The sequence below is a fragment of the Helianthus annuus genome, chromosome 13, assembly GCF_002127325.2.
Source record: "Helianthus annuus cultivar XRQ/B chromosome 13, HanXRQr2.0-SUNRISE, whole genome shotgun sequence".
NCBI classification, from domain to species: domain Eukaryota; kingdom Viridiplantae; phylum Streptophyta; class Magnoliopsida; order Asterales; family Asteraceae; genus Helianthus; species Helianthus annuus.
In genome coordinates this window covers 2,135,754-2,207,842 of record NC_035445.2, presented here as the reverse complement: position 1 = coordinate 2,207,842, position 72,089 = coordinate 2,135,754, and the positions used below count along the sequence as shown (strand labels likewise).

Below are 72,089 nucleotides of genomic sequence, written 5' to 3'. Positions count from 1 at the left end.
AAATCAAGTTTCCTTGTTGGCAGATTCAGTCCCTGTTTGTTTAAACCCCTTTTTAACTTCATTTTTAACATGTAAGGCCCTTGTAGTTAGTTTGGTGAAGCTCTAGGGTGAATGACCAAACTTCGTTAGGCTCGGGTTCGTTAAATTTCTTCATGAAAGCAAGTTTTATCAAGTTGACGCTTTTAACCCAAAGTTAGAAAACACGCTTAACGATCTCGGAATCACGTGAAATTTTTATCACACATTCTCGGGAGTATATTTGAATATTACGAAGCCTCGGTTTCGTTAGAAGCCCATTCAGAGGTCAGAATTGACCTATTGACACTTTTAACCCTTGTAATTTAAAATCTTCCGATTATTTTCACAAACGGCTTCGTATACCCAATCAATCACCCATTTAAGAATATTTTCTTCACGTGTGGTCATTCAGAGGCTCAAGTTTGGCATGTTGACACTATTAGTCCTTTCGTTTGCATATTTTCACTTGTTGTCAACTTTAGTCCCTTAAACTCCATCTTTCGCATAACCGGAGTTTAGGACACGTGTCTATGTATAATTGGACACGTTTTTGCGTGGTGTTACATTGCATAAAGCTGTTGTAGCTGGTTTTCATAGCGTATCTTCTGCTGTAACACCTCGTAAAATCACGTCCAATGATGTATTGACACGTGTAATAAACCCTAATAAAGTCCAATATTGAATTTAAGGGACTAATTTTTCGAAAAATCGAAAACTTTGATTATGAAAGGACTGGAAGTGTTAGCATACCTAAAATAGGTTTCTAAATAACCTCTCACGATGATTATATTCACAAATGTGCCACTTGATGATTAAGTGTAGCCGTTTGCGTAATTAATTGGAAGTTTGCGCAATAAAGGGTTATAAGCGTCAATATGCTAATTCTTACCTCCGAGTGACCTTTTAACAAACCGGGAGCTTCATGATATTTGATTATACTCTCAGGAATACCAAATAACGGCCATCTAAGGTTTTTATGCCTATAAGTAAAGTTACGCACAACTTTGCAAGTTAGAGGGACTAAAAGTGGCAATATGTTTAATTATACCTCTGAATGACCTTTTAGCGAACCCGAGGCATCGTGATGTTTAATAATACTTCCAGTAATACCTAATATGTATTAGATGAGGCTTTAATGCTATTAAATGATGAGATGCGCAAATTTGCGCAATAGAGGGACCTGAAGCGTCAACTTTTGAATCTACGCCTTTCGGTGACCATTTAAGTGAATGGGAGTGTAGTAATATTTGAGAATATGCTTGGTAATGCCCATTATGGGCCATGGAATGCTTGGATGTCATTAAACGACATTCCACGCTACTTTGCGCAATTAAAGGACTAATTGCGTCAAACTACAAAAGTAGGTCGATTCGTATGGTAACGAACCTTCCGGAATATGTCCATGAGTTAAACATACCCTATTTATTCTTTATATAGCTTAGATATAGGCTTAGAGGTGTTTGGTGCGCAAAAATAAACTTTTACGTCATGCAGGGACTAAAAGTGTCAAAAAGTGCACAAGTTTGCATTTCCGCCCATATCTTGCATTCTGAATATCCCCAGACACCCAAAAATTTATGTAAGCACTAAAATATTTTATTTTAGTGTTTGGCTTGATAAAATTCCATTCGTCGCGTAAATTGGATCGTTTTTAGCGTCCGTCCGTGTTTCGTCGTAATTAGCCGAACAACGGGACCGTATGACCAAACGAACCAACGACATATTTTTGAGCATGTTTCATGTTCCCTATGCTAGGCATCATTGTAGAGCCTTAAAAATGGTTTAACGGGCCTCAAATGTGTCGGGAATGGCAATTATCAAGTGCAGGGGCCAAATGTTACAAGTTTTGAAAGTTGTTGTCTGCTGGCATGGTCCTTACGGACCGTATACAGACCCGTAAAGGAAGCCTAATATCAGAAAACTGAAAACCAGCTGTGGTTTTGCTTCTTGTCTCACATATTTGAATCTAGGGGCTGCCCATTGTTTTGTAAACCATGGGTAAGAGGTGTATGGCTCAGATTTGATCACGGTTTACGAGAAACGATCCTAACGATTCTCAAAAACCTATAAATACCCCTCTTGATTTTGCTCTCATTCACACCTTGATCTCAATTGTTCTGAGTTGGGGCCCTAGTGCTTCATACCTGAACATTCAAGATCAATTCCCTTCTTGCTTGGACCCTTTGTAAGTGTCCTTTCGTGCTTAGTTTAATTTTAGCGGTTATAACCGAAAGTCAAGCGTTTCGATAAACACTTTGACTTTTAAACGGTTGAGCCATGGTTCGCAACGAACATGGCTACGTGACCATAATTAGGTAGGTGTTTAACCCTCAAAAGGGCACCTCCTAATTACCACGTTTACTTAGTTAAATTGTCGGGTCAAATAAAAGTCAAACGGGTTAGTTTTAAATAAAATACATAACTATTAATATAAAAGACATAAAATCAGTTTTATCACTTTAATAACTAGGTAAATATTAGTTGAACGTGCCTAAGCATGATTCAACCCGACAATTCTAAGTATAGGCTCGGTTCGGAACCGAAAGTCGCAAAAAGTTGACTTTTGCTTTGACTTTCAGTTCTGACCCGATTTAGATTAATTTAGATATGCCTTAGGATTCCATTAGGACCATATTATAAGTTAGTATGACCCTCCAAGGTTATGCAACTTGGTTCCGTTGAAATCCTAGTTCATGCATGTTTCCGTTAAATGCCTAAATGTTGACCGGCCTTTTGACCCTAAAACGAGAAATTTGAAAATGTGAGAGGACAAATCTTTATTACTGATTTATAAACTTGTCCTTAAAAATTGACATCAGTTTGAGGTTTAGATTAGGAGTTATGCTCAATAGCGTAATTAGAAAGCTTTTTGTTAATTAAACGACATAATTAGCGTATAGCCTATCTAAACCCAAGTTTTAATACAAAACTTTTTACCCACTGATATAAAAAAATATTTTGGGACTTTTAAAGATTTTTATTTATTTTTAGGTGGAGCATAACAAAGGGTTCTAAGCTTGATTCGGTAGTTGTCGGTTTTGCCCTTATGGGCTATAAAATGAGTTCTACAAATCCTTTTGATGTCAAACCTTTTTCTACTGATCTATTATGATAAATAAAATATTTTGAGCCTTCTGGAATAATAAAAACATCAGCTTTACTTTGAAAACCCGGAAATGGCTCCAAATCGCCTTTTTAAGCGTTTTTAACGCATAGTATGTATCAAAACTATTTTAAACATATAAGGGTTGATGCCTACTGATATATTCAGTAAATTTTTATATTTTAACAGTAAGGAAAATTTTTAAACTCAGGTTTTCAGTTTTGACCTTTTAAGCCTATGAGAAATTACCAAAATGCCCCTACGGTGCATAGTATGGTTATAATTAATAAATTTCACATATATATGATACCCTACTATTATAACTTATTTAATTAAGTATATCCACTGATTTAATCAGATCTGAAACTCAGATTTATATTAAACCTCTTTTATAACCTTTCAAATGACCGAAATACCCCTACGGGGCATAAATTGGTCTTAAACTCGTTTTGGGCATAATGGAAGGTATCCTACTGATATCACAACATATTTAAGGCATATTAACTTAGGAAACCTGTTCATGACTCTTGTGGTTACCCGTTACGCCCTTTTCGCGTTCGGATCGGCACATGTAACTAGTTTGCATAAATTAGCCGAAACGGGACAAACCTTATCATTTTTATCTCAAAATCCAGAATGTTTTTAGTTTACCCTTATTACACAAGTATACAAGCTTGTCGGGTCTAAACCACATTCTAATGCGGTCTTCGCATAATCATGCGTATTCAACCGTATCCTCCTTTAAAAACTAACTGGTCTAAGCTTAGGCTTAATTAAAGACCCGTTAGGAATCTAATAGGTTATTAAAAACCTTCGTTCCAGATTTAGGAGCCCAGTAAAAGCTATCTGTACTTGCTTGGTGGTATACGGCTAGGATAAATTTTATAAATTGCTCAGGTAAATACTTTTAACTTATTTTCCCTTATACGGGCTTGGGGTACGGTATATAAAATACCGCTTGATCGGGCATTTGACCTTAATCGATTAGTGGTTAAGTATTATCAAGATGACCCGTTTAAAAATTTGTTTTCTTTGTTTAACGCCTCTGGGAGTTTAATGACCATGTCCCGGATATCCTTGGCATCATTCAAAGAATGGCCACGACCTTAGCACACTGGTGTAGGCGTACACCCGTTAGTGCATTTACATTTATTAAGGTATAACCGCTGGTTTCCGCCGCGGGACTATACTATGTGGTGTGTCTATTAATCTTTAACCCGGCATGAACCGGGCTACTAGACGCAAAATAAACATGTAATTCTTTACAAGTGTTATATTCAAATAATTATCCTAAGTTATAAAAAGTTTTGTACCGTTTGCACTCAAATCAATTTTCTTAAACATTTTCAAAATGAGTCAGTTAAATTGTATTTACCAGTGAAAACTGACGTATTTTCCAAAAAAGGCTAACTGCAGGTACTAATCGGAATAGGCTGGCTACTCCTGGCATCAATAAAGAGTCTCGCAAGCTTAGATGCCTAAAGTCTGTTGAACAATGTTTCATTTCATTTTCGATCCGCCTGTGGATCCTTTACTTTCCGTTTGTAATACTTTGATATTACTTTATATCGGTTTGTAATATATTTATCTTTTGCTTCCGCTGTGCATTTAAATTGTGTTGTTTGACTATGATGATATCAACTATGTCACGATATTCCCCACCGGGCCCACTGGTAATACGTGGAAATATCGGGGTGTGACATCTGCAGTGACCTAAGTCGAAACAGTCAAAAAGGAATTAAAGAGAGGTTTAAATTGCATTAAACGTCTTCAATGCAATTTAATACGTCATTTAATTCTTAGTTAAAGTCCATTAACTCGTCAGTTTCGAAGCTGAACTGTAACTGCACTATCATTCAATGCTGGAAGCTTCTGCGCGCGCGTACGCGCGCAAGTCACCCTGGTGCGCGCGCCCAGCTCTGCATGCCCATGCGCGATGCGTCCTCTTGGCTCACCACCATGCGCGCGTGCGCGCCTCCATGCCACATGTACTCGCGCGCGGACTGCCACGTCACGCGCTTCGAACCCGCACACCACTTGGTCCTTGTAGCCTCTGTGATCCACGCGCACGTAGTCAAAAATACAAAGGCGGCTCTCAAGCGGCTCGCGGCGATGCGAAGTGCAAAGTGCGCCATCAAAGCGTCACATTGCGCCTCATCGTCCACGCCACGCGCGCGAGTGCGAGTTAAGGTGCTCTGCACCCTTCGCGAGGACACTAGTGTGTGCTTCCATGAAACAATAAGGATGGAGAGTTCCACCTTAAATACCCATTTAAGTTCCATCTCTCCTCCGATGTCGGACAAGTTGCTACTTTCCCTTTTGTTTCAGCATTGAATGTTCCAAACACCCAACTTTGAGCATCGATATCTCATTCATCTTAGCTCCGTTTTGGACGTGGTTTAGTTCGTTGCGAAGCTCTTGCAACATAGAACACAAAACCACAAATAAATATATAAAACCCGCTCATTTGGACATGGCCTTTTGCTTCGCCTACGATCACTTTCTTCAACCTCAGGTCGTTCATGTGTCTTATCATGAACTACCTCATCAACTGGTGTAGATGAGCTTTCACCTACTTCAAAATTAGGTGTTGATGACGTTGCTTGTGTTTGTCTTCTCAAAGGAAACACATTTTCAAAGTAAGACACAACGTTAGGATTCACCTCCATGATAGTGTTTACGTGTACATCAGGATTCTTGGACTCATGTACAAGAAAGCGATGTGCACTACTTTGATGCGCATACCCAATGAATATGCAATCAACAGTTTTGGGTCCTATCCTAAGAGCCTTAGGAGGTGGTACAATCACCTTTGCTAGGCACCCCCACACTTTCAAGTATTTGTATGAAGGCTTCTTCCTTTTCCATAACTCATATGGGGTTTCGTCTCTCTTTTTGAGTGGTATCTTGTTCAAAAGATAATTAGCCGAGAGAATGGCTTCCCCCCTCATTTCCTGGCTCACCCCAGAACTTATCAACATGGCGTTCATCATTTCTTTCAATGCGCGGTTCTTTCGTTCCGCCAGGTCATTTGATTGTGGAGAATAAGGAGGTGTACACTTATGTACAATGCCACTTTTTGCGCATAAAGCGGCAAAAGGTGCAACATATTCGCCTCCTTGATCGCTTCGCAAAGCTTTTATCTTCTTTTGAAGTTGATTCTCAACTTCATTTTTATACAAGATAAATTTACTTATTGCTTCATCTTTACTTTTTAGTAAATATACATAGCAATATTTAGTACTATCGTCAATAAACGTGATGAAGTACTTATTTCCACCTCTAGTGGGTACCGCTTTTAAATCACAAATATCGGTGTGAATTAAATCAAGGGGTTCGGTTATTCGTTCAACCGATTTTGATGATGATCTTGTAAGTTTGGATTCAACGCATGTTTCACATTTATAGTGTGAATCAATATGGAATGTTGGTATACAATTTAAATTGATTAAACGGCGTATTGAATTAAAATTAATGTGACCTAATCTACCATGCCATTTATTCGAATCAGAAAACTCAAGCATATAAGTAGAAGTAGAAGCAATTTTGTTCATGTTCTTGACAGCCATTACATTTAACTTGAACATGCCGTTTTGGGCGTAGCCTTTACCCACATACATTCCTCGTTTAGTAAGAACAAAGTTGTCACTTTCAAACACTAAACGAAATCCAAACTTGTTAAGCAACCAACCCGAGACTAGATTCTTGCGCAATTCCGGGACATACAACACGTTGCTTAGAGTGAGCTCCTTCCCCGAAGTCCACTTCAAGATCACCGTTCCTTCACCCATGATGTCGGCGGTGGCTGCATTTCCCATATACAGCTTCTCTTCTCCAGAAAGCGCCTTGAAGGTGTAAAGAGGCTTCTGTCTGCGCAAACATGACGGGTCGCGCCCGTATCAACCCACCATCCTTTTGGAGTGTTGGTCACAGTATTGACCTCATCCATCATTGCGCTTTTGTCGGAAATCATTGCCACCAAAGGCATTCCATCTTCATCCACCATGTGCGCACGCTCACGCTTTGGTTTCTTGCATTGGTTAGCCCGATGCCCCGGCTCGTCACAGTTGTAACAAGTCCCTTGGAACGTCTGAGGTTTCTTTTTCACAACCCCTTTCTTCGGTCCAAGGTTGCTAACCTTTGCTTTCCCTTTGTACTTTTTCCCCTTGCCCTTCGCGCCCTTAGAGGATTGCCCATGCTAAACCAAATATGCGCTAGCACTAGTCTGCGCAAGGCTGCCTTTTTGGGCAATTATATTGTCCTCTTCAATCCGAAGACGAACCATAAGGTCCTCTATAGTCATCTCCTTTCGTTTGTGTTTAAGATAATTCTTAAAATCAACCCAACTAGGAGGTAACTTTTCAATCATCGCTGCCACTTGGAATGTCTCGCTAAGTGTCATGCCTTCCGCAGAGATGTCATGTAGTATAATTTGGAATTCTTGGACTTGATTCATAACTGTTTTAGAATCAACCATTTTGAAATCCAGAAAACGGGCTACCACAAATTTCTTTGTGCCAGCATCCTCCGTTTTGTACTTCTTGTCTAAGGCATCCCAAAGGTCTTTGGAAGTCTTGACGTTGTAGTACACATTATACAACGCATCCGACAAGCCGTTTAACACATAGCCACGACATATGAAAAATGCTTCCATGCATCTACCGCGCACTGTCTTTGTGCGTCGGTCTCCCCTACCACAAGTTGGGGAGCGGTTTCCGTTAAGAACCTCGCAAGGTTCATGGCGGTCAGGTAGAAGAACATCTTCTGCTACCACCGCTTGAAGTGTAGACCCGCAAACTTCTCGGGTCGTTCAGCGTGATTGGCCACTGTGGACGCTCCCACAGTGGTGGCGTTCAAGGGGGTTCCTGATGTGCACAAAATGCAACATATAAATTACATCAAATGTGGCATAAAACTAACCATTTTTTTAGTACTAATGTTGGAAAAAAGTATGTTTTTCTCTTCCTTTTGTATTTTCAGATAAATGAGCTCAAATGAACAAAAGAAGCAAAAAGGCAACTAAATCTAACATAAATACAAGAAAAGGAACAAACGTGGCATGCCCGATCCCCCGACAGCATCTTCCCAAGCAAAAACAAGAAGGCAGCAAGCTGAACATGCCCCGTGCTCGGTGAGCACGGGGCCGTGCCCAAGTGTCAGCAGAAAAGACAAACTCATAGAAGCTTCTACTGCTCACCACGGGGTCGTGCCCGGCGGACACGGGGGCGTGGTCAAACCTCCTGCAGGCGCATTTATTGTAATTGCGAATTACAATTATGAAGAGAGAGACAAAGTTGGACACGGGGTCGTGCCCGAGCTGCTGTTCAGCCTATAAATAGGAGTGCTTGGAGCTCTTGCAACTCATCCCTTGGCACACCACCTCTCTCACACTTCATCCACCACCCACCACCATCACAACACCATCATCCAACACCATCATCCATTGTCTATCATAGAGTGTATGAGTCGTCTCGGGATCCAAGATTGATCGTAAGAGTTCTTGACAATCAAAGGCCATATTTGCCTAAGTCTCTTACATCACTTGGTGAAGACAAGTGTCTAGTGTAATACTTTTTATTTTTAATCTTTTACACTTCTTAATTGGTTTTGTATTAATGACTTTAATTACTAGTTTCTTATGTTGAAGGTGATTCTTCCTTATCGTTTGTCCGTGGTGTCTTGGCATTATTTTACTATCTATATAAAATAAAAGATTTTCACCATTCACATCTCCACGGTCCATATGGAGGTATGTTGGCTACCTGGTCGGGGGTTAAGGGAACGGTTTGGTAAGAGTCTTTCCATTGTTCAGTGTATAGATCCTGCAAAGGACCTGGGTCAAATGTAGTAGGACCTCCTTCAATACCCAAGGGTATTGGATGGCGGGGGTCCAAACTCTTTGATCCCCTCATAAGTTAAACTACTATTAAAACTTTAACCCAGCTACTTAGGACTGTATCCCTGCTGACTCAGACTACTTAGCTGAGGATAACGTCGCCTTCAAAAGAGGGGCCTACCACATTACGCATTAATAACTTAATTAATTATCTTTCAATAACCCGACCCTTTAGGATTGTATCCTTGCTGACTCAAACTACTGGGTTGAGGGCAACGTCGCCTTCAAAAGAGGGGCCTACTACAATAACTAAGATAATCTCTTAAACAAGTGCAAAAGTGCGAAAATAATCAAAGGTTACACTACGCACGAGTCGGATCCAAGTGATTCATCTTGACTATCTGTTTTATTTTTATTTTTATTTTCAGCATTTTAGTTAGTTTTATTTTTCTAGTTTAAAAACTTTTTTTCTTACATTTTGATTTGATTAGACGTTGAGGATAAACCGGTACTAAAAGCTCTTGTGTCCTTGGACGACCTCGGTATCTTACCAACACTATACTACGTCCACGATGGGTGCACTTGCCCATATGTGTGTTTAGTGTTAGTAAATATTGTGTTTTATAAATTTAAAACTTGGCTAAAAAGTGTAAAAAGGGCTTAAAATATATACCTAAAATATAACACACTTCACGCACATCAAGTTGTTGGCGCCGTTGCCGGGAACACAAGGATTTTAAGAAAGTTAGGAATCAACAGCCTAATCAGTTTTTCAAAACTTTTTCAAAACGCGAGCACATTTTTCTGCATTTTAGTTTAATTTGCATTTACAGTAGGTTGAACACTGGCCGTGTCCACTGAACACAGGGCCGTGCTGCATAATTTTAATAAAACACCCAGATACAGAGTCTGAACACGGGGCCGTGCTCACTGAACACGCCCCCGTGCTCAACAACAGTAACTTTAACTAAAACGCCCAGATACAGACCCTGAACACGGGCCGTGTCCACTAAACACGGGGCCGTGTCCAGCCTCTGTTTCCGTCTTTGTTTTTGTTTTCTGGTCCCGAGACTCTGTTGTGGTCTGTTGAATGATCCCTATGGATCAATACTCAGGAGGCTACAACTACACCTATGAGGGGGATGATTACATGGGAGACTATTGCACTAATTGTGGTAACCCGCACTCGGTACAATATTGTAGCTTATTTCAACCATCCGCTTCATACAACTATTATGAGGAGCCCAGGTACGAGCCATCGACTTCATACACATCCTATGAAGACCAAAGGTATGAACCTTCTTCCTCATACTCATATTTTGATGAACCAATGTATGAGCCTTAATACTCATACTTTGAGGACTCAAGATATGAGCCACCACCTTCATACTCTTATTATGAGGAACCATGGCGTGAACAACCCACCTCATATGAGTACTATGAAGAATAAAATTGTGACCCTTATCCAACATATACTTACAATGAAGAACAATGGTGTGAACCATCTACTTCATATGAGTATTATGAGGAACAAAGGATCGAACAACCGGATTCAAGCTTTGAGGATACCAATCCTTTCTCTATCACTGAAGTGACCGATAGGATATTAGAACACATTAAAACTATCGAACGTTGCATAAACGAATCGCGCGCAAGGGAAGAGGAGTCCCGCGCAAAAGAAGAATTAAATAAAGAGACGATAGTTGAAGAGTTAAAAATGGAAGAACAAATAAGTGAAAATCCGACACATGAGTTAAACAACGAAAGAGGTGAGAATGATAGTGTTAAGATTCAAGAAGAGTCTAATTTTGAAGAAATTACTCTTTTGTCACCTTCTTTTGAGAATCATTGTTTAGTACCAACTCATGCTAAGTTTTTAAAAGAGTTAAACACTAACACGAACGTCAAAGAAATGGTAAGTATTGGGTTAACTAATGATCAAACTTCACTAATAAAAGAAGACGCTTTTGAAGTTAACATTACACCGGTTCCATGTTTCTTTCAAAATTCCTTTATTAGTAATATCACTATCGATAAAGATCTTTGTGTTAACATAATGCCTAACTACATTTTCGAAAAACTAAGTATTAGTGATTTTTATCCACTTCAAATACCCATTTTTTTATCCGATCGGAAGGTAATAAAATCAATCGGTGTAGTTGAGGATGTTTTGGTTCAAACAAATCAAATGGTAATCCCAACTGACTTTGTCATCCTCGATGATGCTCCTAGAGTGTTGGGACGACCTTTTGTAAAAACTCATGACGCTTTGAAAACCGCAAGTTCAACAATCTACCTCTTCAACTAGGGGCATTCAACTAGGGGCATTCAAAAGGAGCATAGATCTTGAGCGTTCAATGAAATATCCTTTTGGCAACAATGACCCCCTAATTGAAGATGAAGATGAGCCACCCGATACAAGTGAAAAGACTGACCACTTTGTTGAAGAAGAGGTCGCCATAGAACAAACTTTTAAAGTTCTTGATCAAATTGAGCAACCAAATAAGGAGTCTCCTAAAGACCCACCTCTTGAGCTCAAAGAACTTCCAAAAGGTTTGGAATATGCTTTTCTAGACAAAGATGGTAAATCACCTGTAATTATTTCATCTAAATTAAGTAGCTTAGAAAAAGAAAAATTAATTAAGCTTTTGAAAAAACACAAAAATGCGGTCGCTTGGAAGCTTGTAGATATTAAATGAATAAGTCCTTCCATGTGCACGCACAAAATTTTAATGAATGATGACTACAAAACGGTAATACAACCACAACGTAGAGTAAATCCCAATGTGCAAGAAGTGGTTAAAAATGAGGTCATCAAATTACTTGACGCCGGACTTATCTACCCTATCTCGGATAGCCCTTGGGTAAGTCCCGTCCAAGTAGTTCCAAAGAAAGGAGGTATGACGGTAATAAATAATGAAAAGAATGAATTAATACCAACGAGAACCGTCACCGGATGGAGAGTATGTATAGACTATAGGCGATTAAATGAAGCAACAAGAAAAGATCACTTTCCTTTACCCTTCATTGGTCAAATGCTAGAAAGACTATCCGGTCATAAGTTTTATTGTTTCTTGGATGGTTTTTCAGGTTACTTTCAAATCCCGATAGCACCCGAAGACCAAGAAAAAACAACTTTCACATGTCCCTATGGAACTTTTGCTTATCAACGCATGCCATTTGGTCTATGTAATGCCCCCGCAACATTCCAACGTTGCATGGTGGCCATCTTCCATGATATGATAGAAAAGACAATGGAAGTCTTCATGGACGACTTTTCTATCTTTGGAGACTCATACGACCGATGCCTCGATAACCTTGAACGAATGCTATCCCGATGTGAGGAAACTAACCTCGCCCTTAATTGGGAAAAATGTCATTTCATGGTAACAGAGGGAATAGTACTCGGTCACAAAATCTCGAGCGAAGGAATGGAAGTTGATCGAGCTAAAATAGACACTATTTCTCGATTACCTCCACCATCCTCCGTTAGAGCAAGCAGAAGCTTCTTAGGACATGCCGGATTTTATAGAAGATTTATCAAAGACTTTTCTAAAATCTCAAGAACTCTAACAAAATTACTTGAAAAAGATGCGCCTTTCAGCTTTGACAAGGATTGCAATCAAGCATTTCTTACCCTCAAGAAAATGCTAGTCAATGCACCTATCATGATAGCACCTGACTGGAAATTACCTTTTGAAATCATGTGTGATGCAAGTGACTTTGCAGTTGGAGCAGTCTTGGGACAAAGAAAAGAGAAGCATTTCCACCCAATTTATTATGCTAGTAAAACACTTAATGATGCACAAGAAAACTATACAACAACTGAAAAAGAATTACTAGCTGTGGTGTTTGCCTTTGATAAATTCTGTTCTTATCTTGTTCTTTCTAAAACAATAGTCTATACAGATCATGCAGCCATGCGATACCTTTTCAAGAAGCAAGACGCAAAACCCCGTTTGATCAGATGGATTCTACTCCTCCAAGAATTCGATATTGAAATCAAAGACAAAAGAGGAGCAGAAAACACAGCAGCAGATCATCTTTCACGCTTAGAAGACCCAGCTTTGGAGGCAACTAGGGATGAGCAGATCAACGAAAAATTTCCAACGGAGTCCCTAGAAATGGTGGAATACAAGGAAGAACCATGGTATGCCGACTTTGCTAACTATTTAGCTAGCGGTGTAGTCACCAAAGGATGGCCACATCACCAAAGAAAAAAATTCTTTGCTAATGTGAAGCATTACTTTTGGGAAGATCCTTATCTCTTCAAAATGTGTGCTGATCAACTCATCCGAAGGTGTGTACATGGTAACGAAGCAAGAAGAATTCTCCGCCATTGTCGTGAAGGTCCATACAGAGGACATCATGGTGCCGCTAGTACAGCACGAAAGGTATTTGATTCAGGGTTTTATTGGCCAACCATTTACAAAGACGCGCAAAGTCTAGTTAAGACATGTGATGCTTGCCAAAGATCAGGTAATATTTCTTCAAAAAACGAAATGCCACAAAATGGCATTCTCGTTTGTGAAATCTTTGATGTGTGGGGACTCGACTTTATGGGACCTTTCCCTCCATAAAAAAGAAACAAATATATACTTGTGGCAGTTGATTTCCTGTCTAAATGGGCCGAGGCCGAGGCACTTCCAACAAATGATGGAAGAGTCGTGGTAAGATTTCTGAAAAAATTATTCTCTCGTTTTGGAACACCTAAAGCATTAATAAGTGATAGAGGTACCTATTTTTATAATCATCAACTCGAAAAAATCTTAACAAGATATGAGGTCTATCACCGGGTCTCAACAGCATATCAACCTCAAACAAACGGACAAGCCGAAGTGACAAATAGAGGTTTAAAACGAATACTAGAAAAAACCGTAGGGTTAAATAAAAAGGAATGAGCCGATAAGTTAGATGATGCTTTATGGGCCTTTCGAACTGCCTATAAAACAACTATAGGCATGACCCCATATAAGCTCGTCTATGAAAAAAGCTGTCATTTTCCAGTAGAAATAGCTCATAAGGCCTACTGGGCAATAAAAAATGTAAACTTGGATTTAGAATTTGCAGGGAAAAATCAATTTTGTCAAATAAATGAATTAGACGAATTAAGAAATCACGCATACTCTAACATTGAAATTTATAAGGGCAGAATGAAAAATTTGCATGATAAACACATTAAGCCTAATGAATTTTGAATAGGAGATCAAGTTCTACTGTTTAATTCACGACTTTGATTATTTCCGGGTAAACTAAAATCTAGGTGGTCAGGACCTTTTTCCATCACCCATGTTTTTCCTCACGGTGCAATAGAAATTAAATCTCGGAATGGAATTCCATTCAAAGTCAATGGTCAACGGCTGAAACTCTACCAAGGATTCATTGAGGATGAAGAGGAAGAAATCTCGCTTCAAACGGTTGACGAGTAAAGGCATCCACATCATACCTGGTAAGTTACGAACTAGCGAAAGAACATCAAAACTGGTAAGTCTTATAACCAAGTTTTGGGAAAACAGGGCACTCACAGGAGCACTAAAAAATATTTAAAAATTTTTGCTCGGCACGGGGCCGTGCCCAGGCAACTGTCGGGATAAAACCCCTTTTTCATATCAGTTACATCATTCCACATGCCCCGTTTCCCCGAAAAACGCTCTGGTCCAGGCGATTTTCCGCAGATTTTCGACGTCTCCGCTCATTCTAACAACATCAAGGTATGATTCTATCATCATTAGTAGTTAGATTAGTTACTTGAATGTAGTTAAAACATCAAAAATTTGGGGAAAAATCTAGGGTTCTTGAAGTTCATCCGGATCAAACCTCAAATTTTTGTAATAATCTGTTAGCATTAGTTTAGAATAATGTAATGGGAAGTAAATACACTTATATTGTTGATAGATTTGCCCGATTTCTCACAAAAACCCCAAACCCTTGTTTTTGAACCGAAAAAGATGAAATCGAAGGGGTAAACGGTTTGTTTTGGGAAAAACGGCACTTGGGGTTTCATTTTCGGGGAAAACCGCACCTACCTGGCCAAGAATTTTCAGATTTTCGGGATCGGGTCGAAAAATGCAATTTTTGAGTAGCAGACGCCTGGACACGGGGTCGTGCCCGCTGAGCACGGGGCCGTGTCCAGCTCACTGTTTGTAGTTTCTTCCAAAAATATCTCACTTGTGCTAACTTTTGGGTGTATTCTTTCAAATGTCGAAGAAGTTCACAAGATTCAACGCAAATGAGCTCGATGCTAGGGCCAGATATGACACACTTCAAACAAGACGTGAAGAATACCCAAGGCAAGCATGCACATACCTCTTAGCCATGGTGAACCAACTTGACCGGTTCAACAATCTTGTTACCGGCCCACTAAGGATTGCCCTAACCACTAGACTTCGTTCCGTCCATGAGTGCACCATGGAATTCTATAGCACCTTCAATTTCAACTCTAGGTGCGACCCTTTTGACAATACGGGGGTGGAGTTCCGATGTGGCGGAACGAGGTACTTGATTTCAATGGCACAATTCGGGTCAATAGTGGGGCTATATGCGGAGGAAGATTCGGGAAGTGAAGAAAACACCGAGGGTGCGAGATTTGGATGAGAACGAGCGTCAAGCCGCGTGGGCCGAGATTGGTGAAGGACACTACAACCCAAGCAGCACAAAGAGTACCAAGTTGAGGGATCCGCTTTACCGCTACATCCATAGGCTCCTCAGTTACTCTCTTAGCCAAAGGCATGACAGTGGCGGCGTTGTTAGGTTAAGGATGATAGTCCTTCACTGCATTCATAACCGAAGACACCTCGATGTTCCATATCTCCTGCTTCGAAACATGCATACGAACCGGCTAGCCCGTGCACCAACTCCTATCTTCTTCGGGGGATGGGTGTACCGCCTCTTCAAGCACTTCGTGAACATACCAAGATCCTTCGAGAGGAGCCCATGGTCGGGACGCGTCGATATACACATTTGTCGCTCCATGAACCTAATCTATGAGGCAGAAGATGGGTCGGTTAGCTTTCAACGGATGCAGGGCCATGCATGGAACCCACAGGAGGCGCTAGTCCTTCACGCTCCACCTCCCCACTACCAGTATCAACCTCATGGTGAACCGGGCCCATCCTCCTCACAAGGGGGTGGTTTTCCTAATTTTCAAAGCTTACATGATCTTTTGCAGGAAAACCTTATGTGCACCAGGAACACCTACAACCTTGCCAACAACACATACAACCGGGTCGGGGCCATTGAAAGAAACATTTCCGACATCCAAGATGACATCGAAAGTATCCGGGAGTATATGGCAGGACATGGAGGGGGAGATGATGAGGAGGACAGTGATGATGCCATGGACTAGGCAGGAGAGGCAGGAGCGGGTTGTTGGTGAACCCACAGGTTAAGGTCCCCTTTTCTATCAAAACAATTGCCGGCCTGCGTGCCGAGTGTTAGACAATTTACTTTCCTTAACTTCTTTTTATTTTTCTGCTTTAGTTTTTTTTTAACTTTATGGTTTGGATATTTGAACTTGGAAATCTAGGATGTTCGGTATTGTTTGGTGTGGTATTTATTGATAAAACAGGTACATACGAGGCTTAGAGTACTAAACACCAGTACTAAAGCCTGAGCAGGAAAACCGGAGATAGAAACCTGTTTTTCAATTCTGCAGAAAGTCCACACGGGGTCGTGTCCGGCCGACACGCCCCCGTGCCCAACCCCTAGACCTGCTGATTGTTTAAAATTCTACAGATTTTTGCCAAGACACGGGGTCGTGTCCAACAGGCACGGGGCCGTGTCCAACATGCCAGTAACATAAAATTTTGCTTTTTAACACCCTATTACGCATTTAATCAACCTAAAAATTTATTTTGGGGGACACATTGAGGACAATGTGTAATTTAGGTGTGGGGGGATGCTAAAACCTTGAATCTCGCAAGTCCTAATTAACAAGCCTTACACAAAACTCTATTCGAACCGCTAATCACCCCAATTTTTTTTTCAAAATTTTTTTATTTTCTTTTTGCTTGTCTAGGTTTAAGTTGGGAATTATAAGATCTAAAAAGGTTATATTTTTACAAATTTACAACCGACAGCGTCGTGATAAAAAAAACAACATAAGAAAATTATGAAACGGAATGACAAGCTTAGTTAAAATTTAATTATATATACTTGATCACATAAAAACTCATTCCCACAAAAAGTGAGTTTTGAGCCTTTATTGAGAATACAAATATATATCTTTACACTAAATGCTCATTTTTCGTTTCTTGTGTGAATAGCCGCTTGGTTCTTACGACTCTAGAACTTGCCACGACGATACATTCCCGGTCCTTACCAACTTAAACCCAAGTAAGTAAATGATGGAGGCATTAGGACTAACCTCTTTTTCTTTCAACACCATTATTTTTATTTTTTTTACCACCTACCCAAAAATTCCCCCTAGTTAACCCCTTTGAGCCTAAACCTTTTCATTTCTTAACCCTTTTACCCACCAAAACCCTTTTTCATTTTAAACCCTTTATTTTAGTAACAAAGCTCGGTTTTCTTGTGACTTTCTTCCAAAAAAAATGATGAAGTTGGAAATAAACAAACAAAGCTCATTGAAACGAAGGCTTGTTTGAATAAATGCTTCATTAAAATAAAAAGTCACAAAAACAAAATATTTTACGAAAACCGACACTTTTTACGCCTTTCACCCTTTCTACTAACCACTAACCCAACCACCCACCTTTAGCCCAAGCCTAACCCTTCACCCAAAAAGTCCTCTTGATATTTACAAAGGTATATAGTTAAAAAGAAGGAGGATTGATTGCTTGGCAAGCTTATGGTAGGAATAAGTTCCAATGCCGCTCTCGAGTGATTCACTAAAAATACACCTTCGGCCAAGTGTTGAGTGATCCCCCGTGAGGTATGTGAACTTGTATATAAATGGAATTTTAAAAAGGTATGTTATGCCCTAATAAGTAATTTATCTTATGAAAAGTTTTTAATAAATCATGACGAATAGGATTATAAATAGATGAAAATAAAACTTAGTAAAGATCTTGGAAATCCCGACACTCTATGACAAACCCAAAACCTTCTCTTCTACCATTCCATTTGGGAGTGAAAAAGCCACACTATAAAGAGTTTTGCTTGAGGACAAGCAAAGATTCAAGTGTGGGGATATTTGATGTGCACAAAATGCAACATATAAATTACATCAAATGTGGCATAAAACTAACCGTTTTTTTAGTACTAATGTTGGAAAGAGTATGCTTTTCTCTTCCTTTTGTGTTTTCAGGATTAAATGAGCTCAAATGAACAAAAGAAGCAAAAAGGCAGCTAAATCTAACATAAATACAAGAAAAGGAACAAACGTGGCATGCCCGATCCCCCGACAGCATCTTCCTAAGCAAAAACAAGAAGGCAGCAAGCTGAACACGCCCCGTGCTCGGTGAGCATGGGGTCGTGCCCAAGTGTCCGCAGAAAAGACAAACTCATAGAAGTTTCTACTGCTCACCACGGGGTCGTGCCCGGCGGACACGGGGGCGTGGTCAAACCTCCTGCAGGCGCATTTATTGTAATTGCGAATTACAATTAATGAAGAGAGAGACAAAGTTGGACACGGGGCCGTGCCCGAGCTGCTGTTCAGCCTATAAATAGGAGTGCTTGGAGCTCTGGCAACTCATCCCTTGGCACACCACCTCTCTCACACTTCATCCACCACCATCACAACACCATCATCCACCACCATCATCCATTGTCCATCATAGAGTGTGTGAGTCAGCTCGGGATCCAAGATTGATCGTAAGAGTTCTTGACAATCAAAGGCCATGTTTGCCTAAGTCTCTTACATCACTTGGTGAAGACAAGTGTCTAGTGTAATACTTTTTATTTTTAATCTTTTGCACTTTTTAATTGTTTTGTATTAATGACTTTAATTACTAGTTTCTTATGTTGAAGGTGATTCTTCCTTATCGTTTGGCCGTGGTGTCTTGGCACTATTTTACTGTCTATATAAAATAAAAGATTTTCACCATTCACATCTCCACGGTCTATATGGAGGTATGTTGGCTACCTGGTCGGGGGTTAAGGGAACGGTTTGGTAAGAGTCTTGCCATTGTTCAGTGTATAGATCCTGCAAAGGACCTGGGTCAAATTTAGTAGGACCTCCTTCAATACCCAAAGGTATTGGATGGCGGGGGTCCAAACTCTTTGATCCCCTCATAAGTTAAACTACTATTAAAACTTTAACCCAGCTACTTAGGACTGTATCCCTGCTGACTCAGACTACTTAGCTGAGGGTTACGTCGCCTTCAAAAGAGGGCCTACCACATTACACATTAATAACTTAATTAATTATCTTTCAATAATCCGACCCTTTAGGATTGTATCCTTGCTGACTCAAACTACTGGGTTGAGGGTAACGTCGCCTTCAAAAGAGGGGCCTACTACAATAACTAAGATAATCTCTTAAACAAGTGCAAAAGTGCGAAAATAATCAAAGGTTACACTACACACGAGTCGGATCCAAGTGATTCATCTTGTCTATCTGTTTTATTTTTATTTTCAGCATTTTTGTTAGTTTTATTTTTCTAGTTTAAAAACTTTTTTTTTCTAACATTTTGATTTGATTAGACGTTAAGGATAAACCGGTACTAAAAGCTCTTGTGTCCTTGGACGACCTCGGTATCTTACCAACACTATACTACGTCCACGATGGGTGCACTTGCCCATATGTGTGTTTAGTGTTAGTAAATATTGTGTTTTATAAATTTAAAACTTGGCTAAAAAGTGTAAAAAGGGCTTAAAATATATACCTAAAATATAACACACTTCACGCACATCAGTTCCCGTCACAACACTCGTGTTGTTAACGTTGACATTTTCATTCAACATGCTGAAAAAATTAAAATTTAAAAGTTATAGTCAAAAAGTCTGTTTTACGCAAAAAAACAGAAGTAAACTAATAAATTTTAATTTTACCTCAATTTAGTGTTCCAGCTTCTAAGTCCAACTTTGAAGACCAAAAACAGAAAATTTATAATTTTTAAAAACTTACTGACTGGCTTCTAAGTCCAACTTTGAAGACCAAGGCAGAAAGTTTATTAGCAATTTTAGGACAACCTGAACGTAACCAGAATGGTTTTCAACCAAAGTCGCTCCTTTGAAGATGAAAACAAAAAAAAAATCTGTTTTTTAAAACTCAAACTGAGTGAAACAAAACTGGTTTGAATAAAAAACAGGATGGTTTTGATTACACGAACGGTTTTAAAAAATTTGTTTTAAGATTGTAGGAACCGTTCGCGTAATAATAAATAAAAAAAATTGTTTTAAGATTGTAGGAACGGTTTTAAAAAATTTGTTTTAGATTACAATACAGAAATAGAGAAAGCTGAAAAACTAAATACAATTACAACTGAAATAAATAAAATACAAGAATGGGGTAGAAACAGAATTGACTGAGGCACGTGTTCAACACGCTTCCCTTAAAACAAATTCCGAGTCTCCCAAGAGTACTCGTTTTGTTTCCCAGGGTACAACAGCCGGAGCAGCGTACTGCCGGAGAAAGCCTACAACCCAAAGGTTACCTTGAACTGTGTAGGAAGAAGACGATAATAAGAGTGGAGAAGATTGTTTGCATAAAGCTGTTGTAGCTGGTTTTCATCGCGTATCTTCTGCAGTGACCAAGAGCTGTATTTATACAACTCCTAAATCGAAACAGTCAAAAAGGAATTAAAGAGAGGTTTAAATTGCATTAAACGTCTTCAATGCAATTTAATACGTCATTTAATTCTCAGTCAAAGACCATAAACTCGTCAGTTTCGAAGCTGAACTGTAACTGCACTATCATTCAATGCTGGAAGTTTCTGCGCGCGCGCGCAAGTCACCCTGGTGCGCGCGCGCCCAGGTCTGCACGCCCATGCGCGGTGCGTCCTCTTGGCTCACTGCCATGCGCGCGTGCGCCACACTGGCCCAGGTCAATGCGCGCGTGCGCCACGTCACCTGTGAGCCTATACGAGCACGCCACACAGTAGCGCCGTATTGGCTCACTCTGGTGCGCCACGCACGACACATCAGGACCCATGCCCAACACCATGCGCGCAACCGCGCGCTTCCATGCCACGTGTACTCGCGCGCGGACTGCCACGTCACGCGCTTCGAACCCGCACACCACTTGGTCCTTGCAGCCTCTGTGATCCACGCGCATGTGGTCAAAAATACAAAGGCGGCTCTCGGCGATGCGAAGTGCAAAGTGCGCCATCAAAGCGCCACATTGCGCCTCATCGCCCACGCCACGCGCGCGCGATGGCGAGTTAGGGTGCTCCGCACCCTTTGCGAGTACACTAGTGTGTGCTTCCATGAAACAATAAGGATGGAGAGTTCCACCTTAAATACCCATTTAAGTTCCATCTCTCCTCCGATGTGGGACAAGGTGCTACTTTCCCTTTTGTTTCAGCATTGAATGTTCCAAACACCCAACTTTGAGCATCGATATCTCATTCATCTTAGCTCCGTTTTGGACCTGGTTTAGTTCGTTGCGAAGCTCTTGCAACATAGAACACAAACCAACAAATAAATATATAAAACCCGCTCATTTTATTATATTTATTTCTAGTCCAAAATAGGAAAAAAATCATTTTCCTATATTTGTTTGAATAATGCTATTTTCACCTATTTTTCCAATAGGTTTTTGCCTTGCATGGAAAGATGGTATACTCGATGTGAAGGACTTAGTTTTCCACATTCCCCCTATCATTGAGGAGACAACACCAAATCAAAGGATTATAGTAGATAATGAGACTAATCCCTTATAATCAAAACTTATTTAGTACTTTTTTTCAACTTTGCGGGATGGTCGCCCTGCTGCATGTGAACAACATAGTCAAGTGTAACATTTGTCCAACAAAGGAAACCTACTAGCATACAAATTCATTTTCTTCATATAACGACTTTAGGTGGGATCTTTCGAAGAGTACTCGGGGGAACGCACCGAAAAGGTGTATTTTTTGTATAATGATCTCTTGAAAAGTCTTTAACCGAAGAAGTTAATTTAGACATTATTGAGAAGTCAAATCCAAGTGATTCTTCTTGTTATTGCTTTCATTTAATATTATTTGCTTTGTTTTATGTTTAAACATCTCAACAAAACTCACTTTTTGGTTTGATTAGACGTCGATAACATCCCGGTATTGAAAGCTCTTGTGTCCTTGGACGATCTCGATATTATACCTTCGCTATACTATGCTAACGGTGGGTGCACTTGCGCTAACATGTTGCAGAGGTGATTGTATTTTATCATGTTTATTAATATAAAGCTTGAAAGTGTGTTAAAAACTGGCCTAAAATAGTTAATATGTCTATACACGTCTCGACATGTTAGAAAGTGTGGAAACAATGGAGCATTCATTAACCTCTTGCCACATGGTGGCTGGGATGTGGCGGTGGGTGTTGACTTGATGTGGTGTTTTGAATATATGTGCCTTTTCAGTTCGAGACTTGGTACTCTATCACAACCCATGAAAGGCTGAATAAGAGAAAAAAGGTGGTACAAGCTATCATATTAACAGTCTACCAAGGATTATGGAAAGCTAGATACAGCCTTGTTTTTTCAGCCAAACCAATCCCCCTGCCAATTCTAATAGAGAAGATCAAGTCATCGTCGTTTCCTTGCGTAAAAAACACGCTTAACTTGAAGGCACTTGTTTGGGAAAATGGTGTAAATTAGACATAGAGTAATTGTCTTTGTCATGGTGGTTATTGGTGATAGTAATCGTTATGCCGGTCTCTAATAACTTGCTAGCGTCGGCATGTTATAATAAGTTTGATTTCGCTATTAAAAAAGAGATCGATTAAACCTGTTAAAATATTTTTAGTGAAAGAGTTTGCAACCACATAATTAAGAGCGTGAACTTATGCTATGAAGCTATGCTTTACCAAATATAAGCCTCTACAGTCCCCAAAAACTCTTGAATACATCTGAAATTGATATTGATAATATTATAAATTATAAAAGTGGTAAAGGAACATAATACCTAGAGCAAGAATCGTTGTCAAAGAAATCTTTTGTAGGTCCATTTTTTAAGTTAAGTCACGGGTTGTAAGGATGATATTATGGTCGCTCATGTAGTCTTAAAATGGACCACCTAGTGACTAGTGTGGCTTTTTAACACTCGTAACTTTTTTAATAGGGTTTTTGAAGATTAAGATTGAATTTTAGGTTTAAATTTGATTTTGAGCCACAAAAGGGTTTGGTTATTTGGGGTTATTTAATAATACTATAAAATAAAAGTTTGTTGAGCTTATCAATTTGGATGTGCTACCTCCGTCCCACTAAAAGTGTCCTATTTTGAATTTTCAAAGTCTTTATTTATAAACTTTGACCTTAAATAATTTTGTTTGTGTTAGATAATACTTGATGAAAGTTATATGATTTGAGTGTGTTTTACAAGTGTTTTTATCGGGTTAATTTTCATCAAGTTTTGTATAACACAAAAAATATATAATTAAAGTCAAAGTTTATAAATAAAGACTTTGAAAATTCAAAATATGACACTTTTAATGGGACGGAGAGAGTAAAAGAAAAAAAAAAGGAGTAAACTTTCCTTTTGGTCCTTGAGGTTTACTTAAAAGTGAGCAAACCTCAGGGACCAAAATGGCAGTTTACTAAAAAAAGAGACGGTATAGAAGATAATAATATATTATTAACTTTTTTTAACGGCCAACAAACTCAATCCCGAGCACTCTCGGGGCACCCACTGGACAAACGGAGTACTCCAAGAGTAACCCGAGTGCACCACCAATTCCGGGGAAAACCCGGTAACCCACCCGCCCGTAGACACGACGGTGAAATTACCGGTAAAACCCGTTTGGCTCAAGGATCCAACCCGGGTTTCCCTGGGTCTCCTATCATTGCCCACCAATACCTCACTCTGCACCAAGTAAGAGTCGAACTTGCATCTCTCAAAAGAAATGCAAGCCCTCCACTACTTGATGTAGAGATCATAATACATTATTAACTTTACTTTCATATAAAAAAACAAAAGAATACCTCAAAACATGCATAGTTTTTATAATTACAAAGCTTCCTCATGATCCTTCAGATTGGGAAAATGAATAAAAATCCAAAATTTCTACATCCTGTTTTAATGCATTAACCCACTCCACATTACTAGTTCAACCGTAAAATATAAAAACCGATCGATTCAGTAGAAGGTAGTCCAAATATCCTAAATTGGAGCGGCATCGTGGCTGCATTTGGTTTTAGGTTTTCGAAATGTATTAGACGAACTCCGATTGAACTCATTCTAGCGGCTATCGAACCGTCTCGTTGAACTCTACGACCTTAGATTTTAGGTATTCGATTTTGGATTTTTAGCTTTTAGATTTAGAACTTTTGTTTAGACCATTGTGTATTTTTATTTGGCATTGTGATTTTCTTTATTTTCGTTATTGTGTCTTTTTTTTTTGCAATTCATTGTCTTTTTTTCTTTAGCGTTGTGTTATATATTACGATCTATTCTTTTTATCTTTTCTAGATTTAAAAGACTTTGTATGATAATTTTACCGAACATGTTAGATTTAAAATAACTCTAGCCTCATCCGATCAAATGTTGCCATGTCATTTTCATCCCCAAGTACCCTAGATGGGCAAAACATTGGTGACGCCTACCCACAAGTATTCTAGAACCATAAAACCCACAATTTTACTCCACTCATCGATCACACACCCTAAACTGTTGGACTCCACCTCAATCCTTGAAGTCTTCAACCCTCATGGCAAAGGTTTACCGTTGGGTTGACAACGGTGTTGTCGCATAACTTCAAACCCTGAATCCCCTCCCCCCCCCCCTAGGGGTGTTCAGAATCGGATTATCCGCTTTTCGGATATCCGAAAATCGGATATCCGAAAATTTCGGATAGCGAATATTGATATCCGAATCCGAATCCGAAATTTCGGATATCCGAAAATCGGATATCCGAAATTTCGGATTCGGTTCGGATATCCAAACGGATAATCCGAATTTAAAAGAAAACAAAAAAAATCCGTTTTCTGCATAAATCAAAACTAAACATGTATTAAGTGAAAACCCATATCCGAAATATCCAATTTTCCAAATTTATAACATCTAAAATATTCAAAAAAAAATCATAAAAAAGAGGTGTAATAAACTTTCAATTCTTTAGCGAAATGGTGAAAGAGTTACAGAAGTAATATTTTTGAGTAATCCAAAAAAAATAGTCACAACTCACAAGAGTAAAAATACTAAATTTATAGTAATTTAGAAATCAATCTAATAACATGAAACTAAGTTCAAGCTGTACAAATCCTATTAGAAGAAAATATTGGATGAGACAAACTGAGAAAGGGTGAGAAAATTTGACAACTATAAAGCTCGTGTAATATTCCCCTTCTGTTCCTTTATTATCCCTATTTACCGAAGTTAGATCCACTGTTAGGAGTCCAAGATGGAACCAAATAAAAGTCTGCAACTTATAATGCCCCACATAATATAAACAATTTGACATATAGATAGGCTGAGGGGCTGTGGGAGAAGGGTAACGATGATTGGCGGTGAGCGAAGGGTGAGGGGCTGAGGGAGAATGGCGACGGCGGGCAGTTATGGAAAGAAGATAAAAACCCTAGTTTTTCAAAAGGGTGAATTACCTGAATGAGTGATTGTGCGTGTACACTGTGATGTGTATATATTCATTTTAGATTAAGATGTAAATGGATAATTGATATTGGATACAATATATATCTATTTTTTATTTTTTAAGTTTTCGGATTCGGATAATCCGATTATCCGATTTTTTCTAAAACTAACATCCGAATCCGAATCCGAATTTTCGGATTATCCGATTTTCGGATATCCGAAATTTCGGATATCCGAAATTTCGGATATCCGAAATTTCGGATATTTCGGATACGGGTTTTCGGATATTTCGGATTCGGTTTCGGATTCAGATTTTTTTGAACACCCCTACCCCCCCCCCCCCCAACTCAAAATATATTTTACTTTTTTTATGAAGAAAGGTGAGTTACCTAAATGATATCTTCTCGGGCAAAGGTGGTTGAGTTTTTCTTATATAAAAATAGGCCGAAGAGTAGGAATGTATCATGAGATTCTTGATGTAAATTTACAATTATATAGTTGTTCATTGTGTGTGGCTGCTTGGTTTTTGAGTTTGACGTTTCTTAATCAACTTTTCCTTTAAAAAAAAAATCAAACACATGAGATGCCATCTAACGTGACTGAATGAGTGATCATACTATTATTATTTCTAAACATGGAAAAAAGTGAGTGACGGTGCCATTTTCAACCATATGAATGAGTGATCATAAAATTCAAAACACAAAGCCGAGTTTGTGGTAGGATGTGGACCCTCTTCTCATGGCTAAAACCCTAAAACTCTGCCTTCTTACCGCATTTATTTAAAATAATATTTTTCTTATATAATAAATACATTTTATCATAAAAGTCATAAAATAATATTTTTCTTATATAATAAATACATTTTATCATAAAAGTCATATCTTCAACTCTGGCATTCCTAAATCCAGATTGACATTACATGTACCCTATTCATTAAGCCTTGCATAGCAGTCATTTTGAGATCTTGAAAAGGCTACAATTGTTCTTTCTTTCTTTTTTCTTTTTAAGTTCACACTATTTCCTCTCTCAAATTCACACCCTTCCAGATTATTATTTTGAGTTTAGGTGAGTGAATATAGAAATTATGAACATGACAATTATCAACAAGTGAAAATGACAAAAAATAAAAACATAAGGGTTACAATGATTAAAAAAATTACTAAACTAGTAAATTTGATCAAACCATGGGAACTAAAATGGCAATGTTCTCTATTTTTTTTTTATTTTACACACTTTATATTATACTCTATATAATAGGGTAAAAATTATTTCAGAACTCTAAATAATTGCATAACTTTCAGAACTCCTAACAAACAATCATTTTATGGATATATTTTTATATTTACACTACTACAAAATGAAGCGTTAGACGGGTTTCAATATTTGCTTTAGACGAGGTTCAAGTAATAACACCGTCTTAAAATCAATAAGTACATAAAATATTCAAGAAAATTCAAGCTAATCCCGTCTTTTACTCAAACCCCGTCTTAGAATACAAGAAACCTTTAGACGGGGTTATCACTAAACCGTGTCAATATACTTTAGAAAAAACCCTAATTCTTAGTCCTCTCTCCCACAACAGCCCTTCATTTCCTTCTCTCTATTCCCTGTGTACTCCACTCGGTTCACCTTCGATCCACTTCTGTCCCATTTTCGTTCCACCCCTTTTGATCGGCGACTCCAATTGCAGCCACCGCCTCCACTCGTAGCCACCACCACTCGCAACCTTCCGATTTTCCGGTGACTCGGTTTCGGTCTGTATGTCATAGATATGGTAAGTTTGACGAACCCTTGCTAAGTTTCCATCGGTTTCTCATATGTTTTTCCAGTGACTTAAGTTAGGTACACGATTGTGGAGATGGTAACCTGTCATTCTGATGGTTGTGGTGGTGTTTTGCGGCGGTTAAGCCGATTGTCGTTAATGTTTTGTTTTAATTGGTTGACTCGGTGTAATTTTATTCGTGTCAGGCAGTCTGACACACGCTTATTTGTCCTGAAAAATTACAATTTTGCCCCCAGTTAAAAATTATAGTGTTTCTATCGTTTTGTTTTTTTTTTTTTGTTTTTTTTTTTTTTTGCAAAATACAGTAGTGTTTTATTTGAACTGGTTGAGTCGATGTAATTTTTTTTAGATCGTGTTATGAGTAGTATGTACAAGTAATCGAAACATAGACGTACATATTATGAGAGATAAATATTCGGCTTAGTAGCCCGCAACACGGACAGGGCAAAAACTAGTTCCTAACACATAACAAAATTGTTCAAATTATTAAGAGTAAACTGCCATTTTGGTCTCTGTGGTTTGGACACTTTTGTCATTTTAGTCCAAATCTCAAACTTTTTAAATCTGGGTCCCTGTGGTTTCACTTTTATTGTCATTTTAATCCAAAAGTTAAATTTGGCCAGATTCCACAACTAAAATCCTGATATTTTGTCTTTATCCTCAGGGGTATTTTAGTCATTGTAGATTTATTATAACTCAATATTGATTAAAAATAATAAAACCCAAAAATCCTTGACCCTGTTTAAAGCCCTCATATCCCTCTTCACCTGTTCAAAAACCCCAATCCAAACCCTAATCAGGCACCTCCATCACCGTAATCAGCCACCACCTCCACCCGTTATGATCAACCCACTTGTGCCTCCACCCAAACCCACACCTGTTCCCCACCCGTTGTGATCATATGGCACTGGTTCGTGCATAAAGAAGCTGAAAGAGAAGGATCTGCTTATGAGTATTGCTGGAGGATTTTTCTTTCTGCCCAAACACTACAATGTGAAGGGAGATTATTATTCGGTCGTGAAAGCAAAAAGTCAATCGAGTCAAACAACAAAGATACAATCACAAGAGATGGGGCAAACCCGAAAGGCTTGCTGCAAACTCTGTTGATGCGGGCAGGCCACACTCCACCAAAATACAAAACAAAGCATCTAAAAACAAATGAGTTCACAGCATTACTCGAGTTTAAAGGAATGCAGTTTGTAGGAAAACCGAAAAGAAACAAACAACTTGCTGAGAGGGATGTTGTTGTGGAGGCGTTAGGCTGGTTGACTCACACTTGTGGGTCAAACAAACAACAAGATGATGATAATTCCCCACCTGATCTAACCGACAACATGCTTAAGCTTTTGAGTACGCGCAGAAAATCAAAATCTCGTTCCGACCGAGGGTAAATTTTTCCTTTAGCAGGATGCGCAATGTACACAGTTGAGAGCACGGTGTGGGTTTGGGTGGAGGCAGAAGTGGGTTGATCACAACGGGTGGAGGTGTTGGCTGATTACGGTGATGGAGGTGGCCAATTAGGGTTTGGATTGGGGTTTTTGAACAGGTGAAGAGGGAGATAAGCGTTTTAAATAGGGTCAAAGATTTTTGGGTTTTATTATTTTTAATCAATATTGAGTTATAATAAATCTACAATGACTAAAATACTCCTGAGGATAAAGACAAAATATCAGGATTTTAGTTGGGGAATCTGGACAAATTTAACTTTTGGACTAAAATGGATAAAAGTGAAACCACAGGGACCCAGATTTAAAAAGTTTGAGATTTGGACTAAAATGGCAAAAGTGTCCAAACCACAGTGACTGAAATGGTAGTTTACTCAATTATTAAATTTGATTTTATTATGTCTTATCTTTTATCTACAACCAACAATTTTTGCAAACTATTTGGTAGCATGTTCAAAGTTATAAAAATAAAACCAAGTTATACATATTTAACGTTTTAACCTATGTAATACACACGATTTTTAACCTAGTTTTATAAATATTTATTAATGCGCAATGCACAAAGAGTTTAACAAAAGTTGAGATGATTTCCGTTTTATCTGTTTATTATTTAAAAAAGAGTAAAATGCACGGATAGTCCCTGTGGTTTGGTGAAATTTCACCTTTAGTCCCCAACTTTTCAAAATTACACTCTTAGTCCCTGTGGTTTGACAAGTTGTTACTCGGATAGTCCCCAAAGCGGATGGAGGTTAGTTTTTCTTGTTAAGTGGGTGTGAAATGACAAGGACTATCTGCGTAATAACTTGTCAAACCACAGGGACTATCCGAGTAACAACTTGTCAAACCACAGGGACTATCCGAGTAACCTTCATCCGCTTTAGGGAGTATCCGAGTAACAACTTGTCAAACCATAAGGACTAAAAGTGTAATTCTGAAAAGTTTGGGACTAAAGGTGAAATTTCACCAAACCACAGGGACTATCCGTGCATTTTACTCTTTAAAAAAAATGTGGGTTTACGTCAAACTTTTTTTACTGAATAGGTATTTTTACTTATTAATGTTTTTTTGTTGAATAGGTATTTTACTTATTAACGTAACACTATGCTTAGATGAGGGTGGGTTTCCCTGGAGGAGCATATGGTTGGGACTGAGTCACACTCGAGTGGTGAGCTGTAATGTGTGATTAGACTCGTTTACAGCTAAGCACAATCACAAATTATACCTCCCTTCTACCACAAGCTTTCTCATTTGATAAAGTATAAATATCACCAAGATAAAAACTAGTTTCTAAATGTATTTATTTATACGCTATAATGTAATGTAATGTTAGAAAAATGTATTCTCTAGCAATGTATTTTTACCCCACTTGTTATTTTATTCACACAAACTTCTCTATTGATTTTCATGGTGTAATTTTACATTTTAATTACCTCTGTAATTTTCTTTGGGTGACGCTTCTAGCTTCTTAGAGCATTCACATCCAATCCATCAAATTATACATACATTCCACTAAAAAACAACTCCTATATCAATATATTTTCACTAAAAACAAATACTTTTTCTCTCTCCTTTTCAATTAAATAATATTATCATTACATTTTTCTCTCTCTTTTACTCACAACCACTTTCAATATATATTAAAAAAATTATAGTGGGTGAACAGTGTCCCCTCAAATATACAGATGAACAGTAACATTTTCTCTCTCCTCCACTCACAACCACTTTTTATACCCTTTATAATATAAAAACTCCCCCTCACATGTTTTGATGGATAGAATGTGAATGCTCTTAAAGCTTAAGTGTTGTTAATAAAATAGTTGTCGTTTAAAACTTATCATTTTTAGTCGAATAATTGTAATTATAAAGGGGGTCATTGGTCAGGGTGGGCAGGGAAATGTTTTCCAGGTTAAAAAAGGAATAATGGATTTTAATAATCCAAACTTTCACTCATTGGACGGCAACGGACCCAACTTCAAAAATAACCGGTGGTGGTCCCAACTTTTCGTATATTGTAAACCAATGGACTTTTATTAAAAAAACCTTAATTTCTTTTTGTCTCCTTATCCTTTTCGGTTTAGTAAAGGTCCATTGGTTTACATTATACGAAAAAGTTGCCGAAAAGGATAAGGAGACAAAAAGAAATTAAGGTTTTCATTAGTAAAAGTCCATTGGTTTACAATATACGAAAAGTTGGGACCACCACCGGTTATTTTTGAAGTTGGGACCGTTGCCGGCCAATGGGTGAAAGTTTGGATTATTAAAATCCATTTTTCCATAAAAAAATGAATAAGAAATTTTAGTTAACAATAATCATAATATACTAAAATTACGTATCATATGTAACACATATACCAAGTAACCTTGTGTTTGCGAAGTCGGTTGATGGAACCTGGGTATAACCTGGTTTGTCGGGATGCACTGGTAATATCAGATTTTTTGGCGGTTCATAAACTAAACATGTACCCTAATTAATCCAGGGTCTATCGTACCACGGTACCAGTGATGTGATGTCTCTGGTAACCTATTTAACCGGTTATACCGATCGATTTGAACCTGTTTTTAAACATTGCTTTCCCGATGGGACTTTCGGAGTAAACTCCGTCCACCCTCAAAGTAGATACTCTAAATTGATACACGTATATTGAGTTACGAGGTAGACGAAAGATATTTTTGTAGACAACTAAGTATAAATAATAAATACATGATTCAGATACACGAGTATATTGAGTTACGAGGTAGATGGAAAGGATAATTTTACAAATACACGAGTTTAAATTCGGCTCTCATAAAATTTATTGGAATATTGGATTTTAATAATCTCAACTATTTGTCGTTGTCCGCCAACAATCTCAACTTCAAAAATAACCACTAATAGTCCCAACTATTAACATATTTGCCTCCAATGGACCCTGACTAACAGAACCCTAACACCGTTAATCTCCGGTCGCCGGAAAAACGTTTTTGGTCGGAAAACTCATTTTTTGCCGGAAAACTCAACATTTTCGTCCAAAACTCTTTGTAACCTTATTGCGGATCTTTAGGAACATTTTTCTTTATGATCATGTGTGTTAATTTGTTTTAACATGATTATATAAGATTAATAGATCATCTAATAACTATTTTCGTAAATATCTCTTTACTAAACAACCATCACCCATTAATAAAATCTTTTAATTTTTTTTGAACGACGACTCAATGATATAAATAAACCAACTAGTTTGTAATTAAGCCGGAAAAAAGGAAAAAGTACATAATCATTATCGGGTTTTTAGCCACTCTGTGAAGTTTAATTTAACCTTACGACATCTACGAGAGAACCACAAGAACGGGTAATGAACAAAATAATCAAATATGGTGTCTTTTCCATTCTGTTTCCCAAATAGCGTATCGTTTCTTAATCTTCACAAGACCCACCAAGTAATCATGATGATAGCTTCCCCCAAAATCTTTCTCTATTTAGAAAAAAAAAGTCAGCTCAACCCACACGATAGGGAAAACCATGTTAATGATAACATCGCAAGTGTTGTTAGCGACTTCACAAGCCCTAAACAAATGCGACCACCTTTAGCCACAAAAGAACAAACGTGCATAAACCGATAAACATTCATTCCTCGATAATAACTCAAAAGTGTATTGTTAGTTATATATGTATGTATACTTTGTCAAAATAAAATGAATTTTTGGTTTAATTGACGTGAAAATACGCTTTCTTTGATTTTTCTAATTCGATACTATAAGACCATATGTTATGTTACGTGAAGTCGTAAACGTGAGAGAAGGGAAGCCATGTATGCATCACCATCACATAAATGTTGTGTCACACACAAGTCAGTGGGCCATAGAGGGCTCATCGTGACCATTCTCACACTCGTGATGCAAGTTCTTTCAACCCAATTAAAGACTGAGCCTGTCATGAAATCCTTCCACCTAGTCAAAGAAACCATTCCACTCATCTTTCACCTTTCACTAACCATAACACATGTAAAGTGATAATGAGCGTCTGTTCATTCTCCATCACACGTGTAAGTAACAAACTTTTCACTGTAATTGTCACGCCCTTGATCTAACTTAGTCGTCATACCTTGTTTTGTCTTATTTTAAAGGAGTATTGAATTTTAATAATCCTAACTATTCGTCGTTCGTCGCCAACAGTCCCAACTTTAAAAATAACCACTAGCAGTCTCAACTATTAACATATTGGCCTTCAATGGAACCTGATTAGAATAACCCTAACGACGTTAGTCTCCGGTCACCAGAAAACGTTTTTGGCCGGAAAAAGTTTCCTAAAGGTCCGATCTAATGTTATAAAGAGGTTTGGGATGAAAATGTTGAGTTTTCCGGCCAAAAAGTTGAGTTTTTTGGCGACGTCAATAATTTGGGCTATTACTAGAAAATGGTTCCTAAAGGTCCGTAATATGGTTACCATGAGGTTTGGGACGAAAATGTTAAGTTTCCGGCCAAAAAAAAAATCTGGCCAAAACCGTTTTTCGGCGACCGAAAACTAACAGTGTTAGTGTTCTGTTAGTCAGGGTCCATTTGCGGCCAATATGTTGATAGTTGAGACTGCAATGATTATTTTTGAAGTTGGAACTGTTGGCGGCTAACAAAAATAGGTGTGATTATGATGTCACGAATAAATCCAATATTCCTATTTAAAATAGATGATGTCACGAAGAAGTTGTTTCGCATAAAGTGTAAGCATCAACTATTATATTAAAAGAGATTTATTATATAAAAATATATACAAATTACATCAACATATATTAAACTTTACACTAATTATTATTTTATGTCTCAACTTCAAATTGCATATTCATGTATCAAAATTTTAAATTCATTATTATATGTATTCAATAACCTTTCATTGTGAATCGGTGATTTTTATTGATTTGATGGTCATATAAGTCGATTTATTTTTTTTCATCTGGTTACATGTGTTAAAAGATCTAAATACGTTGAAAAGCAAGCTTTAAAATCTAGTAAATATACTAGTAGAGGTCGGTTAACGTACAAATAGGGGCGGACTTACATGTAGCCCAAGGTGGGCGGGCGTACCCCCAGGAAAAAAAATTTAGTGCTATTTTCCGTTGAAAATTCCGTCTGCACCCCTTAGATTTTTTCGTCCGCACCCCTTGGAATTTTTCGTCCACACACCTTAGGTAAAAAAATGTTTTCGATTTATATTTTAAATTTTTTTCGTAAACTCTAATTAAAAAAACTACCTAAATTATATAAACTTATACTACCCAACTTAACCCAAATACCCAATACCTTAACCTACTATTTCATTAAACATAATTAGCCCACTAATTACTAGCCCATTAACCAAACTCAACCTAAGTTAAAACTATAATAATTAAAATAAGCCCAACAGTCCCTTAGAATTCCTCCCGCCCTCCCTCTCTTGGGTCGTCTCCTACCAGCGATCATCGAACACAACAGCAACCACAACAGCACGTCATCAGCAGCCGCGAACCACCGCCGTCCGACACCAAAGGGTAACAAAATTCTTAAATAGGTTTGAAATTCCATGTGTTTCGATGTTGTTTATGGTTGTTTAGATGATTTTTAAGGTGATTATGTTGTTTAGATGATTTTTAGGGTGATTACACACGATTTCTAGGGTTGAAAATTGAAATTAAAACATTATGTTATGGAGCGATAAACTTATGCATCAATTTGTTTGTGATAGAAACCATGAGTAGGGACGTTATGGCACAATTTCTTTTGTTTTACATGACCGACCCGAACCGACCCGATACGAACCGATTTTTTACTTATATACCTAGGGGCCTAAAAGTTTTAAAAATGTTTCGCACCCTCATGGAAAAATTCCTGGGTCCGCCACTGCGTACAAAATGGTTTAACGTACATTGCGTACGTGATGCATTATCAACATGCGAATACGTGTTATAACATGCGAATTTGGTTCCAAAATACCACATGTGAATTTGTAGTTTCATGTCTACATGCGATTCCCTTTAATATATATAACATGCGATTTCATCAACCATACATTCACTTTCATATATAACATGTGACTTCATACATACACACATATGCGATTTCCAGTTTTTTTTTTATAATATAACGTGCGATTTTGCCATCACATACGTAATATACGTTAAGGCCAGTTGTACAATATATTTTTAGATACATTTTAATATGGTTTGTCTTTAAAAAAATATGACCAAAATATGCATTTAATGAAAACAAAGGCCATTTGGCATGCATATCTGTATCAGTGTATGGTGTTCATTCTTTAAAATAAAAATGTATTATTGAAATATTACATGAAGGTGTAAATCTTTTTTTTTGTCTAGAAAATAACATTTATTTTTGTGGAAACAAAATAAATATAAACAATCTAAAGCTAAAGCTAGGAAAATATCAATTGATTTTAAAGCTCTCTTCAATTTATAGGATTATAATATTAATATTCTTCTGAAATAAACCAAAATAAAAAACTTTGAGTACTTTTCAAGTTTTCTTCCCTAGAAAAGAATTATATATCTTTTCACACAATGTATTTATGTATGGTTGTAAGTGTGCATGATTTGCTTTTTGGATGTCTTTTTTTTTTTTTTTAACAAAATAAACCTAAAGTTTTATTAAAATTTCAGCATCTTATTGAGGGAGGTATTTTATTTGTGGTTTATATAAAAATGTATAAAGGTAAATCCAACCATGATTATTCTCTCCCACTGTCTTTTAACTGTTTTTCATATTACAATCCACTCCTTAATCTACTAAGTTAGTCCAGTTCTTACCCCTCAAGTATTAGCTCGATCTTTTCTTTCTTTCTATTTACATATTACAATTTACACATGGCAAATGTGCACTTTTTTATGGATGCGATCAAGGGTATAGCTTTATGGGAGCGGGAGGGGGCGGCCGACTCTCCGAACTTTTCACTCAGTAGTGGAGAGTATGTAGTTTTTATACAGAAATTTTTGGGTATATACGTTTTTGACCCCTCGGTTTTATAATTTTTTTTTGATATATACGTCTTCTACCCACGGTCGAAAATCTCAAACTTCGCCATTGGATGCGATATATTTATATGCCTTATTACACTTTCAAAATGTGTGATTTCTGGCCTAATACCCCTTCCAACAAACATTATTCAACATAGTCGAATACAACCATCGTGATTGCTCGACATGTGTTTGAAAAATACGTAATGCATCGTGTGCGAAGTGCAAAGTATCACACATAATACCCATGGTCATGATACACGTTTGAAAAAAAATGAGAGATCTCTTAGTTATGAATAAGAAAGTAATTAGCCTTAGAAATCTTTTAGTTAGAAGCCTTCAAGGACTTTTAATGAATAAGAAAGTAATTAGCCTTAGAAATCTTTTAGTTAGAAGCCTTCAAGGACTTTTAGATTTCCGCTTGTGGCAATTTCTATGTTCTTTGAAATTTTTAGACTAGACTCAAATTTTAATCTAGTTTTTTTTTTCTTTTTAATTACTAACATGGGTACTTATCTATATATATTGATAATTGTTATAGCTATATAATTATTTCTTAAACCAAGGAAAACAATATAAACTAGAGTCAACATGATCCATGTCCACGTTGCTTCTTGTATGCTAATTGAGAAAATGGTACAAAATGGAATGAGAATACTAATAAAAAAAAGTCGACACTTGAATGACTATGAATACCATTCCACTTGTCCTTTTGTTTTATTTGTATTATTTATTATTTATTATGATGATATGAATAAAGGTTATATTATTATATTAATACTGAGATGAGAATGGTATATATGTTCTTTATTTTGTATACTACTTATTAACTCTAAACACATTGATATTTTATCATTTTAGATATAATCATATCTTCAATGCCACACAAAATAATTATATAAAGCTACTTTATAAAAAAAATATAAATAGAAAAGAACATATGATTAGAAGTAGATAGTGTATAATCCGAGTTTTTAAGTAAAGTAAATTCTAAAAAATTCTTTGATATAAAAAAAATATAAATAGAAAAGAACATATGATTAGAGGTAGATAGTGTATAATCCGAGTTTTTAAGTAAAGTAAATTCTAAAAAATTCTTTGATAATAATTAAAAAACCTAATAAAAGTTCGCCTATGTATTTATATATGATTTCACCATTTCAAATTAACTACATTTATCATGTATATTCTTATTTAGTTCACACTTACGATTTTGAATCTAGTTAAATCTCATTTTGCTTTTGCAAAATCATACCCACTAAAAATCACAAAAGATGTATACATTATAGCTCTATCCTAGATGATAGAGATGTTTCTTTTAGAGACACCCAGTTTCAAAAACTCTACGTAAAACTTAAACGATATAGATAATACCGTAAAAAATAACACATTTTTTTGTTTAGTGTGTAAAAAGTTTCTCGAACAAAATTTTTGATATAACAAAGTTTCTCAAAGTCATGTGGAAAGTGTTGGATACCTTTTCTATTCTATAAAATGATATAAATTTGTATATAAAATGATAAAAGTTGATGATATAGTGGTGTTCCACTTTAGCAAATGTAAAAATTCGCATACACAACTCCCATAGTTAAAGATCGACATTAATCCTTGATTTCATAATTATATGCATGTATTTTAGATAAGTTTAAGGTAATATATCAAAATTGAGTTAAAAGATTTTTATTTTTATTTTTTTATAAATAGTCCGAAAATATGTTTCTTTCAATGATATTAAGCCGGACTCAGATTTTGGGTTTTTGATTTCATTATAATATTGTATTTTCCACCATAACTTCAAGCATTACAATTTTACAAACACAAAAATATTGAAATATTCAAATAATAAAACAAGTTAGAGTTGACATTTTATTTGTGATAAATTCAGCTCATACTCTTCATTTATCGCTAATTAAATAACTTAAGTGACATTTTTGAAGATTAAAGATTCAACCACTCATATTTAACTAGTTGACCTAAATACTAAATAGGGTTAAATGGAATGAAGGCTAGACTAAAAGCAAGCTTGGATGGTTATACCTTTGGAAGATAAAATCGGAAATGAGGTCCACTTGAACGTGAAAGGAGTAATCTTTGAGGGTACACGACAATTGAATGACCACTTGAAAGAATTAGTAATTAGGTATTTAAGTTGGTAGATGTGAAAGATGAGGTTGGAAATGATGTAAATTAAGTAATAGTACTATTAAATATAAAATAGAATGGAAGAGTTAAACCGACAAACATATATGCTATGATAACTTATATATGCTATGATAACTTGTACATTGGATTTGGTATTGTTAGTGTCGTGCTTTCTATTCATGACCATTGACGATGTATAAATCATCTCAATAACATGATACCAAAATGACACTTAACTCAATTGTATATTAGTGTGTTAAATGGTGATTTTTCTCTAGAGGTTAAGGATTCAACTCCAACTAAGTTAGATTAGTGTGTGAGTTGTTATAGAAAATGTAATGTATGTAACACTTGTTTTCTATAAAAATGTGGTTGTGATATAGAAACATGATAAGGTGACTAGAGAGACTGAGAGAGGTGACATATATGTATAGTATTAATGCTTTTTTATGATGCCAGATATATATTTTAACATGTGTTTCTGATATCAAACGGTACAAATTATTAACACTTATTGTATGACATTTTGTTTATGATCATTTATTTATGTATTCAGAAATAAGTAATGGGCGTGGAGTTAAACATGGCTTGGTGCTTGTTATACATATGTTTATGAAATTAAATATAAAATTTAACGCTTGAATTGTTATAATAATTTAGATTCAAAACTAGTTTTACCAATTAGTCAATTGGTATAAAAAAAAAAACCACTGTCTCGATAGAAAAAACTAAGTTTAAGTCATGATTCATTTCATGCCGTGACCTCCTATAAAGCATCAGTATTCGTAGCCTCGTAGGGATGGTAATGAGTCGGGTACGGCTAATCACAGTCCCATATCTGGTTGTAAAATCTTATTTCATATATGGCCCATTACCAGTCTGATATTTTCCAAGTATTTACCCGTGAGATATCAGACATACCTGCTTGTATCGAGTATACCCGTTGAGATTTTCATGTGTATACTGGGATTTTTATGCGTGTGTATATATAACTTTTCTTTATAATTTTATGTTTTTAAAATCTATACATTATTATTTTAAATTATAATATATAACATACATACATATCATCATCATAGTAATATTTGAAATATTTAAAAATGTAAATATGCTATAATATTAATCTCAAAAAATAATTTTGTGTTTCGTTAAATAGAATATTAATAATTTCATCAAAATATAAATTTTAAACGAAAACTTTATATTTCAAGTAGTGAAGTATATGAATGAAACATTACTAAACAATATTAAGAGAAAATAAAAATAAAAGTCAAATGATTTTGGTAATATGTTTCGGGCAAATAGGTATATAGTTTCGGGTAAACGGGTTAAGTATCACCTAATCACAAATCCGCGAAATATTTTTTTCCTAATCATATACCTGGTCCCTTACCCGTCCCGAATGCTTCGGGTTTCAAGTATACCCATTGGGCTTGGGTTTTTCAGTTATCCCTTAATATATGCTGATCTGACATGCATGCTAATAGTGAGCGTAGCTGAGTGAGTTCTAGTTTTTGGTTAAAAGCAACAAACAATCATTTTAATAAACATGTAGAGATAGATTTAACGTAACCATACATTATATCATACACATCAATCATCAATTATCAATACTAAACACATACGGTTGTGAAAGTGAACTTCACCATCAACTACTTAGCACAAGCCAAAGAGACTTACACTGGTATAAGACTCCATGTCTGTTACGTTGTCGCACTCATAGGACCGATCAATACGTTTCCATCAAGCATCAAATCGTTGAACGTCAATAATTAATCATTTAACCTATAAACATTAACTCGATATTAAAAACATAAAATCAAGCAATAACACGTAATAGCTAGCACTATTTTATAAGAGCAGCTAAGATAGCATGCATATTAGCCCAAAAATGTAAAAAGAATGACATTTAAAACTCACCTAAAAGTATAGCTATGAATTCGATAACATGCAACGTTGGCCTTCTCTATACCCCTGGTAAATCAAGTCAAATCCTAGTAAGGGTCACGTGTGAAAAGGGTCAACCACACAAATTAAGAATAGTTTGACATTCTACGAGTACTGTAAGTATTCGCAAGGACTTGAGCATTGTGAGTACTTCAAGTATTCATAATATAGTGCGTTCACGAGAACTCAAAAGCTCATATCCTGTTAATCGATTACTTTCATTTGCGCCTTCCTATCCATTTGCGAGTTACATATCATTTGTGCATACTATGAGTTCATACAACTCTAAAATTCAAGCATACTTCGTACACCGAGTATTTGGCCATATGCGAAGACTTTAAATACTCACAAATTATGGGTAATAAGAACTATAAACGCATACCTCAAGTACTCGCAAATTCGGGATTTGCAAGATCTTACCTGTTGAAACCCAAACAACGGCGGCTCCTCGGATCTGAACTTGTTTCATGTCTAGATCAAAACTTTTTTACATTAAAATGCATTAAACTTCATATAACATCATTACATGCATAAACCATCAACAACATTCAACTTTTTATGTGAATCTTACCTTAAAACTGAAAAAAAAACAAGACCCGAACTTCAAACCTTCAATACTAACTTCTATTCTGACCCTTTGATTCTCAGACTCAATCAATAGCAGTGTGGATACGTTTCCATGTCGCTTCCCTTCAATCTTTGTCAAGATCTAGCTCCCAAACGATGAAATGATGAAGAACGAATGGAAATCCTTCCCTATTCAGGGTTTCATGCACATAATTACCTCTTTGCCTTCATGGGCTTGCCTTAAACCTTTCCCTTGAGAATTTAAGTCCATATTGCCATCTTATATTCACCAATTCTATCAATCATATTTTATTTCATTTAATCATTAAAACTTGGGGTTTTACAATAAGAGAATGAAATCAGAGTTGTAAAGCTACGTATAAGTAATCTCATTTAATCATTTAAATTCGGTTTTAATGTGTCACTTTGGTGCCTCTATCGTTAACATCAATTCTCCAACTTCTTTTGACGTCTAATGTTGTTATAGCCGATTTACTTTGTTGATATAATTTTTCAAATATTTATTAGAGTAATTAATCAAATCATAATCCCCATTGATCTGTCAACAATATATCCGACAAAGGTTGCATGCTAGAAGTAGCTCCCTCGGTATAATACAGATGGAACCTTTCTCTTCCATATAAAATGCTCAATTGTCAGAAGTGAAATGGTTGGCTATGAGATGTTTTTGGTATTTTTAATCTTATACTCAATTCTAAAACCATGTCTAATATTTGGTCTCATACGTCTTGAGTCCCTGTTACTCAACACCCATCAAATTTGTAGTTATACCCACATGTATTGGGTATATTCGTTTATGTTCTTTTGTTGTAAAAGTTAGCCTGCTAAGACGATAATTGTTTGATACACCATCATTAACTTACCTCAAAACCCGACTTAAAATATAAATATTTAACTACACTTTTAACAATTCTATAAAAAATAATCTCAAGTTTCTAACAAGAGTAACATATTATTTTTTTAAACTTTATAAGAATAAATATTTTTTAATATATTCGATTTGTGATGTAGGTAAATAGGTTTGGGGTAATCGAACACATATCACATAATTACATACTCGTTCCATACCACTTTTTTTGAAAACTAGTCTCATACTCTGTCTCATATCGAAATCATTGTCCGATTAGACATCTTAATGTTTCAAGTTGTATGTTTTCCAGTCGCGTTCGGGTTCATTTACCATCCACATATGATCGGATTGAAATAAGACATGTTGTTATTAGGCTAACCTACGATGCTACATCCTCAAATTTGATCGATTGTTACTAAGAGGGATATACGTGACGGTTATCCTGCGATGGCGGTGAGAAGAAAGTTAATGAATTCAACGAGCGATTGACTTTCAAATTGTTGTTTACGAGTGAAAAGAGATGCCTACATTCCTTTTAAACAACTTTAACACTATACATACAATTAAAAATAACCTAAACTTGTATTGGTATATATATAAGTAAAAAAAAAAAAACTTGAAATAAGTTGTGATACCAAGTTAAAATTAACTTAAAAATCAAAATTTTATTTTAACATGTGTTTTACATAGTGAAAACTTTTAAGCTTAGATCTAAAAGATTCACACATGAGATATTAAAACCAGACTATCTATCAAACCCTTGCCACTAGGCCGACCATAAGAGTAGGTTGGTTCACTTCCATTCATCAACCATTTTAAAAACCTAAACCTTTAAAACAAAACACAATATTCTTGATATTAATAGACTAAAAATGCACAAACATGATAATAAAGGGACCAAAATAAAAGTTTCCATTTACATACTAAAAGTAAAAGCAGGGGTGAAAGTGAAATTTCCATAAACTGCAATACATGATGATGTATTTTAAAGCTCTTCTCAAACCCCCTGAGTTTTTGTGACTCCACTCCTATAACCCCCAACCCCCCCCCCCCCCCCCCCCCCCAACCCACTACCACCACTTCCGGCCACCACTATCGTCACCTCCACCGTCAATCTACAAATCTCAATTGCAGATAACTGTTGATTTTGGATCTCTAATTGCAACTCAAAAGCACAAATTCACTGAAATTCTTCAATCGATTGTTTCATCTCACTGATAACTACTACATTGTTGCTTGTAAGTTGATTAATATCATATCCTCGATGTTTCCGATCTTTAATTGCTTCTCAAGTTACTAATCGGTTTTTGAATTTGCGTTTTTATCGAGATTTTATGCTCGTGTTTGATCTATTCGAGTTTACATTATCAGATTCATAACTTTCATTTCGAATTGCTTCGAATTTGTTTGTCATTATTAGTTGCTTCTCATCTGGATAACTGTTGTCGGTGTTGCTTTTTTTTTTTTTTTTTTTACTTTACTGATCTTCAATTAGATTCGAATTTGTGCGTTTTGTGATTCGAATTATAATAATTGTAATCTGTAATTTGTTTGTTTGAATTACATTGTGAGTTAATAATATGTAATTAGGTCATGTTTACGTTTATAAATTATATAAATGATGTGGTTTACAATTTGGAGTATTTTAATTTGTTATTAATTAGTATGATTAGCTTTGAATTATTCCTAATTCATGTCGGCGTTTATGCTTTGATTTATTTATTTTATTTTTAATTTTTTTAATTTAATTTTTTTTTATGTGTATACTTATTTGTGAAGATATTTATCTCCAGATTTAGTGATAAATTAGGAATTTAGGATTTAGGATTACTTTGATTTTAGATTATGCCTCATCTTTCGATTGTCACATTTCACCTTAGCCTTTTTTTAATTTTTTTTTAATTTTATATTTTAATTTTTTTTTTCCAGATTGTCAATTCTGAGCCATTGTTTTCTAGGGCTGTTGGTGTTGAGTCATAATCTGTATACTCTTTTCCCAACCCATCTTTCAACCAAAATGAGTTATATTAAATGTGAAAAGATATATAATGTTTTAGCTAGTATTTAGGTTTCTGAATATCCTGCTGTATATAAGCAGAAAGATCCTTATTTTCAGTCAAGATTTAAGTATCATCTTCCTGGTTTTTATGCAGGGTTTGTTACTTTGTTCTACCTAATCTTTGTTTTTTTTGTTAAAAAATATTATTATTATTATATTTACACTAATATTATTATTGTAATTCATTCTCACAAGTACATTGATTGTTTACTTTAGTTTGTCAGTCACAGATGCCAACAATGTGTGTTTAAAATCTGTTTTATGATTTGAATAGGGTGATTTGATTTATAGGATTTGTGTTTCTGAATTTCTGATACTATCAATGGGATAAAAGAAATCTATATACAGTTGTTTAGATAATTCCAAATTGGTATATTGTCAAATGGTGTAGTGTCCTTGTGACTGAAAACAAGTTTTTTTTTTTTTTTTTTACTTAGATTTGATTGTTTGTTTTTATATTTTTTTATCAGTATTTTTGGTTTTACTTGAGTTGTTGCATATAGGTAATAGAGTAAATTACTTTTTGAGTCCCTGTGTTTTAGTGGTCTTAACCACTTGAGTCCAAAATTAAAAAGTTTAACGCTCTGAGTCCCTAACCGCTCATTTTTATAACGTTTTGAGTAGGGGTGTAAACGAGTCGAGCCGAGCCCGAGCTCGACCAAGCTCGAGCTCGGCTCGTTAGGTTTTTATGAAGCTCGAGCTCGAGCTCGGCTCGCGAGTGAAACCCAAAGCTCGAGCTCGGCTCGACTCGGCTCATACTATTTTGAGAACAACCTTAAACGAGCTAAAAACTCGGTCCGAGCTCACTTCAACGTCGCTTAAACGAGCCAAAGCTCGGCTCTAGCTCGGCTCATCAATGTTATCATCATTAGTAATATATTATATATAAAAAATTAAAATTTTGTATGGGCTCGTTTAGGCTCGCGAGCCTAAACAAGCTTTGTATTTCAAGCTCGAGCTCGGGCTCGATAACAAAACGAGCTCTATTTCAGGCTCGAGCTCGGGCTCGGGCTCGTTAAGGCTCGGCTCGTTCGAGCTTTTAACCGAGCCGATCACGAGTAGCTCTTGAGCCTCTGGGCTTGTTTACACCCCTAGTTTTGAGTCCCTGTGTTTTAGTGGTTTTAACCACTTGAGTCCAAAATCAAAAGTACAAGTGTTAAAAAAATGGACTCAAAACGTTATAAAATGAGCGGTTAGGGACTCAGGGCGTTAAACTTTTTGATTTTGGATTCAAGTGGTTAAAACCACTAAAACACAGAGACTCAAAAAGTAATTTACTCTTGGTAATAAATGAAGAAAAATAACATAGGTGCCTTTTATAAAGTTACTCTCTCTAAGTTATGAAAGTAAATGCTTTTTATGAAACCCAATAAATGCCTTATGCACATCTGTAACTAAGATAGTTTAAGTTATGATGATGGGTAACAAGTTAAAAGCATTATTACATGTGTCTTTATATCAATACATTTTGTTGTTGAATTATTAACAACTAGTTAAGTCTATTATGCGACGGTAGTTTCGATTAATTAGAGTTAATTACTATTTTCGTCCCTGTGGTTTGTCAAAAATCACTATTTCAGTCCATTAGTTTAAAAATTGCGATTTCAGTCCCTGCTGTTTCACTTTCGTAACCATTTCAGTCCCTGTGGTTTCACTTTCGTAACCATTTCAACCCATTATTCTGTTAAGTACAGGGACTGAAATGGTTACGAGGTGGACTGAAATGGTTACGAAAGTGAAACTACAGGGACTGAAATCGCAATTTTTAAACTAATGGACTGAAATAGTGATTTTTGACAAACCACAGGGACGAAAACAGTAATTAACTCATTTATAAATTTACAGAAGAATAGTAGATCATGGATCGCCGGAGTTGGCCCTGGAAGAAGAAATCATCCGATAAGTCAGGTGCTGACAAGGCGATTGCGGTAATCGAGGGTTCTCAGGGTGACAAGGTTTGTTTAATCGTTTAATCGTTTAATCACCTTTTTGTAATTATTTGAGAAATGTTTGGTATATTTTTTGTATTTTTGTTGTGACGGCTTAAATTTCAGGTGAAACAGGATGGCTACAAAAAGCCGAATTATGTTCAGATTTCGGTGGATCAATATTCGCATTTAACCGGATTGGAGGATCAAGTGAAGGCATACGAAGATCAAGTGAATACGTATGAAGATAAAGTGAAGTCGTATGAAAATCAAGTGAAATCTTTCGAAGATCAAGTGAAATCATACGATGAACAAGTGAAAAGATACGAAGATCAACAGTTAGTGTACGAAGATCAGATTAAGAATTTAGAAGATGAAGTTAAGGAATTGAACGAACAGCTTTCCGAAGCGCAATCGGAGATCGTCACGCAGGAGAATCTCGTCAAACAACACTCGAAAGTCGCTGAAGAAGCCGTATCAGGTTGTTAATCATGGTTAATTATTTTATGAGCAAAATGTCATTTTCGCCCCAGAGGTTTGACCAGTTTTGCGACTTTCATCCAAAGGTTTATTTTTCCGCATCTGGATCCAAAAGGTTTGAAATCTTTTCATTTTCATCCACCGTTAACTCCATTCATTTTTCTCCGTTAAGTCAAGGGTATTTTCGTCTTTTTTGTTTACTTAAAGGGTAATTCGGTCTTTTTTCACTTTATGTACAAGCGTTTAGCATAATGTACAAGTATTCAAAGTACCCTTAAAAAAGACGAAAATACCCTTGATTTTATGGAGAAAAATGGATGGAGTTAACGAGTCGTGGATGAAAATGGCAAGACTTCAAACCTTTTGGATCCAGATGCGGAAAAACAAACCTTTGGACAAAAATCGCAAAACTGACCAAACCTCAGGGACGAAAATGGCATTTTACTCTTATTTTATTTTTAATCGTGATTACCTTTGAATTTATACATTTACAACATTATGATTTAATAGGTTGGGAGAAAGCGGAGGCAGAAGCTGCGACACTGAAGAACCATCTAGAATCCGTTACGCTGTTAAAACTAACCGCTGAAGATCGCGCGTCACATTTAGACGGTGCGTTAAAGGAATGTATGCGTCAAATACGGAACTTAAAAGAAGAACACGAACAAACCGTGCACGACGTCGTTCTCGCAAAAACAAAACAATTCGAAAAGATGAAGCTCGAGTTCGACGCAAAAGTCGCAAATTTAAACCAAGAACTTAAGCGATCTGCTGCGGAAAACGCTGCAGTTTCACGATCGTTACAAGAGCGTTCTAACATGCTGATGAAAATAAGTGAAGAGAAATCACAAGCGGAAGCAGAGATCGAGATTTTGAAAAGCAACATCGAGTCATGCGAGCGGGAAATAAATTCTCTTAAATATGAATTACATATCGTCGCTAAAGAGTTGGAGATTCGTAACGAAGAAAAGAATATGAGTGTACGGTCTGCTGAGGTGGCGAACAAGCAGCATATGGAAGGGGTGAAGAAAATAGCGAAACTCGAAGCCGAGTGTCAACGACTACGCGGGCTCGTTAGAAAGAAGTTACCTGGGCCCGCTGCATTGGCCCAAATGAAACTGGAAGTTGATAATTTGGGCCGTGAGTACGGTGAAACACGAGTCAAACGGTCTCCGGTCAAACCCCCGACCCCGACCTCGGGTCCACATAGTCCGCACTTTTCTTCGGTTTCCGACTTTTCTCTTGACAATGTTCAAAGATATCAAAAGGAAAACGATTTGCTGACGGAGCGGTTATTGGCAATGGAAGAAGAAACAAATATGTTGAAAGAAGCGTTGGCTAAACGTACTACCGAACTTCAAGCTTCTAGAAACGTCTGTGCGAAAACGGTTAGTAAACTTCAGAGTTTGGAAGGTCAACTGCAGTCAAACTCTCAGCTCAAAACCAGTCCAAGCGTGGCATCGGTTTCGGAAGAAGGTAACGATGATGATGTCAGCGTTGCGGGATCGTGGGCTACCGCGTTAATCTCCGAATTATCGCATAACAAAAAAGATAAAAGCATCGAGAGCGTTCAAAGATCTGATAGTGCGAACCGTTTGGAGCTTATGGATGACTTCTTGGAGATGGAGAAGTTGGCATGTTCGTCGAATGACTCAGCGGTTCCCAACGAAAAGACGGTTTCGGATCCGTTTGAGAACCTTAAATCGAAAATATCGGATTTACTGAATACGTTACCGAAAGATTCAGATCTGGAAAAACTTTACGAAGAAATCAGCCGAGTTGTACAAGGTAACGTTGGCGAAAGAGAAAACGAAAACGAAAACGAAAACGATGAAGAAACAACGCTGGCAATATCGCGAATTTACGATTTCGTGTTGGTTCTGATGAAGGAAGCGAAACCGGTGGTGGGAACGTCTCTAGAAGAGAACGGAACGTTCGAGAAACTCGAAGAGTTTAAGTCGATTGACGGAAACAAAATAAATCTAAACGAATTTATTAATTGTGTTTCGGGTATTCTCGGTAAAGCTAGCGAGCTTCGGTTCAGTTTCGCAGGGTACGAGATTAACGATGCGGAAGGAAGCAGTCCCGATTGCATAGACAAAGTCGCGTTACCCGAAAACAAGGTCGACTACGCAAACGGTTGTACGCAATTTTCCGATACGACTTCCGATCCGGACATACCGCATGATGGAAATTCAGTCCCGACGTCTGAATCAAACGTGTCGTTAGTGAAATGCTCGTTGGAGGAGTTTGAGCAGATGAAAATGGAGAAAGAGAACATGGTTACAGAACTTTCGAGATGTAACGAGGAGCTGGAAACCGTTAGGTCAAAGTTGACTGAAACGGAACTTCAGTTATCTGAAGCGAAGTCTCAGTTGACGGCTGCTCAGAAACTGAATAGTTTGTCTGAAACACAGCTTAAGTGTATGGCGGAGTCGTATAATTCGCTTGAAAACCGTTCGGGTGAGTTGCAGTCTCGGGTCAACCTTCTAGAGTCAAAGATTGTAACGTTGGAGAATGAGCTCGAAGAAGAGCGGAAGAATTATAAGGATAGTGAAACTAAGTGTAAGGATCTTCAAGATCAATTACAAAGGTACTCATAATTACCCGAGTTTTTTTTTTATTTTTTTTTTTATACTTTTATAGTTTTATTAGGTGAAAATTTGCATCTAATTTGTTTTTTGGCTAATTATGTTAGGATTGAAGCCTCTGTTGCTGTTGATGATGCCAAAAGTAACCAGGTTAGCACGATATCATAAAAATTAGAGTAAAATGCCATTTTCGTCCCTGAGTTTTGGCCAGTTTTGTGACTTTCATCCAAAGGTTTGTTTTTCAGCATCTGGGTCCAAAAGAATTGAAATCTTGCCATTTTCATCCGGCTCGTTAGCTCTGAAAAAGACCGAATTGCCGTTTAAGTTAATAAAAAAGACAGAAATACACCTGACTTAACGGAGAAAAATGGATGGAGTTAACGAGCTTGATGAAAATAACAAGATTTCAAACCTTTTGGACCCAGATGCGGAAAAACAAACCTTTGGATGAACGCCGCAACACTGGCCAAACCTCAGGGATGGAAATGACATTTTACTCTAAAATTTAACTATTTATATTTTATTTCACTAATGGTAGATAATTAAAACAAGTATTTGACTAATATTATTTACAGGAGAAAGAGTTAGCAGAGAAGCTAGCAGTGTGTCAAGAAACAATATTTCTTCTAGGAAAACAGTTAAACGGCATGCGTCCTCAGCCCGAAATCACCGGATCTCCGATAAGTCAAACCTTTGCCGAAGAAGAAGTACAAGAAGATGAAGAAGTAACAACTAGTAGCGGCATGAATCTACAAGCGGGAAATGAGTCCCCTATCGACAACCACCACTTTAGTCCTTCAGATTCTGAAGCAAACAATCTTTTACGGTCACCAATCGCTTCAAAACACCGACCCACTAAATCTGGATCGTCTTCATCGTCATCTAATCCGACACCGGAGAAGAACACTCGCGGGTTTAGCCGATTCTTTTCAGCAAAAGCAAAGTGAACCGAACTGGCCGGGGTTGTGTAGATACTATGGAAATGGTGGCATTTCGTGATTTGCGAGGTACATTTTTGTATTACATGCCGGTGTTTGATCTTGTTCTTGATCGTGATCGTGATCTTCGTGTCGTATAAATGGTTAAGTTAGTGTATTTTTATTTTTTTGGTTTGTTTTGACTGAAAACATGACATAAGTTTTCATATGTTTTTTACTTACAACTGATGTTGTGTTTGTTAGTACAATGTTGTTATAAGTAAAACAAAAACAAAAAAAGAGTGCATTATTCTATTTATGAGTTGCATTTATCTTTATATAAATTTGAATTTGTCTTGTTATATACTTTAAATATGATTAGTCTTGAAGCAATTAGATTAGATGAAGTGTCCAAAAATCATTAATGACCCCATTCTGGACCCTAATTGATTCCTGTTAGACCTGCCTCCTAACATTAAATAATAAATATTATTACTTCATGCCCTACCTCAAACTTCACGATCACTCGACGTTGTAGAGTTTTTATAAACCGTTAACTGTCAAAATCAAACGAACTGTCTAAACCGAAGCAAGTCAGCTGATTTGGCTTGTCTGAGTTCCTAAATGTATGGCTTTGTAGTTTTCCGGTCCGGTCCAGTTTGGAACATGGGATCGGCCATGTAAACCAAACTATAACTATAATTTCACAATATATATATATGTGCGGGCGCACTATAACTATAACCCATCTTTATTATTTTATAATTTTAATACAAGTAAACGTTTTGAAAAGAAAATATTAAACAATCGGTTCAAACTGTCAAATCGTAAAAAACTTAACTGTTAAACCGTCAAACTGATGGGCCCAAGTAAGCCGATCAGTTTGATTAGTTGTTTCCCGAATATGTAGTTAGCGATTCAACCTAAAAATTTTAAATTTTTATAAAAACGTGAACAATTTTTTTTTTTTGTCTTTAGTTTTAGGACTTGTAGTGGACTAGTGGTGGTAGTTTTAGCCTGAAGGGTGCGTCGTCGTTTTAGTTGTCCGGGAGTGGGGTCAGGGGTGGGGGTGGTTCAGTAGATTCTTTATATTTACTATTTTATTTTTAATTTAAATCAAGTGGTAGTTAAAACTTAAAAGTAAGAATATGCTTTACAACAATTTTATTAACTTTGTTTTAGGTTAATGGTTATATAAGAATAGGAATAGGAATATGCTTTCTAACAATTTGGTTGATGTAACATAATAACAAAATAAAATGTCTTAGAATAAATCATAAATAATTATCATATTAGTAGATTCAAGTTTAAACTCGCTTCATAATGTAAACAGAATGACATCTAAACCGCTCAACAAATATCAAAAGCATACATTGATGGATGCTTAAGGAGTGAGACGAGCCGACCCCGCTTCACCTCAGGTTTGAGCAAGAACTTAGACGAGCCAGTTTGTCTAGGCTTGTTTGCTTTTAACGAGCTAATAAATGACCTAAAGCTCGACTCGTAAAAATTGGAGTCAACTTGTTTAATATAAAATTAATATTAGGTGGTCTCTAGTGGTTCATAGATCATACTGTGTGGGCTTATTTATAAATGTAATCTGGTTATAACGTGTAGAAAATATAATGAGTAAAATGTCACTTCGTTTCTGAGGTTTGACCAGTTTTGCGACTTTCGTCCAAATGTTTATTTTCCGCATCTGGATCCAAAATGTTTGAAATCCTGTCATGTTCATCCAGTTCGTTAACTCTATTCATTTTTCTCCGTTAATTCAGGGGTATTTTCGTCTTTTTTTGTTAACATAAATAACAATTTGGTCTTTTTCACTTTATGTACAAGCATTTAACATAATGTACAAGTATTTAAAAAGACGAAAATGCCCCTGATTTAACAGAGACAAATGGATAGAATTAACGAGCCCGATGCAAATAACAAGATTTCAAACCTTTTATATCCAAATGCAGAAAAACAAACATTTGAACGAAAGTCACAAAAATGACCAAACGTTAGGAAAGAAAATGACATTTTACTCAAATATAATTTTGACTTCACTTAAGTGTGCCAAACAAACGATCTTACTTTGAGCCATTGACTTAAATGGGCCAAACAAATGATCTTACTTTGGCTCAAGCTCGACCGCGAGTCACAAGGTTTTTGAACAACTTTAACGTAGATACACTAAGGAATAGTGAATTCAAGATTTAAAATCATGTGAATTAATTGAAGTGATAAATTGAATGGTAAGCTAGACGGTTCAAGTAATTGACTATTTCCATTGGTGACCCAACCAACCCAACCTTTTATTAAAAAAATAATATTTCTTTCTTCCACCAACCCTACTCAATTTTTAACACACATTCACAACCCATCCCAACCTAAAAATACATGTTTTTGAAGGAACTCGGTTTTTAAAAAAATTTATATCGGGATGTTCACAAAAATAAATTAAGAAATACTGTGTATTTAGTTTTCTTTAAAGTTTAAATTTTATAAGTTATTTGATTAAGTATATTCTTGGGGGTATTAGTTTAGGTTGCAACCAAGGTTGCTCCACCAACCACCAACCTGGTTGTCAACTTTGGTTGGTATAAATTACTTTTTTAATTTTTTTAATTACTCAAACTTTTGTCTTATTGTGACCAACTTAACATTAGGTCACCAATGAAAATAGCCTAAGAAACTTCTTATAAGAATGCACTATGACTTTTTATTAAAAATAATCACTCTATAATTGTATTATTATATCACGTCACATTATTTCTCAAATACAAGACATCTTTATTATTTTATGATGACTCAAGAATCAAACAAAATTAGTTGCTCAATGCTTATTTAAAACTAAACTAGACATCTTTATTATTTTATTATTTTATGACGACTTTAGTGTTTGTTAATGGTACGTCTACGTCTTTGTATATTGATGTCCCTACGTAACACTTTGGTGTTCACAGCAAATGGTTTTGACCGACGTAATACATATAAGGGATAATGTATAAACATGTCGTTTGACTATATTTAGTTAACATTTTCTATTAAAGGAACATAACTATTGAAACTATATTATATGTTATTCAATTTCTTATCTAGTTTTATTTAATATTAAATATAGCCAAAAGTCTAAAACCATGGTGATCGATGAAAAACTTATTTAAATTTTGGAGAATTGGATTTAAATAATCCTAACTATTACATATTGGCCGGCAGCTCACGAAATGTTTTGTAATAATCCAAGCTTTTAACCTATTTTTCCCAACGAGCTTTTTTCTAATTGAGGTTTAATCTAGTTAGTTTTTGCTGTCAGGAACTGCCACATAAGCGGTCCACATCATCAAAACTTTGTCACACAAACAGTCCACGTTAGCAAAAAACTAACGGTGTTAGACCTCAGTTAGAAAAAGCTCATTGGGAGTAAATAAGTTAAAAGTTAGAACTGTCACAAAACATTTCGTTAGTTGAAATTATCGTTGGTCAATAGGTAATAGTTTAGGATTATTTAAATCCACCTTTCCTCATATTTCAGACCCTTTGATAGATATTTCCTTTGTAGAACTAAAAATTAACCAAGGGTATATTGGTTATTCCAAAAAGGTAAGTTTATGATCATTTAACCTCTTTTTACCGGATGTTATAAACGAAAGTAAATATTATTTCTAGTAGTTAAATAACCAGCGACGACTCAATTATTTTATGGGCCCAAAGCAGTGTAAAAGAATGCTTTACATTTGATCCTAATCCTATTATATATATTTTAAACAAAGGGCCCAAAGCAATGGCTTATTTTTATATAAAGACAAGTAAAATTAATAATCTATATATATGATAAAAAGAAAACTAAATGAACAGTAATTTATTATTAAATTAAAATCAGAATTAGAATTTATTATTTAAAATTAGAATGGAATGAATAGTAACATCATTAAGAGATGAGCAAATGGTATCGGGTATAGGTACCTGTTAGGGGAGGATTTTCCAATCCTAAGGATCAAGGATCCTCAAGTACTGCAAGGATCACGGATCCTCAATTCTGTTTGAATTAAGGATCCTCAGAAGGTGTTGCAGGATCAGGATCCAGGATCCTCATTGTTATCCTTACACTAACGGTTGTCTACATTGTATGTGAGCTTGTTTTGCAGGAGATATGCATGGACCAGGTCTTACCGATATTCTTGGAGAATATGCCCTCAATATTCCGCACGTGCTTGGCCTTTGTGAACGTTATGGAGATCGTGGGAAGCTTGCACATTTAGCGGATAGTTAGTTATCTAGTTATTTCTAATTTTAAAGAGGGGATAACAAGCTTGAGTTAGAACATTCGGCTAAGTTAGCAAATACACACACACTCGAAACAGCTCTCAACAGTTCACTTGGCGATCTCATACATTTTTACACTTTTGCACTCTAGTGATCCTTGTAACAAGCTTGTTATCATCCCGATTTGTATCAATCATTTGTGTAATTATAGTTGGTGATCGGTAGTTTCCATCACCCGAGGTTTTTTATGCCGGGGATCAACTCTTGATCAATGGCTTTTTCCTCGTATAAATCCTTGTGTCACTTGCTCATTTGATTTGCAAGTTGTTCATACAATTGTTCATTGATTCAAGCATCACACCTCACAACAAAAGATTTGGTTGCATTATCCTTGCTTGACTTTTGACCAAAACAGTTTGGCGCCCACCGTGGGGCAATTGGTGCTTCATTCCTAAGAAATTTTTGTCTTTGTGATCATTTCGGTTCATTACAACCAAACAGATGGCTTCTTCAACAAAGAGCACTTCAAGTTCAATGCCGGCAATCAGTTCTTCACAGGGCGTTCCACCTTTGCCTCCACCACCTTCTGGATCTCAGAAGAATGCTGAGAATGCTGCAAAGAGACCAAGCTCCATTTTTTCAAAACCACCAACTTCTTCTGTTTCTTCTAATCCTACTACTAGTGATCTTTTTACTTTGATTTTGCAGATGAATGACCACATACAAGAGCAGGATAAAACCAACGAAAGGATCCTCAAGGAGATTGGTGATATCAAGAAACAGAAGAGATCAGTGGAGGATCATTCTTCATTGATGCCTAGATCGCTGAATTTCGACACTCCGGTCATAACCTCCCAGCATTCTGCAGCTCCGGATGTCCAATACATGGGTGGATTAACAGGAATGCGTTATGGATCGTCGGCAATGACTCAGGCTCTAGGATCCTACTTTCAACCTTCAGGATCCTCTGTTCAGCATCAGGGATCCTTCTTCCAGCATCAGGGATTCTTCACCAGTTCAGGAGGGTACATGGGGGCGCAGCCAGCTTGAGGATCCTCTCAGGTTCAAGGATCCTCTCAGGTTCAAGGATCCTCTCAGGTTCAAGGATCCTCTCAGGTTCAAGGATTCTCTCAGGTTCAAGGATCCTCCTTTCAGCCTCAAGGATCCTCATCGTAGGTTTTCGGATCCATGGATTATCCTCCAAGACCCCCATTTACAACACATCAAGGATCCAACATCTCTCGGGATCAAGGATCCTTAAGAAGTATACAACCTGGAAGTTCAGATGTTTATCAAGGAGACTTCATACCAATGCAGACCATTGCTTCTTCTGGTCCCTCAATTATACCAGAATCCCGTCAATATGGATTCACATCCGGAATTCCGAACTTGAATCCTCCGGGAGGTAACACTTTGAATAATTCTTGTACTGCTAACCATGGCTTCATGCAGGATACAGGTATCAACTAGGCTATGGATAGGGAACTACAGAAATTGAAGGATATGATATCCAGCGTTCCAGGAGTGGTAAAACCCATTCCTGAAATCCAAGATGGAAGCCATAGGATATCTCGTTTTGCACCACCTCTTTGTGATGCAGAAATCCCAAAAAGGTTCCAGATACCAACCATGTAGCTATATGATGGTTCAACGGATCCAGAAAAGCATGTGGCTCAATACAGAGAAAGGATGGAGATCAACCCCATCCCGGAGAGGTTAAAAGAAGCATGTCTATGCAAGGGTTTTGGATCCACACTCACAGGATCAGCTCTTAAATGGATGCTAAGTCTTCCCCCTTACTCTATTACTTCATTTGCTAATCTAGTTAACCTGTTTAATAGTCAATTCTCATGTAGTAGAAAATTTGAACGATTGACTAGTGATTTATATAGGGTAACACAAGGTCAAAATGAATCACTTAGGGATTATATCACTAAGTTTAGTAAAGAATCCTTGGATATTCCTAATTTGGATATTGCTACGGTTGTAGAAGCCTTTAAAATGGGTTTACTTAGGGATTCATTATTCTATGATGATCTTGTCATGACCCCTTGCAGGAATCTTGATGAAGAAGGACCAGGGCCCTTAGATTCATCCGGTTAGAGGATGATAAAAGGATCCAGGAAAGGCTGGTAGGATCCTCGAAGCAGGAAAAGCAAGGATCTTACTTCAGGAACAACAAGTCCAAGTCTTACAACAAGTCTGATAACTAGAATCTGCATGTAGTAGAACAGGAAGAGGATGATGAGGATTATCCTCCAATTTCTGAATATTGTTTTTCTGTTGATAACAATGAACTAATCCTTGCAATGCAGAACCTAGGTGAAAAAGCAAGATGGCCTAGAAAAAGTGATAAACCAGCTGCAACAAAAGATAAATCCAAATGGTGTGCATATCATGAGGATTTCAGTCATCTCACTGAAGAATGTTTTGCACTAAGAAAAGAGATTGGTTACTTGTCAAGCAAGGGGCATTTGAAGGAGCTTTTGGGGAGGAAAAAGTCAAGGATCCAGGATCCTGAAAAGGTTCCAAAAAGGGCTCCTGCCCCTCCAGCAGATGCACATGTTATAAACTTCATATCCGGTGGATCAGACATCTGTGGTACTTCTTTTTCAGCAGCCAAGAGACATGCCAAGGAAGCCAAGATGGATAATGGGGATAGACCCATCCGAACCTCCATTGTTACCCAGGATAAAGTTATAACTTTCGATGAGGATGATCGTGTTGATGTCCAGGATCCTCATCATGATGGTCTTATTATTACCTTATTTCTATCTAACCATTTTGTTCGCAGGATCTTGATAGATGGAGGAAGCTCTGTAAACATCATCCAGCTTGATGTCCTCAAGAAAATGAACATCCCTGAGTCTGATATTGTGCCAAGATCCTCAGTTCTTGTGGGATTCAGTGGAAAAACCAAGAACACATTGGGGGACATCAAACTCCCCATCTACATTGAAAGACTTCATTCTTATCAAAAATTATGTGTTATAGATTGCTTATCCTGTTGCAATGTTATCCTTGGCAGGCCATGGATACATGACATGAAGGCAGTCCCATCGAACTATCATCAATGTGTTAAGCTTCCTAGTCCATGGGGAGTGGTGAAGATTGAGAGTGATCAACAAGAAGCAAAGAATTGCTACACATCATCAATGAAGCCAGCCTCAAGACCAAGGGAGCAATAGCAACTAAAGTATCCTCCAAGAGATGTCTTGGAGGCAAGAGAACAGGATGTGAAAGACATCCTTATGGATCCTCATGATCCTGAATCCAAGATCTTCATAGGATCAGGGATCCTTAGCAATATTGAACAGGATTTGGTATCCTTCCTCAAGAAGAGAAAAACTACCTTTGCCTGGAAGCATGAAGACATGACAGGTATCTCTAAAGATATAATTACTCACAAACTTGGCATTGACAGGTCATTCAAACCAATACATCAAAAAAGGAGGAAATTTGCACCTGAAAGGAATGCCATTATCCAGGAAGAGGTGGATAAGCTGCTGAGAGTAGGTATGATAAGAGAGGTTAAGTATCCAAGGTGGTTAGTCAATGTGGTTGTTGTTCAAAAGAAAAATGGAAAGTGGAGGGTACGTGTCGATTTTACTGATTTAAACAAGGCATGTCCCAAGGATCCTTTCCCATTACCCCACATTGACTCCATGGTGGATGCTACCGTGGGTCATGAGTTGTTGACTTTTATGGATGCTTCATCTGGATTTCAACAAATTCAAATGGAACCATCTTATCAAGAGGATAGAGTCTTTATGACCCCAACTGGTATATATTGTTATATTGCTACGCCATTTGGACTAAGAAATGCAGGTGCTACTTATCAAAGGCTTGTCAATATGATGTTCAAGGAACAAATTGGACACACTATGGAAGTCTATATAGATGACATGGTGGTTAAGTCCAAGAAAGCTGAGGATCACTTTAGAGACTTGGAGGAAGCATTCGATATCCTTGATAAATTTAATATGAAACTAAATCCTTCCAAGTGTCACTTTGGTGTTAAAGCAGGTAAATTCCTAGGCTATATGGTAACAAAAAGAGGCATTGAAGCAAGTCCAGAGCAAATCAAGGCAATCGTGAATATAAAATCTCCTGCCAATGCAAAGGATGTGCAAAGATTGACGGGAAGGATCGCAGCCTTGAACAGGTTCATATCCAAGTCATCAGAAAAGTGCAAGGAATTCTATGACATTTTGAGAAAGAACAAGAAATTTGAGTAGACTGAAAAGCATGAAAATGCTCTCAAAGCTCTTAAGGATTACCTATCCTCAGCTCCTGCCTTGATGAAACCAGAAAAAAAGGGATATATTATCCTTATATATGGCGATATCCTCTAAAGCAGTAAGTGCAGTCCTTGTTAAGGATCACCAAGGTACACAACATCCTGTCTATTATGTAAGTAAGAGTTTGCTTGATGCTGAATCCAGGTATTCACATTTAGAGAAACTTATTCTTGCTTTGATTATGGCATCTATCAAGTTAAGACATTATTTTGAAACTCATGCCATTATTGTTAAGACTAATTTTCCAATTAAGAATATTCTCAGGAAACCTGAAATGTCAGGAAGGATGGCTAAATGGGCAGTGAAGCTCAGTGCTTATGATATAAGATATGAGCCTAGAACTGCCATTAAATCCTAAGCCTTAGCTGACTTTGTGGCAGATTTCAGTAGTGACTTGCAAAGGGAAGCTGAGTTAGAAGTCCAACAGCTTGAAGAAACTAAGGATCCTTGGATACTCTTCACTGATGGAGCCTCTAATGTCAAAGGAACAGGACTTGGAATACTACTAAAATCGCCACAGGGGGACATAATACCCCACTCAATAGCTTGTGAGTTTCAAACTACTAACAATGAGGCTGAATATGAAGCCTTGATAGCTGGTTTGTAGGGCTGTAAACGAACCGAACGAACACGAACAAGGCCTTGTTCGTGTTCGTTCGTTAAGGAAATAAATGTGTTCACGAACGGTTCATGAACACTTATCGAACGAGATTTTATGTTCGTGTTCGTTCATTAAGGAAATGAGCGTGTTCGCGAACGGTTCACGAACATAAACGAACACAAATAAATTTGGCGAACGCGACGAAGGATAAAGATAGATGGCCCAGAGAGTAGTACTCGAACTTGAATCCCTTATTGTGGAACGGAGGTCGATCGTATTCGCCGATGTAAATAATGAGAAATGAAAGGGAAATGATGCATAAACAAGGTGAAAGTGGGTTATAGTTTAATTGTTAGGGTAATAAAATAAATAAAAGTTTAATAATATAAAAAGTACAAATAAAATATAAGAAAGTACAAAGATCTTCAATTAAAATACAAACATACGAATATAAACGAATGCAAATCAACGAATGTTCACGAACACCTTACCGAACGTTCACGAACACAATCGAACGAACGAGACCTCTGTTCATGTTCGTTCATTTAACTAATCGAACGGAATTTCTTGTTCATGTTCGTTCGTTTATTAAACGAACGAACATAAACGAACTTCCCGCCGAACGGTTCATGAACTGTTTACTGAATGTTCGGTTCGTTTACAGCCCTACTGGTTTGCAAATTGCCAAGCATATGAGGATCAGGTATCTTGAGGTACATGTAGATTCATTGTTAATTACTAATAACTTCAATGGATCCTATGCTGTTAAAGGTGAAAAGCTAATCAAATATTTAGAGATAGTCAAAGAATTGACACTCTCTTTTGTTTCCTTTAGATTACTATTCATACACACAGTAAGTAAACTGCATTTCTTTTGAATGAGGTTTTATATATACAACAACTTATTTTGCTTTCTTTTTTGTCTTTTTCTGTAATGAATGAATTGTAGCATGTAAAATTAATTTGGATATTTAGAATATTGATGAGCAAATCGTATCAAATCCTGTAAACGAACCGGTATCGTATCGGTACCAATTTTACTATACCAAATCATTTTCGGTTCCAATTTGGTACCCACCTTTTGGCGTTTTCAGAATCGTTACTTTCGGTTCGACACCGGTCTTGCGCTATACCTGTATTTATTGATTTTTACCTTCAAATACCATACCGTATTGTATCGAGCATTTTCGGCGCCGGTACCTAATTTCGATGATTTTCCGGATCGGTACTTTCGCTGTCGTTACCGGTACCGAGCTCATCAATATTTTAACGTGTTAGCACCGTAATAACTGAACTGAAAACAACTGAATTTCCAATGTGTAGGACGTGTGGGTCCTATTATTATATATTAGATTATTTAAAATCGTTTTTTTTTTTGACGAGGTGACTATCCTTACCACGTCATTTTATTTATGTTTTGATATTCGGTATCCGTTTGCCGTTACTGACACGCCTTTTGTAGTCATTGGGTCTCGCCGCAACGTGCGGGCGAAAAATAATTAGTTTACATAAAATTAATAGTTTACATAATGTGTAAGTATAAATATCGACTTGGCTTGGGTGATCAAGCAAGCTCTTTGAAATCTCCAAATCATGCACGTACATATTTATATAATACTCAAGGACAGTGATTAGTGGTTGATCTAGGATTCGCGTCAAGCGGTAACGTTTTATAAATAAGCGGTAACGAAATAGAAAAAACGTCAAATTTTTCCAAAATTTACGCTAATTTTACACTACCGCCGGAGCGCCAACGGGTAGCGGGCATTACCCCTTGTTATACACTAGATCCGCCCGTGAGTGATCTCCTTGTCAACTTTTGTCTGCGACACCTTCCTGGGATATTGCTGACTGCTTTTCGTACATCACAAGCTACTATATCACAAAGTACGTCGTCAATTCTCACCAATAATGGTTTTAAACTCAACACTCTTGTGGGGGTTTACACCCATATCATCCAACTAGCATATCTAATATATATATTCTCAACTGCAACAACAGTACTAGTAATAACAAGGACAACAACAAAAATGTAAAAAGGAATCAAGGAAATTGACACATGAGAATAAAATCGTTATTAACAAAAGCTTAGTGCATAAATGCCTACATAATGTATTATTTTAGGATAATAAAAATAAGAACATGTGTGATGAAGTGAGTGGCGGAACTAGCCCATTAAATTAGGGTATCAAAAAAAAAAAAAAAATTTTTTTTTACCGTGCAATCATACAATATTAAAAAAAGACAATAAATAAATAAAGTATAATCTGAAAATCCATCTCCGACGAACGTTCAAGCAAACTCACCGGCATAACCAATAGCGGCGACATGCGTATTAACGACGACATTTTGTTCATTAGCGAAATCCTCATTACCGGCAAACATGTCGCCGCTAATGCCTATAGTGACGATTTTCGAGGAGACTTACGTCACCCCTAAAGCTGTGTTTCTTGTAGTGTTTATTGGCTTCTTTGTAAACACCAATTTAATTGACATTAGCGTGTTTGTTTATTTGAGTATAACCTCTATTTTTTTCTTATGTTCTTAAAGCTTTTTTCTTAAACTACATAAACTAAAATTCTACATAAACTAAAACTTCTGCATAAACTAGAATAGTAAAACTATAAAATTATGCATAACAAGTTACCACTTACCAAGTCAGTGATTTCCTTTCGATTTCAGCAGCAAAAACTGCAAGGCAGGGTGGAACGGTCGGAACCAGTGTTATCGTAGCAGCAAACAAGATGATTGTGGATTTCGAACTAGTGTTATTGGCAGCAGCAAAATAGGAGACCCGTGCGTAAAGGATAACCGGCGACGTTTGGTTTTCTTCCAGAACCTGAGTGGCGATCGGAAAGAATGCCGCCATAGGTATGTTTTTTTTTGGTCTAATCTATTCAGTTGGGCTTATCGAATCAATTGGGTCATTATTCCAATTGGGCTCCCTTATTTTATAAGTTTGGGTTGGTTAGGGGTATCCTTGTATTATTTTAGGGGTATCTTTTGTATAAAACCGGAAAAAAATACACTACGTATACGGACTTCAGCTGTAGCCCGTGCTACGGCTCACATAACATTGGTTCCGCGCCCCGCCCGTGGATGAAATATCATTTGTAAATGATCATTTGATATAATTTGTTCTTCCGATTTCACAAACATAAAACAATACAAAACAGAACGAAAGTGTGACAATTCACATGCATAGAGTTCTTGGTTAATGCTACGGATCAACCGCCGAGGGCGCTAATCAAAGCTCAAAAGATTAGGTGAATGAGTTGATTACCTTTTTAGCCCTGATTTAGTCCTAGACTGGGAGTGTCTCAGGGTTAAAATGGTAATTTTCCATTTTGCTTTTTAAATTTTTTTTTTATATTTTCAAAACTTCAGGAGCTAGACGCCTCATATAGGGCTAGATTGGGCGTCTAGGGTTGTTTAAAAGACTATTATACCTCTGAGTTGGGCATATATTTTTATTTTTTTGTTTTTTTTTAATATCAATAACACATTATTAATTATAAAAACTCATATTAATATCAATAACACTAATATTAATTATAAGAAAAAACTCATATTAATTATAATAACACTAATATTAATTATAGAAAAATCATATTAAAAACAAATTGAAGACATGTTTTATAAATAGATTATACACTTATGCACATAAACATCCATTCACACACACAAACGCGCGCATAACCTGTGGGATGTAAAATGGTTATATGAATTGAATGAGTAGTTTTTTCTTTGAAATACCTCTTAGTGACGATAGCTCGTTCTTGTTATAGGCTTTTCGTAAATATATATCGCCTTACATTGTTAAGAAATGGAGAGGGTGCTACCAGAAACAAAGTCATAACCTCGTTGTATCTATAATTCTCAATCATATCGCAACATCTCGATTAGTGATTCGCCGATATGAATAATAGAAAATATAACTTTCTCAACAAACCCTAAGTAGTTTCATGGTGTTCCACATATAAATTTCTATTCATAACTTTTATTGGTTTAGAATGTTTCTCCTAGGGATGTATTCAACCCCTCTCTATAAGTAAGACTCTAGCTCTCCATGATTAATCCTTTGGTCTTTAGACCATTCTTACACAGGGAACACAGTAGAAATCCATCTACATCTTTAAATTCTTCAACATGGATGGTCCTTAAATGGTAGGGTACTTAAACTCTAAAGGGATGGGCATCTGAATCTCCAAGAAGTGCTTTGATCCACACACCTATTGGCTATTGGTCATCAATAGCTTTGGCCTTTAGCCCCTCTTTTAGTGGCCATCATGCACGGACGTGTGTACATTCTGAGCTTGCATGAAAGCATTTAGTGGGATTTTTTTTAAACTATCATTTTCTCATATGCAGAAAGTCTACAAACCAGAGTTTGTTTTTTTAGTCTTGTGCATGGCCCTGTATAGCAGCCTGGCGCACTACATTGTGTTCTTTTTTAGTCTCTTGTTGAATATAAAGTAAATAAAAACTCATCTGTTTTGTATTCATTAAACTTACATGTAGACAAAATATATAAAGAATACCAATTCATCATGTGGTTTAATAATAGGCCCATCAATGATACATACGTATGTATATACGCACAAATATATATTCACAAAGCAAACCTATACTGCTATACATTGCATTTTATGTATGTGTGTGTGTTGTTTGAGGGGGGGGATCTCTAATTGATATGGTCATATAAATGTGACTTAGTTTGATTTTGATTAAAAGAAAATTTTAATGATCGGTTTGGGTTCATTACATTATTTAGTATGCAAGCAAATCAGATGTAAACAACGTAAACATTATAAGTTACAAATTTGATAAGGTTAAAAGGGTGTGGGGTCATGTGTTGGGTCATCAATGACACATAGGACAAATTTGATATACCATCCTCTTGCTTCATCTACTATTGTTGGCATGGATTAAACCATGACAACTATGAGCCTACTTTCCTTTTTAAATATTTTCTTTTCCTTTTCACAAAAATAAATTAAAATAAGAAAATAGTGGTTTGGGTCATGACCACACCCTTAGGGTAGTGGTTTTGGATGATGGATTAAAAGTGGGTGAAATGACGCTAATGTGAAGGGTCCTGGTGACAATCAGGGCCGTACCTAGATGCTTCTAAATCTAGGCAACGGCCTAGGGCCTCCAAAAAAAAAATAAGGCCTCCAAATATTTAAAAATCTTTATATAGCATGTGTATTATGTATTGGGCCCAAACAAATAACCGATTTTTAAATAAAAGAGCCTAATTCCAACTCCAACCTATATGCAAATCGTATTTAATTTAGGTCACCATCGTTATTCTCACTAACTGTAAGGTGGAAGAAAGTAGTACCGATGTTTTCTTTATACCCATTCAAAGGGCCCCACTTTTGTAGTTTGCTTAGGGCCTCTAAAAATATTGTAACTACCCTGGTGACAATAAAACTTATAACCACACCCTATAGCCTAATACATGTTGCTATCATTAATTTAAATCAAAGAAATTGATATTTATGTAGAATTTAGAGAATGCTTGGTTAATAAACTAGAAATAATCACAGGCATGTGTGACATTAAGGCCATGGGGTATGGGGCTTGGGTTGGGACGTGGGTTGGGGGAAAACGTCCAAGTCGTCATCCCGGGTGGGCTTGGGTTGGGGCGTGGCCCTTGGGGCTTGGCTTTCAAGCCGGGCGTGAGGCGGGGGAGCAAGCTGACATGGCGGGCTGTGAATGGTTATAAATATATATATATATATATATATATATATTAATAATTATTTTGTATGTTTATTTTAATAATTATTTTGTATGTTTATGTAGTTTTTAGTTATAAATATATATATATATATATTATAAAAAAGAAAAGCTGATGTGGCTTGGCCACGCCAGCCAAGCCACGCCCACCATACCCTCTTCAAAGTGGGTTTAAAACTTGAGTTTTGAAATTACACGTGTTAACCGATGCTTCAACCCAAACCTCAATCCAAGTCCCACCACACCCCATGGTCTAATGATGAAATAAAATGTAGGGGTCCACATGAAATTACCACAATCTAGTGCATTGATGGATATAGTAATAACACATGATGTTGCTACATAACAACTAAGTGGGCACCTGCCATAATAATAAATTTAGGACCGTTCAATAGTTTCTACATGTATTGTCTTTCTGAATAAAATATTAGTCTGTATGTGGTCTCCTGTTACACCTCAAGATTCTAGCCCTTCCTCAATAAAGGCTATCTAAAAAGCTTGCGCCTCAAAGCTCGTTTGAAGCTTGTTTGAATTTAGCTTGAGAAAAACTCGCTTGATATGATTCAGTTGAAACTGAGCGGCTCAGTTAGAATGTTAGTCTAGCTCGGTTCGTAACGGGGCGGATTGACTCGGTTTTGCTCACTTGGTAGCTCGGCTCGGCTTAGTTCGGATTATTTTACTTATATTATTTACATATATTTAGGCTTGTAATTTGATATCTATGGCTAGAGGTGTACAAAAAAACTGATTTTATAATCGAAACCGGAAAAAAAACCGAAACCGGTTTTTTTTTACCGGTTTTTTTATAACCGGTTTTTTTTTAACCGGATTTTTTTAACCGCCAGTTTTTATACCCGTTACTATTCTTGACTTCAAAAACCGGTTATTAACTGAACCGGTTATTAAAAAACCGGAAAAAAAACCGTTTTTTTTTTTTTGGAAAAACCGGTTAAAAACCGGTCCCAACCGGTTATACCGGTTATTGTTTTGGACCTCAAAAACCGGTTAGTAACCGGAACCGGTTATAAAAAAAAAACGGTTTTTATTTTGTACACCTCTATCTATGGCATGGTTGATGGTTGATTATCATGCTAATAAACTTATATTGCATTTCGTTGAAATTTAAAACTTATTTTGTGTTGTTGAACTTAATTTTGGCTTGTGTATTAGGTTGAACTTATTTTGGATATTTTTATTTGAAGTATTGAATAACATTTTAGACTACTAAATTTTGAGAGCTATGCGTTTATTTTTCTTTTTAAAATCAAGCGAAATCAAGTCGAGCCGAGCCCAAGCTTATATCTTCCGCTCGGTTAAAATTCGAGCCAAGCCAGCTCGGTTTACAATCGATCCGAACCCTAGTTTGCCCTGGCTCGGTTCGGCTCATGAACAGCCCTAGGTAGGGTAAACCGTTTTGTCCAACATTTTCTCAATAATGTCCATATGTGATCGATGATGTCAATTTCATTTAAGTTTATAAAGGTTATAACAAAGATGTCAAAACGATTGTTTATACGGGTCTAGTTGTCTAGATATGTTTACAAGTGGTATATGAGACATTATTTTCACTTCATGTGGATATGGTGTATGATATAAAATATAATCCGTTATAATGTGTACTTGTAAGGCTATATCTATACTACTTTAATAAGCATATAGGAAGGACAAGAATGGTCATTTGCCATTGTACAACCATTTCAAACACATTATACAACCATTTCAAGCATAAATGTGTTGAAAATCTAAAGCACAAAAAATCACTGGGCGGCAAAACAAACTTTGGGCGGCCAGATCTGGATTCAATTTTTGAATCCCTTACTCATCCCCATCCCAAGACACTTTTATTATACGCTAGAAGATCTGTTCCTATTGTTTCTTCTTCCCAGAGAAACCCTAAAACACAAACCTCACAACCATCTCCAAAAAGACACCGATGAACTCATTCACCGTCTCCACAACCCTAAACCATATTCCCCCTTTCTTCAAGGCCTTGTTTCCGAACCCCACGCTTCCAATCGAGACCTGGAGTCTGATATTCAAGAGCTTGATGACAACGAAGAAGATGATGAGAACCGGAAGTCGCAACTATCTAAACCGGAAGATCACAGCAATGGGGAGTGGGATATTCGAACTTCTGTTGGTATGGATTGCACTCTTGATAACGAGGTATTACCTAATTTACATATTATGTTAATTTGGTATCGATTCGGTTTAGGGTTTCTGTTACAGTTTGATTGCTAACATGATAACATAATTTTCAGTTAGGGTTTCTGTTACTTTTTGGTTGATTTTATTATGCAGGAAGAGCTTAACATAAATTTAGGGTTTTTGTTAGTTTTTCATTGATTCCATACCATAATTTTTTTATGCAGGAAGAGTTTAACATGATAACATAGTTTTATTATGTTCTTACCCCTTTCTCTCTTTTCTTTTTTTAACTCAATTCGTTTTTGTAGAACTCATATCACCAGATCCGGTTTCAGTGACACTCTTTTCATTTTTGGGAGTAAAGAACAAGCAGATCCAGTATCCTATATGTTTGTAGAACTCATATCACCCCTGTATGTATCTTGTATTTTTGTAGATCTAGAGTTTCTTCGTATTTTTCAGATCTGTAAAGTGATGATTTGTGTTATTACAGGATGAAGATCTAGGAACTACAAATCACTGCAGAACTTGATTTCGTTTTCCTGTTGGAGCACCATTACGTGGGATTAACTACAAATCAGCTTAAGGTAACATCATATTCATGAAATTACAGTTTTTCTGTAATGATAATATCATATGTATCTCATTCATTAATCTGTTAAATTGTTGCATCTTGATATGCAGACATATGATAAGTCCAGTGGTGAGGGCCCAGATGGAGCAACGAAAAAATACAGAACCTGGATAACGTAAGGATAATAGTTTACTTTTCTTTTATGTGTAAGTGTTTAAAATGGCTGATAAGTTATAAAGCTACTCTGCCTTTGGAACCTGGTTTGGCCTTCAATTTGACGCTTCATAGTGCTTGAACTTGTTTTTAGCAGCTGTTAATGTCTTGAAAGTTGAAAATCATAGAAGTTTTTTTGGTTATTCTTACATGAATAAACATAATGGAATCCGTGCAGGAGCTTTATATGGAGGTCAGTGATCTGGATACTTATTCTATAAATTATGATAGAAGTGGGACATCAAAGGTATCTTTTAAAGTTTTGGTTTTTCAGTTGGAGATGATTCTGTTATATATTTGTGTTCTGAATCTTTTTGAATCTTTTTTTGGGGTTAGGGATTGATTGAGGTTACTATATTGTAAAGAGAGCTAGCAATTACGGGGTATTAGATTTGATTTCAAAAGCAATTTGTTATAAAGAGAGCTAGCAGTTACGGGGTAAATAATTTGAGAATTAACTACAGTTAAAACTGATTTTTTTTAAAAAATATTATACTTATACGCTGTGCTTAGGCCTTAGCACTGCGTATACGTGGTGAGTTGCTGAGTATAACATGAAACGTGGGAGTCCATAACCAAATGACCCTAAACCTATACGCTGCGCTTAGGCATTAGCACTCTATATTGGGGTTGGGTTGCTGAGCATATGTTCCATATTCCCCCATCCTCCTCAAATACGCATCAAACATAACACACACTAAAATACAAACACACGATGTGTATAAGGGTTTCACACGGGGTTTATCGCGTTGTAATTAAAATATGCGTCTACTAGCTGTGTTGAGTTTTATTTAAGATGCTCTTCCACTTCAGAACTCAAATTATCGATGAACGAAAATTTTTCAGACATATTAGGTTCAGAGATCGATGAAGGCTATCTATTTGATTGATGATCTACTGGCTGCTGAAATCAGTATCAGTGGCAAACTACAAGTTCTCGACAAGTTGCTACTAGCGATTAAAGGATGCGAGTTAAGAGCACTTGTACTGTTTCAGGTAACTAAAAAGTAATTTTACTTTAGTTTATACATAATTTTGCTCTAATAAAGAATTGTTTTGTTGAATGACAGTTGGCACTTAATTCTGAAAAGGTATCAACTAGACATTTGTTAGATGATCTCTACCATTGGGGCTGCTGTACATGGGAGGTTTCTATGTATTATTGACTCCAATTTGTATTGTTTCAATGGCAAATAAAAGGGAGTTAACTGATAGTCTTGAAGGATTGGCTTTCTTATTGTTTGATCAGGTAAACTATTTGTTTGCTGAAACTTGATTAAATACTGTAAAGAGTTAAAATAAGCTAGCTTTTGTATGTTCTTTGCAGTGCTTTAATATGTTTAAAAAACGCTCCAAACATACATGCAAAGAAGGCCTCTTGTAACGCCCACCCCCCAGGGTGGTTGCTTTTCAACTAGAGTAAGTTTCCTATATATATATATATATATATATTCAAAGGGTAGGATTGGTTATTGCTACTATGTCTTTTCCTACAGGTGAACAGGTAATTAATGAAATTTATGTAAAGATGATGAAGTTAAAGTAGCCAATGCTGATGCAATAGAGTATAGACGCGTAAGGAATACAAGTTAACGAGTCATGATGCAGTCGATTATTATATCTTAGTGGCTAAACTTTCGCCTCTTCTTTTGTTTTTAATGTACAAGCCTATTTGTTGTAAGGCGGGATCACTGGATCCTAAAAAGGCAAACGGGAAAATATTAGTGCGTCTTCGAGGAGATAATGACCGGGTTGACAAAGATCAAGAAGCAGCTTTGGCTGGGGTAGTTGGAATGATTCTTTCTAATAATGATGCTTCTGGGAACGAGATTATCACAGAGATTCTCATCATTTAAGGGACCTAACACTAACATCATCACCAAATAGATTCTCAAGGTTCTTATTACATAACTATGTAGTGTTAATACTGCAGAAAACAAATTTAGTTTCTTAAATTTCATGAAAAAGTCTCTCTACCTTTTTATGCTCTCAATTTGCTAAGATTCAACTACTTAAAAGTTAAACCTCATTTTTGTCATGATATACACGTAATAGATGCCGATGGAGCACCAAGATCCAAAAGGAAGACCGAACGAGTTGAAAGACACAGATAAATCTTTTCCGGGATGCTCATATCGCTATCTGGTCGACTCACACACTCACACACCCATATATGATTGTGCATCATTGTGTTCTTGTTGTTTTTGAAGTTTGAACGAGATTAGGTCAAAGGGTAAAAAATTGTGCTAAGTTTATTTCCAGTGTGTACGACCTAAATCGTTTTTCGAATATTCAGATTCTTACTGTACTAATGTTGGTTTTGTAATTATAACCATCAGTTTATTCATAAAAAAATGGGGGAAAATGTTTGCATTTGGTTGAAGTATTTGTATAACCTTTTTATTGACTATTAATTGATAATAGTACAATAAAGAAAGTTTCACTTAACTGAAATCCCAAATCTCTACTCATGAGCCAATTTAAAAGTTTTTTGTTTGAATTTGGTATTAAATGTTTTGGGAATAATAAGAGTTCTTTTGAGAAAAGTTGCAAGCTTTCGATTTTAAAGTATTGGGTTTGTAAACTTGTTGGCATTCTAAACTTGGTGATTATAATTGAAACAAAGTTTGGAGATTTGGGATGATCCCATAAGTGGAATTACAGCTGTGTTGGTTCATTCATGGCCCTAAAAAGAAAAGTAAGGCATTCCATGCTATAATATTAACGGCTATTTGGTGTATTTGGAGGATGCGAACCGACTTGGTGTTTAACAGGAAGTTGCCCCCATTACTTAATGTTGTTGAAGGTATTACAACTTTGTGGCTGTTGCGGATTAAAAATCAAGCTAAAGAGTTTTCTATTACCTCGAGGAAATGGAGAGCGTTCAATGTTTTAAATGTTTAGAACGACATCCTGGGGTGGTTTGGTCCGGTTTGTTTCATTGTTTCTGTTGGTGGCTTTAAGTATGATTAGTTGTCAAAATATTTAACTTCTATTATTTTGACCTATTCAACCCGTGTAATATATGGACTACAACCTCTAAACATTGAGTGTTATTTTGTATGTTTATAGGCTGTATGGGTTGAGTAAAGCAATGCATTTTATGGATAAGTTAATATTTCAAATGTGGGGTCAAAGTTGCCCAAACTTACACTTACGGAGAAGATTGGTGGTGACGATAGATTATTCTTTTCATATTATTGGGTTGGTTTGCATATGGTTTTTTTTTAACTTTTACACAAAGGGTTTTTCATTCCATATCGGTTGCTGAGAATCATTGAGTTGAATTTTGTAGTGGTTATTAATTATAAACTATAGGTCCGTATCCGATGAGACAATTCTACTTGGTATTCTATTTAATACATTTATATATATAATTGCACTTTTTGTCGCTATTGAACTTCAATAATTACATTGAAATACCTACGTACGTCATGTTATTGATGGTCGTGTTGGAACCTGAAGGTTTATTCATGTAGGTTAACAACGTTTAGGGGTTGATCTTGTTATTAGTTTATTATGTTTTGGGTTATTTATTGTGGGTTGGGCTAGATAAGTGTTGCATGGGCCTAGGTTAGTATTCGGTCCACATGTCTAGTATATAAACACCCTTAATCTATTGATTAAGGGTTGTTGATCACAAGTAGAAGGCAGGCGACACAAAGCAATTGGAACCGAGTTCCATCCGATCTTGTATCAGTCATCGATCTAGTTGAATGCAAGTTTCGGTTTGATTTGTTATCTATTGTTTCTTATTTGATCTTAAATATTAGTTCTTGAATCACCTTGTGTTTGATTTCCGCGCTCTCACAAGGTTAGATTGATATCATTGAGATCCTCACGGGTTTTACAATTGGTATCAGAGCCATTGAAGCCATTCAAGGGCTCGGTTTTGATATCAATCGGATTCAAGAAATTGCTTGTATTACTGATCTGGTATTGTTGAGTGTGTGTGCAGATTTTTATCGACTGTTCTTGATAAATTCTTTGGAAAATTCACTGATTTTGGTCTGTTGATTTCAGCATTGGTGTTTGCTGATTTTTCGGGATTTCGGTGCAACAGATTCAAAGATTACTATATCTTTGAATTTTGGAAATTGCTGAAAAGTCGGGATTGCGAGTAAACAGTTCTTATCACTTTCTGTTTTGCAGGTTACGACTCGCAATCTCCCAGTTGCGGCTCATCACGTTTCAATTACGACTCGCAATCAGTCTTGGTTTCGGTTCATCTTGCCAAGTTACGACTCGCAACCGGCTGTTTGATCTTCACTCGCAATCGTGGTTTCGGCTCATCCTGCGTTGTTACGACTCGCAACCATTTCGGTTACGACTCGCATCCAAGGTTGACTTGACTCGCAATCAACATCAATTTGACTCGCAACCCCGTTTCGACTCGCAACGACAGTGTGTTACGGACAATTTGGACTGTTGACTTTGGACTTAATTAAATTAATCAATTAATTAACCAATTAATTAATTAACCATGTCGTCAAACAACAGTGAACTGTCTGCCCTAACTCAACAACAAGAACTGGACTCAAAGCTTGGAACCACATCACGCATTCCTAGGCTAACTGATGCCAATGACTTTCCCGAGTGGAAGTGGCGCTTTGAACAGCATCTTAAGGTTAAAGATTACAAGCTATGGCGCAGCATCTTGAGGGGACCGAGGGAAATTATGATGGAAAGTCCTACAGAACCTGATGTTAAAATAAAGAAGCCTCGAGAACTATACACTGAAGATGATGTGCTTATTGTTGAAGAAGATGATCGAGCTTTCTCTTACTTGACCATGGGTTTGGGTCCTAATATTGCCATGGGTTTTCGCACCTGCAAATCTGCCAAGGAATTGTGGGATTCTCTGGTCGAAGTTTATGAAGGGAATGAAGACATGAAAGAAAGTCGAAGGAATTTGCTGCAACAAAACTTCAACAACTTCAACCATATTTATGGTGAGACGGTGG

The 72,089-nt window shown here is 36.6% G+C and overlaps 2 protein-coding genes and 2 long non-coding RNA genes across 5 annotated transcripts in view; 3 read left to right on the top strand and 1 right to left on the bottom strand.

Moving 5' to 3' along the window:
- Nucleotides 1-6,939, bottom strand: part of LOC110917328 (extensin-like) — an 11,119-nt gene extending 4,180 nt beyond the window's left edge. Inside the window, exon 1 of the mRNA XM_022161904.1 lies at nt 6,740-6,939. Coding sequence (XP_022017596.1) covers nt 6,740-6,939 — 200 coding nt within the window. The remainder of the gene's footprint in view (nt 1-6,739) is intronic.
- Nucleotides 6,940-42,281: 35,342 nt separating this feature from the next.
- LOC110915523 (filament-like plant protein 4) lies at nt 42,282-49,651 on the top strand. Of its 2 annotated transcripts, none has more exons than XM_035981499.1 (6): nt 42,282-42,552; nt 45,219-45,328; nt 45,428-45,782; nt 46,292-48,374; nt 48,480-48,522; nt 48,948-49,651. In XM_035981499.1, exons 2-6 carry the CDS (start codon nt 45,233-45,235, stop codon nt 49,317-49,319), a joined length of 2,949 nt encoding a protein of 982 aa, XP_035837392.1. In that variant the 5' UTR covers nt 42,282-42,552; nt 45,219-45,232; the 3' UTR covers nt 49,320-49,651. The 2 variants fall into 2 exon arrangements, with proteins under 2 accessions (XP_035837392.1, XP_035837393.1); XM_035981500.1 differs by having other exon boundaries at nt 42,365-42,552; nt 45,181-45,328.
- Nucleotides 49,652-66,650: 16,999 nt separating this feature from the next.
- LOC110916400 lies at nt 66,651-67,076 on the top strand. Its single transcript, XR_002579709.2, has 3 exons — nt 66,651-66,751; nt 66,832-66,925; nt 67,023-67,076. It is a non-coding gene; the product is annotated as an uncharacterized LOC110916400 (long non-coding RNA).
- A 258-nt stretch (nt 67,077-67,334) lies between these two features.
- LOC118485411 lies at nt 67,335-68,639 on the top strand. The gene is made up of 5 exons (XR_004875973.1): nt 67,335-67,372; nt 67,981-68,121; nt 68,217-68,374; nt 68,453-68,544; nt 68,622-68,639. It is a non-coding gene; the product is annotated as an uncharacterized LOC118485411 (long non-coding RNA).
- Nucleotides 68,640-72,089: the final 3,450 nt, after the last annotated feature.

Coding starts and splice junctions, on each gene's coding strand:
- LOC110915523 (XM_035981499.1), top strand. CDS start 45,233: ATGGATCGCCGGAGTTGGCCCTGGAAGAAGAAATCATCCGATAAGTCA. Junction 45,329..45,427: donor AGGGTTCTCAGGGTGACAAG/GTTTGTTTAATC, acceptor CTTAAATTTCAG/GTGAAACAGGATGGCTACAA. Junction 45,783..46,291: donor CGCTGAAGAAGCCGTATCAG/GTTGTTAATCAT, acceptor ATGATTTAATAG/GTTGGGAGAAAGCGGAGGCA.